The sequence below is a fragment of the Abramis brama genome, assembly GCF_963993115.1.
Source record: "Abramis brama genome assembly, chromosome: 16".
In the NCBI taxonomy this organism is placed as follows: domain Eukaryota; kingdom Metazoa; phylum Chordata; class Actinopteri; order Cypriniformes; family Leuciscidae; genus Abramis; species Abramis brama.
The window spans coordinates 4,954,925-5,027,013 of record NC_139978.1 but is presented as its reverse complement, the minus strand read 5'-3'; the positions used below and the strand labels follow the sequence as shown (position 1 = coordinate 5,027,013).

The following is a 72,089-nucleotide window of genomic DNA, read 5'->3' as shown; positions in this document are numbered from 1 at the left end:
CTGTAACTGTAAGTTCAGTTTTTAAAACTTGTGTCACTTCAGCAATAATCTGCCAAGTGTCGTCTTTGAAAAGAGATCAAACTTAAGTCTGTGCTCTAAAGCATACAAGATTTACGACAGTTTAAATTGGAAATTTAATTTTCAGGTCTATGCTCAAAAAGTGAATAAATGGATTATAAATAAAGTGTAAAAATAATTTAGTACCATAAAATCCCCTAAAAATACAAAATAATAAATAAAAAAACATTTTCGAACTAAAATATATTACTTTAATTTCATTGAAATAAAAAAATAATTTCTGTAATTTTTGACCGACACGCGAAGAGCATTAGGACAAGTTGAACACTGTGTTTGGATGAAGAATTAGTATGTGTCTGGAATAGTTCACTCCATTATGAAAATATCTGTCATCAAATCAGTTTCAATCAATTCTCCTTATGTGTTGCATGCACAAAAGAAAGTCATGTGTGTTTGAAATAACATGAGGGTGAATAAAGGATTGCAGAATTGTCACTTTTAGGTGAACTATCCGTTTTAAGAGGGCATTTGTGGTAGTGTGTTCTTTACCTCAGGGTGACGTCTCTAATCAATCTTCTCTTTCCACAATGTGTGTGTGTGTGTGTGTGTGTGTAGAGGGACTTTCTCCGATCCTCTGGGTAAATTCCTGCTGGTGTGATAGCAATCAGGATAAGCAGGGAAGTAAGGAGGTGGTTCTTCCATAAACAGACACTTAAGACCAACTGAGGCTGTGAATAATTACTGAGCTGAAATGGAATATGACTGATCATTAGATCATCCTCACTGTCATCTCGTAGTGTAATTGTTGACACCAGTGTCACTGACATCATCATTGTCTTCCTCACCATCCTCAGGTGTTTCTTAAAGTGACCTCATGATGCTTTTTTGAATATTACCTTTCATGTAGTGTGTAATATACGTTTTTGTGAATGCAAAGTTTCATAGACCAAACGGAATTATTTGGTTTGTGCTGGAATTGATACCGTAAAACCGACACCATCGTTACTGTTCGTATCACTGTGTATCAAGTGCTGAGGAAGAGCTGAAATTCAGATATGCTAATGGTTGTTTGGTTTCTGATTGGTCTTATCTGCCCTGCAGAGAGCTCCCTTTGAGCCTTTGCAATCAGTTGAGCTTAAGTTCCTGTCAATGAAGACAGCGCTCCTGGTTGCTTTGGCCTCCATCAAGAGGGTAGGGGACCTGCAAGCATTTTCAGATGACAAAGTGTGCCTATACTTCGGGCCAGCTAATTCTCATGTGATCCTGAGACCCTGGCCTGGATACGTGCCCAAGGTTCCCACCACTCCCTTTCGAGACCAGCCGTGGCACTGCTCTGTCCAGTACGCGCCCTCCGTGCTTACGTAGACAGAACGCAGTGTTTCAGGACCTCAGCTCTTTGTCTGTTATAGTGGGAAGCTGAAGGGAAAGGCTCTCTCCAAGCAAAGGTTGTCTCACTGGATAGTGGACGCCATTGCTTTGGCATACCAGCAGAAAGGTCGACCGTGTCCCCTTGGGGTTCGGGCACACTCGGAGTGTGTCCTCCTCTTGGGCTCTAGCGCATGGCGCCTCGCTAACAGACATATGCAGATCTGCAGGCGACACCTAACACATTCGCCAGATTCTTCAATCTCCGAGTGGAGCCAGTGTCCTCTCGTGTCCTCGCTTCAACCAGCCGGTAACTAGGATCTGCTCAGGTGTCTTCGCTTGCTTCGCCATTCGACTCCTCGGACTGGATACGTGCGTTATTCTCCTCAGTTTCCAGAAGCCCTGAGTTCCTCCAGCACTGTTGACGTCAACGCCAGAGTTACGCCACCGGCAGCTTTCGTGTTGGCTAGGTGCCTCCATGTGCATGACTCTTCAAAGATGATCTAGACAAATACATGGAAACTATCCAAAGCTCTGCTAATCCCAAAGCATTGAAAACTGTATCTCTGTATTCATGCTTTTTGTCCTCTTAAGGAATAAATGTATTGCATTGTTCTTGTTTTTTTGTTACTTATTTGTGTCTGTGTATCTTTTTTTTCATGTTTATCTGTATTGCATTGATGCTTTGTAACGTTTAATAAAGAATAAAAAATAAAGCTTTGCAGTCTGTAGTACCGGATGGAGAATTGATTAGTTCATCTTTTGGGTTCGAGTCGTTCAGTTTTACGTCACGTAACTGTATGTTGTTATTAGGCTAGGCTACAGGTATCTTTATCAAAGTGATTTTCCCCATCATAGATAAAGTTTAAAGCATTACCAACTCTTTAGTACCACATTCATATGGAAAATAACCATCATGACAGAAATTCTAGAAATTATAAATTGAAAGAAATAAAAAAGCTATAATTTGAGACCAAAAACACAGCATGTAACTGTTAAAAACCGAGTCACTGGTAGTCCTGAGTCATATTAAAGATGAATCGTTCATGACCAACCCATCATTAAAGTTATTCTGATTCAACATTACCAGGAAAATGAATTAACTAAAATAATGATGTGCACAGATAAATAATGTATAAACACTGCAATGTTCCATAAGAAATAAGAATCATCCATTTTGATTTCATGGTGACTTTGAAAAGCCTGGTTACAGGCTAATAACACACAGTTATTCAATGTAATCTCTCTAAAGTGGGAGTGAACAGATGAAAGTGCAGAGAGAGGAGGAGGTGAGAGCGAGAATAAGGGTGAAAGACAAGAGTGGTGTAGATGACGGCAAGTTGGGGGCTTTGTTTATAACCGAGATGAAGTGGACCATCACAAAAGGAGTCGAGCAGAGGCTGGAGGAGTGATAGAAAGACTGATTAGAGGAGAGAAAAACAGTGAAAATGAGGACAAAGAGTCGTAGTTACATTCCTGTACTGAACTTAGAGTAATACAGAGATGTGGAAAAAGCCTGTGTACTGAAACATATCTGACTGTACGCATAACTTCAATATCTGTCCAACCGATGACAGGACAATCTGTTGGGCAATAAAAAGCAGTGATGAAACTAAGCTATCGGCGCCGCCATCTAAATCACGTGCCACACTTGAGCATTGAGGGAAAAAGATGAGTAGTTGGAAAGGTGAAGAAACATCAAACAAAGGAAATGTGACTGAGAGAGACTGAACATTATACTTGATTTAGCATGAAACCTGATTTATAGAGCATATGTAAAAGTGTTCTGGCAGTGTACAATACTGTATAACATACACTTCGATATTTTAGAATGAATCATAAAAATGTCTGTTGGTCAGGGTTAGGGTTTGGTTTAGTTGCATTTATGCATAATTTAGTTATTACTACGGTAATACATGTAGCGTGTAACAAGGACACTGTAACCAAAGATTATATATTCCACCACTTTCGAAGCTCAAATTCTATCTGAAAATTCGGCATACTTCGATAGTTGGAACTCCAAATGCCTTCTGCATGTGAAACCTTACAGTCCTAAGACATTCATGCGATTGTAATAGTGTTATCTAAACTGTTTTCGTGTTTCTAGACACTTAAAACTTGAAAAATAAAGTGTTTTGCATGTTTATGTGCATATGTGTGTGTTTCTAAAAAATGAGGGAGAAAGATAAATAAATTCATATAGATTGAATATATGGCAGATGTTAGTGGTGAAGTGACGCACTCAAACACTCAGACACTCAATCACTCACACACACACACGTACACACACACTCAGACACTCAATCACTCACACACACACACACACGTACACACACACTCAAACGTACACACACACTCAGACACAAAATCACTGTCACACACGTACACACACACTCAAACACAAAATCACTGTCACACACGTACACACACACTCACACGTACACACACACTCAGACACTCAATCACTGTCACACACACACTCACACGTACACACACACACTCACACTCAATCACTCTCTCTCACTCACACACACACACACACACACACACACACACACACACACACACACACACACACACACACACACACACACACTCACTCTCTCTCTCACACACACACACACACACACTCACTCACTCACTCACTCTCTCTCACACAAACTCACTCTTACACACACACTCATTCTCTTACACACACACACACTCACTCACTCTTACACACACACTCATTCTCTCTCTCACACACACACACACACACACACACACACACACACACACTCTCTCACACAAACTCACTCTTACACACACACACATATTTTCTCTCTCTCTCTCACACACACACACACTCACACACTCACTCTCTCGCACACAAACTCACTCTTACACACACACATACACACACACACTCACTCTCTCTCACACAAACTCACTCTTACACACACACTCATTCTCTCACACACACACACATACACACACTACCACCCAGCTCGTGTTTCTAAAGCTGAATTCACACATAATCCCAAATTTCCTGCAACATTCCAGCATGATTTCCATTCACTCGGAACATTCTAGAGTTTAATTTAAACTGTAACAAACAAACTAGTCTACACAAGTAATACACCGTACTCCCAATCCCACGAGACGCAGCGTTTACATTCCTCATAGTGTGAGCGCTGATGTTTAGAGATCAAACTGAATTAAGCTCTCATAAAAAGGGAGGAACCCTCATTCCTGCCACATGCGCTCGCTCTACGAGAACGATGACAAGCCAGTGAAGTATCTTGAACGCGATCGCGTGAACATCTTCAGTCGAGTGAATCCCAGCTTGCGTGTCTTGATCTCGTGTCTGCCGGTCTTTGTTCTCGTGTCTGTGAGCCTGTCCTCCATTGTTGCCCCGCGCCGAGCGCCACTTTTCCAGCCTCCATCTGGGCTCTGGGGGTTGGGTGGCTCTCTCCAAGCTTTAATTGTGTAGGTGAGGCCGATCTTAAAGTGCATCAGCTAATTGGCTGTAAATGAGTCCATCTGCTTTGATTCGGAGTTGCAGTGAGTCTGCAGTTCTCAAGGTCTTTTTATTCTTTCCAGACTATGTCTCCGCTTTTATTCCACTGGAGTCGACGTGAAATCCAGATTTGCCCTTTATGCATTTGTAAAATCAAAGAAATTATTTTTTATTTTTAAGAAATAACTTTCCTTCTCTGCTGACATCACTTCCTGTGCAAGCCATTGGATAACGTAAACCAACAGCCGATAAAGTCCCATATTTTACTGTTAAATTATTGCAGCTAATGATCAAATTATTTTTGACAGCATTTATTAATAATGTTAGTTCATAAAATACAATTCTTCATTGTTTGTTTATGTTATTCAGAGTTCATTAAGGAATAATTGACGACATTTATTAGAAAATAATGCACACCCGAGGTCAACAATGGACCGGAGTCAGTTATTACGCTTATACTACTGTTAACACCTCAAAACATTGTTCAGATGTTGTATTTCAAGACATTTGTCAGGTTAGGGTTAGCGCCATTATTGCATCGCTAGTGAGAAATATTTGACTATTTTACTGCTAAAATTGTCAGAGCAGCGCTGACAACTCATTTCTGTGCAAGTGTGTGTCCGGAGTGTATGTGTGTTTGTGTTTGAGTGCATGGGAGAAGAAGAGTATGTGCTTTCTGTATAGAATAAAACATAATTTTGTGGCAAAAAAAACATGGAAATAATTTATCATTTTTATCCTATTGTTTACTATATTTATTTGCTTGGTCAGTGTCGTTGTGTGTTTTGGCTCTTTTGCTGTTGTCAGCTGTAAAGACCTTTGAAATAAAATCATTTGGCGAAGTGATATAGAACTGTAATGCGGTCAAAACCTGCTGGAACTACTTTATCTGTGTGTTTCCCTGAAAATAACTGCACACCTCAGAGCATTCGTCAAACAATCAGATTCAAGCGTTCAACAGCCCTGTAGTATTTAATTTTAAGTAAATGACAAAAATAACATTAACAACTGCTGTAGAAGTGTACATAACTAATGTTAACAGATGACCGTTATTTTGTCGTTGTCTTAGTTGCATTCGGTCTGACTCCATTTGGCAGATTTTTCATTCAATTCCTAATGGTTAATTGTTCTATTCTCATGGAATAACCGGTATCAATCTGAAATACATTGCAAAAGGTAAAATTGGCTGCAAAGTCCACTTTACATTGACTTTAAGTTCAAACTCTGCATTTAAAGAGACCCTGACTCAACCTGTACCGTTAAACTTTAAGACTAACATTATTAGCACATAACTACAGTAATATCATCAGCTGAAAGCACAATCAAATGAGCTAAAACATGTAATAAACAAACTCTTCAGGTGTGGATGACTGGATGGACGCTCTCGGGCTGAAGGTCTGTTTCTGTCATCTTATCACCATCTAACAACCAGCGTGAGTTTCCTGTTCGCTCTCCAGCTCTTATCACTCCATCATTAGCAGATGCAGACTCTTTCACATGTGAAACCTTGAGCGTTGTGTGTGATCAGGCCCGCATTAAGAACACACTGCAAACCCGAGGACCCCCTTCATAGTTGCCTATCTCGGTGCCACAAGGTTTTCTACCACAGGAATAATGAATATTTAAAAAAGAAAATCGCCCAGTACTTTTTGACTAAATCACTTTTTTTTTTACTTAAATAAGGATTAATATGTATTTAATTTATACAGTGGAGAATATGCAGTCCTATTTTACATTTGTTTTCTTTATTTCTGTATCTGAAAACTACTGTTAAAGCTACCTGAAAAGGCAAGTTTATTTCATGTGCATCTTTGTTCTGTTGTATTTATGTTGGCCTGCTGAATGTTAAATGGATCCAATCCATGGATCCAATAAACTCCTAATTACTGCTTATTAGTAGTTAGTAAGGTAGTTGTTAAGTTTAGGTATTGGGTGGATTAAAGGATGTAGAATATGGTCATGAATAAGGCATTAATATGTGCTTTATAGGTATTAATAAACAGCCAATATCATAGAAATATGCAACTAGTTCATAGTGAGAACTGGACCCTAAACTAAAGTGTCACCATTTATTTATATTCACTTATTTTGCTTTTATTATCAGTCTTGTTTCTGTTTTTCTGCAGCTTCTGTCACCAACATAAACTCCTTGTGTGTGTATCGTTATCGTTAAATAATTTACTCATATATGGTTTTAGTCATATGGCCCAATCATAATCAAAATAAACAATTGTGATTATAATATTGACCATTTATTATGATTACCGTAATCGAGCAGCCCTATAATGAAGCCGATCCTTTCTGTTTTGCATTCCTTAGCAATTCGATGGCAAGAAGCTTGAGCAAGCAAACAATTGTTCTGAAAATGTTCTGTAAAACCTGGTGCCATAATAAAATAAAGGGCTTGGAGATCAATAAAAGCTTTTTCCACCTGAGGATCCCCGATTTCCCCTTAACTACCCAAACTACTGGTCCTGCTGGGCCTACAGATACAAAGGTACAGCATCAATACCTGCAATTTACCATAGCGGTGTCTTTCTTTATGTGTGTGTGTGTGTTATCCTGCAAGCAGACAATAATTGGGATGCCACCAGTTTGCATCAATTCTGTGCAGTAGGGGACAAACAGAGGGCCATTAAATGTGCTTCAGGATAATCAAAGAGAAACGCTCGTCCTTTGTTTGGGCTGGTGCGCGTGAGTGAGCGGCACAGAGAGATAGTTGCCGACCAAGAAAGAGCCATGAGAAAGAGCCATGTCTTTTCGTGCTCGGAGGGGATCAGACCATAAGGTGCGATCGGCGTTTTAAATGATTGGAAGATTCAGTGTAATTTCTTCCATTCAGTGTCCTGGCTTCACACTGAGAGAATAATGGAGGCCTGAGAGAGCGTCTGGATGACCGCTACCGTCCTGCTGCTACGCTGAAGAGGAGGAGACACACACACACACACACCAATCCCCTGTTAGCTCTCCCACAGTCACCTTCAGCTCACTGTCTGTCAACACAAGAGGAAAGATCGTTTGCAAATTTACACTGAATAGTGAAGGTCTTTCGACAAACTGTGTTCGAAAGCCTTGAAACTTGGTGACTTTTGCTGAAATTATGCACTTTCAATAGAGTTTTTGCATGAAAGCACATTTTAAGGAAACTGATTTCAGACAAGCTCCCAAGACACCATGCAATCATTTCTAATGAAATAAAAGTATACAAGGACATGTTTCCAATTGATGCGTCCCAATTTGCACGATTCTATACCATTTTATAGTAGAAATAGTGTGAGTAGTGTGTGAAACTCCAACAAGAAGAGGTACACTTCAAATACCTCAATGATGCACTTCACTTTTTTATGACAGATAAATGTTGTGGTTGCAGAATTAAACTGTATCATCTGATCATTTTAAAAATAAATTGTTCTCTTAGCTTTAAAGTAGTTTACCACATCTTAAAGGTTAGCTTGACTGTAATTCAACTATACTTTAAAATATGAGTGACATGTAGCTTGGTAGTCACTTTTGAAAAAGAAGTAGTTTCGCATTTTTAAGAGTATAACAGATATAATATGCTTTAAAAGAATATACTTTAGTAACAGTGTAATGTTTTCAGACACTTAACTGCGTGTTATTCACAATTATTAAATTTAAGAGTGCTTTTGACCCATCCAGTAGAAATTAAGCATGTAATTTCATAAATATTTCTATTCTCACTGAAATATGGTTAAAGTGTCCTGCCAAACATACTGACAAGCATTTATGATAAACTAAAATATACTTCAGTGTCGTTTTTTATTGAAACTTGTATGTCACGTGTTTGTAATTACACATTTGTAATGAAGTTGCAAATATATGTAATAATAACTATAGTTAAGTACTTCACACGTGCTATATGTTAGTCAACACATCAAAATAAGTGTACTTCTTCAGAGCATGACAAAAGCTTATTAAAACATGATTATTTAAAATGTACTTTAAAGTAAAACTTTTAATTTGACACTTAAGTGTGTTAAGTAACATCATGAAAGTTTGCTCTCATTAAGTACACTTAAGTGGCCTTTTATTTCAGTAATATATTATCTGCAAGCAGTTTTTAATATACTTTTAAGATTAGAAGTACACTACAAGTGCACACTCAATTAAGAATTAAGCGCACTTCTTCTTCACAAGGGTTTCTCCTTGATGGTTTGAACACATGTAGCCAAGAGCTCTTTCTCTGTCAGATATGCATTTCATTTGCAACAGCACATTTTAACCAGCGTCTGGCCCTCTTTTTCTACCTCCTAATGTTTTATAGATTCAGTCTCTCTTTCATTCTCATAATCTTGCTCTGAATGTGTCAATAGGAAGACTTAGCTATTGTTTGAGCCCCATCGAGGCCATTAGCCTAGCACTCCCAAACAGCTAAATTACCCTCTTTCTCTTCTCGTCTCATCCCTATTTTTACAGTAATAACACAGAGAAAATGTCCCCTCTTTTCTTCCGCTCGATGTCGTCCTCCACTTTGGGAAAGGGGCGATTGAGAGGGTGTAAAGATGAACTGTGAGAGGCAGGGGTTTAGGCGTTTGGGGAGGAGGGAGATTGGAAGTGCCCTTGGTGCAATACAATAAAAACATCCTGTAATTTGCAGTGACTCCCTGCTCTTCTCTCTATCAAATCACACATGCTCACTCGCTCCTTTATCACTCTTTCCCTCCCTCTGTGTCACAGAAAAGATTTCTGATGTCTGCTAACCCATTTCAGAAATCACAGCAAATGGAAAAAGGTCATATGCAATAAAACAAAAAGTTATTTTAAAGAACGTGTCGGTTTGGTGTTTCGTCACTTTTATAGACGTTATGAAACAGTCGTGTCGTACTAAAAGCACAGATAAAACAGAGTTAAATGTGAAAGGCATCATCTTCATTATTGCAATCTTCTATAACCTTAAATGGTGCATATAGTACCATAGAGTAATATGAACCCTTAAAACCTTTTAAAGTAAATAAGGTACAAGGTGACAAGCTGTTGTGTTTGCTGAACATTTTTCTGAGGGCGACTTCATTTCTTAAATATGTTTTTTTCAATAGAAAACACGAGTGACTTTTCTCTCAGCTGTCCACTGAACATTTTCCCAAAGCGTTTTCCATCTCCTTTTTATTTTTGTTGTTGGCAGAATTGATTTTCTACATGTTTTCTTTTAGGATTACCTGTTGTGTTCTTGAAATGATCTTTGCAGGATGTCCACTTTTTAAGCATTCGTGATCGAAGCACGGTTCACACCAGAGAAGAACCGGGCTTTGCATGCCTTTATTCGAAAGTAACACACTTACTCGTAATTATATATATCTTACTTAGTAAGTTTCATTAACATTTTCCACCCTGATATTTTCAGAGGGTTCAAAAACTTACTTGGTAACACTTTACTTAAAGTCTGTATAAAAGTATTTTTAATGCATTAATTATTCCTTGTAATGCATTCTTATGAGCAACTTTAACCACAGTCAATCAAAATTTTATAATTTGATTTGATCATTTTAACTTTGATTACAATTATTAATGAAAATATGCAGTGCATTATAATGTACTTTATGAATACCTTTATAATGCATTATAAATAAAGGCTGTAAGTAAAGTGTTACCAGTCATTGTGTTTTATTGACTCCTCCGTCAAATAAGAAGCAAGTCAGTCTTGTTTGGACATGCATTGAAATAAGCGAATGATCATTTACATTCTATTGTGAATAGATGTTTACATGAGAAATATTAATACATGCCACTTTCTTTTTCAGATTTCTAGAAACCATAATATTGGCATCAGTGTAATGCATTACAATTAAGTAACACAAGTTACATAATAGCAACGCATTACTTTTTGAAATAGCCTAAGTAAAACACATTCCGCAAAATGAGTCGAAACAGTAAAATGCAAACTTTAACAAATATACTTGATGTATTTAATCTCACTTTATTAACTGTAAATTTGCATTTCCTTCAGCCTGAGGCTTATTCCTTTCTCTTAGGGTGTGAAAGGGCCTTCACATTTGCCTATTTTTGTTGTTAAAAGTAAACAAGCAAAAAAAATAACACTAAAGCAACACATTGTCCAATTTAATCAATCATATTATTTGTGATCAATGCAACAAAATTGTTTCTCTTCTGAACTTGAACTCTTTTATTTCGATTACTTGTAATTCTCGTAAATGTGCATGTGAATTGAATGTGAACCAATCAAGTACTCGAAAATGATTTTTGCTGAAACAGCAGTTCCCAGCATGCTTTGCTTGAGACTTAATAAGGAGAATAAAATGTTGAAATTAAGTGTTATTTTTCTGTTTTTGAGCAAGATGAGAATAGGGGAAGACTTGATAGTGTTTATCAGTGTTTAATGTTCAATTATGTTGGAATTATTATGCATTTAAGTTACTGTAACAAAGATGAGTGGAGCATTTGCTTAGTGTGCATGTAATTGCTGCTGTGCTCAACGAATAATGCTTAGCACTTAGCATCTTAATATGTGCTATTGCAATTAATATTTTGATAGCTAGTTAGTACAATCTTATTATTCAGTCATGTGACACAGCTAGAACCAGTTCAATTTACATTTGTAGCACAAGTGTAGGCCTAACATTTTTCTGCATGCAGTCAGTGGGCTGAGCCAGATTCAATCTAATAATGACCGGACATGCCAGTATAGTTGTGTAATAGAGTCCCGAAACTTAATTATCTCGGTTTAGAGCAGAGAAAGTACAAACATGAGGTAAAACAATGAACGATATGAGACCAATATGAGAGAAAACGAATGACACAAGGCTTAAACATGCAGAAGACCAAACCTTCCTGACTGTCCCACACTTAGCACTGAGAGCAAGCACAGGCTTTGATCTCTATCTTAGATGCTTCAGGAAATGAGCTTCGTATTAAAATCCTACATGACACACGAGCCTAGCGCTAAGCACAGCACGCTGTAAAAACAAACACACAAATCCCCCCGCGCGCGCGCACACACACACACACAGACACACACGGAAACATCTGAGCGCTCTGCACTCGACAGGAAATTAAAAACCTTTTAAAATTACCCGTAAACCATAGAGTCTCCGAAATGAGAAAATAATCACTGAATAATCACAGCGTTTTAAAGGGGACCGGAGAAGAATATGATGACGGCTGTCAATTTCTCGCGCTTGATAACTCGCGCAGCGTGCACGCGCACTCCACAGTCCTTTCCAAAATTATTTGCAAATAAATGTCAGCACCTTTGCAAATCAAGGTCAATCATTCAAACACGGAGGGTAATCATTTTAATTAAAAGAGACTATTAAGAAAGACCATAATTAAGGACCCTTCAAAAGCATAGAATAGGCCTATCACATTGTGTTTCGTATGATTATGCAGTTGTGTAGTAGGCTACAAGCTTATTAATGACTAGTGCACTTGGAATAATTAAGTCTAGTCTTATTAAAATAATTTAGCCTATCTACTCTGTATGAAACTAGTAATGTGTCTACTTGAAACGCTCTGTGGGTGATATGGGCTACATGTTCAGAATATTAATGATTCATTAATTATCACCGTTTAAAATGCATTCAGTGAATAATTCACGCACATGGCAGCAAGCAACCCCATCTGATGTTGTTATTTCTGAAAAGAGAATAGGCAACAATTAAAGATATTGGACTGGTTTTACAGGTCATTTATAAGAGTAACAACGCTCCCTAGTGGTCAGTAAGTCTAGAGGGGGTTATTTTTCTTTTAAAACACCATATCACATGCATAGGTTTGAACACACTGAGTTGTGTTTAATTCATTGATTTAATAGTAGTTGATGAACATAAAATGGAGTTGCAATTATCAAACCCAGTGACAACTGCAAACTAATGCTGTAGACTTTTAATTAACGTGTCAAGGTGAATAGTGGATAGGCCTATGAAGCATCTCAAGCTTTTTTTAATGCTTTAAAAAAATTTTATATGATGCATTGACATTCATACATTTTACTGTAATTGTGACATAATCATCATTTTTGGGACCAGTGTAGGCCTATTTAAAATAATTATTTTATAGACAATTTATATTGAAGTCTGCAAAACATTGTTTGCATGGTTTGAAATGAACTTTTTTCACACACCAGCCAATTTAACAAACTTTTTAAGTTAGGCCTACCGACTGTTCAGACTTCTGCCAAAACAGAAATATCAGAAATAATTTAGCCCTATTAGAAATTCGTGATTCACAGATGTACTTTGCGATTTTAATCCCGTCCGAATCTGCCAAGTCTGTGTTTTCCTCACACAACCTCTGTAAAAATTCCGAATGCCAATGCCAATGTCTGTGATTGCTGATGTTGTATTATTCTAACGCTTCTCCTTGTGTGTTTTTGACCTACCTGAGCTACCATCTGCACACCAATCTTCGGCATGCTTTCTTTTCGTTTAAAAATAACATATAGCCTACAATTAGCTAATAAATATTGCCAAAATCGCAGAAAGTAAGATTGATACTTGTTTAGATTTCGCTGCTCACTTATTTATTGCCACTGCTATAAACTCGTGAAGTTTACTTAAAGGTGCAGTCTGTAAGAATGAAAGTTAATGGTTGGAATAGGTACTGCAGTCCAACGTCGCCTGCGTCGGGGGAGAAGCTGCACTTGAACACACCGAGAGAACTATAGCCGATCAGGTTTTTTTGCCCTCGAGTCCGAGTCCGAGTCATTTGATTTTGAGTATCTACTGATACCGAGTCCCGATCCGATACTTCTATAATACATAAAAAAAGAATAAAGAAGAGCAAAAAACAGATCCAGGATGTTCCTTATTTTTTATTTAATTCACCTTATTACATTCAACAACTCTGTTAACAAACAGAGCACTTCTGTGAGGTAGCTTGAACAATCAAGTAATAAATAACATAAATTCTTCACTTTTGGACTTAGTGCAACAGTAAATATAAAAAAAAGTCTAATATATAAACAAATAGCACCTCAACTTAAAATACCCGGCAGGCATGTAAACAAATAAAAAAATAAAGTGCCACAGTGTTTGCAAAGCCAGTAATGTGCTTTTAGGAACTGCACTCGCCGGTTTCACACTGCACGCGTTAGCAGAGCGTACAGCGCGTATTTTTTTCGGCGCCCATGTTAACAGATTAGAGCATTCACACCGCACGCAGAGGCGGCGCGGCAGCGCGTAGCAGGAGCAGAGCAGAAGCAGCAGTGCCGCGATCGTTTCGGCGCAGAGTCTATTTTTGCTGCGCCGCTTACACCGAATTAAAGTGACAATGCATTGATCATGGCCAAAATACACTGCAGTTTTATCCAAAAAGTGCATTGATGATATCTATTGTGTTTTAAACAGTCGATCAAATGACCAACATCAATTTAAAAAGAAAACAAATGTCCAAAAACAAACTTGTTGCCAGAACAATAAAAACAAAGATGAACCAAAAGTTATATTTATGAAATTATTAATAAAATAAGCTTCTTGACAAGTATTTTCTCTTAAATGTATTTGAAAACGAAATAAAGCAATGCCAACTTATCCATTATAGAGTAGGCTACTCTGTCTGTACACAACCCGCAGTTCAGGCGCGCGTGACAAACGCTGCCAGTGTGAAAGCAAAACGCGCGTGTCCTGCTCCTGCTCACCATACGCACTGCTCCTGCGCTGCTTACGCTCTGCTAACGCGTGCAGTGTGAAACCGGCGTAACTCTGTGCCACCGCATAACTATAGATGTGTTAAATAATAATGAGAATATATATACATATCCGAGTCCTGATCGGGAGGTAACGTCCGATTCCGATCGAGTCTGAAACCACGTGATCGGGCCCGATTTCCGATCACGTGATTGGATCGGGACATCCCTAATTATAACAGCCTTCTATCTGGACCGTTTCGACTTCTTTGCTCGCTGTTTTGCTATTATTCTCGTGCACTGACTCGTTCACTAAGCTGAACAGCCAATCAGAGTTCTCTCTCTCACCGACGGCCCGACGCCGATTCAAGATGTCCAATCGGCTGAAAAAAAAGCAGACGAGGACCAATTTTAGCAGACTGTGCGAAACACGCAGAGAAAACTTAATCGAAGAGACCTCCCTTGAGCCCTACAGGCAGTGAGTTAAAAATACTGTTTTTAAAGAAACAGTTCTCCTGCTTGTTTGGTCTCTATCTCGAGGGTAGGGACTTGCCCGCATTTTCGGTCAACGAATCGTGCCTGGAGTTCGGGGCCGGCTATGAGATCTGAGACCCCGGCCTGGATATGTGCCCAAGGTTCCTACCTCTCCTACGGGACCAGGTGGTGAGCCTGCAAGCGCTGCCCCGGAGGAGGCAGACCCAGCCCTGGCTTTTCTCTGTCCGTCCGCTCCAGTGCGGTTATACATGATCAGAATGCAAAGCCTAGACCTTAGACCAGCTCTGTCTGTTACGGAAACCAGCAGAAGGGGAAGGCTGTTTCCAAGTACAGTCGGCCCACTACATGTGGTTGCCTTCATCTTGGTGAGAAAGTTTCCTAAGATGCACATGCCCTCCTGGGTGGTGAGCTCCTCCTAAGCGAGGGTATTGCTCCCTCCTAGGCGTTGACACAGAGTGCCTCGCTGAACAGATGTTAAATATAGCTGCAGTCTGGGCGACACCTATACACGTTCGCTAGAGAACTAGCATGTGTCGAACCATTGCTTCCCGTGGGCTCCCTTCACATGAAGCCAGTTTCACTTTAAGCACGGTTCGAAGTGTCGGCTTGCTGCGCCATTCCCCTCCTATGGACTGGATACGTGCGCAATTCTTGCTCCAGTGAGTTCCCCTTATTAGCCGAACCCTGTCGAGTTCCTCCATACCCTTCGGCAACGGACATGGCGGAACGTCCGAAGCCAGGTCTATCACTCGTATGCACTGGTGGAACCTGTGTTAGGCTGGGTCCATATGTTGTGATCCCTACGGCGATCCCATATGTGTATTCTTCCACGGTACGGCTCCCTGCGGCGAGCCCGTGTCTTCCCTCGGCAGAGTCCGCTCTGCTGTCACTGTCAGTTGATCCTCCCCAGTTATAGCTGGAGTCATCCCAGTGACATTCCATATGTTGTACTGCCGGTCATCCGCTCAGTCCATATGTGTATTCTCCACATGTTACCTCCCTTCGGGCAGGATGTGGTTTCCGCAGCGTCCCTTCCTTCCTTGATAAGGGTACGCTTTCACAGTGGTCCTGTGGAACAGCAGTTGACTTCCCTGGCCTAAGCCTTGCCCTTCTCCGCCTCAAAATTGCGGGGGGTCAGGAGGCTTTCGTCCAGGCACTGGAAGGTGGCAGCTCTAGTGGCGCTTTCCATAGTAGATCCCATTCAGTCGACGTCGACTACGTCTCCGTTCCCTCTTTCAGGGAACGAGGGTTGCATACGCAACCAAGGCGGTTTGCGTTCTGGAGCCGCCAGGCACTGTTGTTGTGCGAGTGAGCAGCCGGAGCGTATTAAGGGTTTTCTGTTAGAGCGGTGTTGTGTTAGCGGCCCCTAAGTTAATAACTAATGATCTTTGCAATGGAAGTGAATCAATCAAAACTAACTTTAGCTGGACAATAGCTTTATTCTAGAGCTGCTGTAAAGCCAAAACAATCTCCGTTACTTTAATTCCTATTATCACTGTAAAGCTGCTTTTAAATAATCTATACAGTGAGGAAAATAAGTATTTGAACACCCTGCTATTTTGCAAGTTCTCCCACTTAGAAATCATGGAGGGGTCTGAAATTGTCATCGTAGGTGCATGTCCACTGTGAGAGACATAATCTAAAAAAAAATAATCCAGAAATCACAATGTATGATTTTTGAACTATTTATTTCTATGATACAGCTGCAAATAAGTATTTGAACACCTGAGAAAATCAATGTTAATATTTGGTACAGTAGCCTTTGTTTGCAATTACAGAGGTCACACGTTTCCTGTAGTTTTTCACCAGGTTTGCACACACTGCAGGAGGGATTTTGGCCCACTCCTCCACACAGATCTTCTCTAGATCAGTCAGGTTTCTGGGCTGTCGCTGAGAAACACGGAGTTTGAGCTCCCTCCAAAGATTCTCTATTGGGTTTAGGTCTGGAGACTGGCTAGGCCACGCCAGAACCTTGATATGCTTCTTACAGAGCCACTCCTTGGTTATCCTGGCTGTGTGCTTCGGGTCATTGTCATGTTGGAAGACCCAGCCTCGACCCATCTTCAATGCTCTAACTGAGGGAAGGAGGTTGTTCCCCAAAATCTCGCAATACATGGCCCCGGTCATCCTCTCCTTAATACAGTGCAGTCGCCCTGTCCCATGTGCAGAAAAACACCCCCAAAGCATGACGCTACCACCCCCATGCTTCACAGTAGGGATGGTGTTCTTGGGATGGTACTCATCATTCTTCTTCCTCCAAACACGTTTAGTGGAATTATGACCAAAAAGTTCTATTTTAGTCTCATCTGACCACATGACTTTCTCCCATGACTCCTCTGGATCATCCAAATGGTCATTGGCAAACTTAAGATGGGCCTTGACATGTGCTGGTTTAAGCAGGGGAACCTTCCGTGCCATGCATGATTTCAAACCATGACGTCTTAGTGTATTACCAACAGTAACCTTGGAAACGGTGGTCCCAGCTCTTTTCAGGTCATTGACCAGCTCCTCCCGTGTAGTTCTGGGCTGATTTCTCACCTTTCTTAGGATCATTGAGACCCCACGAGGTGAGATCTTGCATGGAGCCCCAGTCCGAGGGAGATTGACAGTCATGTTTAGCTTCTTCCATTTTCTAATGATTGCTCCAATAGTGGACCTTTTTTCACCAAGCTGCTTGGCAATTTCCCCGTAGCCCTTTCCAGCCTTGTGGAGGTGTACAATTTTGTCTCTAGTGTCTTTGGACAGCTCTTTGGTCTTGGCCATGTTAGTAGTTGGATTCTTACTGATTGTATGGGGTGGACAGGTGTCTTTATGCAGCTAACGACCTCAAACAGGTGCATCTAATTTAGGATAATAAATGGAGTGGAGGTGGACATTTTAAAGGCAGACTAACAGGTCTTTGAGGGTCAGAATTCTAGCTGATAGACAGGTGTTCAAATACTTATTTGCAGCTGTATCATACAAATAAATAGTTAAAAAATCATATATTGTGTTTTCTGGATTTTTTTTTTTTAGATTATGTCTCTCACAGTGGACATGCACCTACGATGACAATTTCAGACCCCTCCATGATTTCCAAGTGGGAGAACTTGCAAAATAGCAGGGTGTTCAAATACTTATTTTCCTCACTGTATTGTTAAAAGTGCTATATAAATGAAGGTGACTTGACGACTACTACTACAAAAAAAAAACATGGTTATTGTAGTTAAACCATGGTAACCACAAATTAACCATGGCTTTACTACACTTACCATAGTTTAACCATGGTATTTGTAGTAAAACTGTGGTTACAAATGGTAATGGTAAAAAATGGTAAAAAAAAAAAAAAAAAAAAAAAAAAAAACGTGGTACACTTTTAATTAATAACCATGGTCTAATATTCAGATTTTAAACATATAGCACTTCTAGTCCAGTCGGTGACCCTCTTTAAGCTTTGTTTTTTAATGTTAGAGGCTCCTGGTTGTTTGTAATGAAAACAGGTTTCCAAATTAAAAGCTACTACATACAGGTTCATAATTAACATAAATAATGCATAATTTTCAACGGTAACCCATTAGTAATGAATCAAGTGTTACTGCATCCTTCTAAAGGAACTACTAATTATTTGGATCAGTATTCTCAAGTGAAAAGCTTGAGTACTCCCTAATATTGACTGAAGTCATTGTAAGGTTTTGAGTTTTTTGTACGATTTTGAAAGTAATTCCTTCCGATGGATTTGGTAACACTTTAGTCATACTAGTGTGTTCCCATGATCTTCACTTTAGAATACTGATCCAAATAATTAGTAGTTCCTTTAGAAAGATGTAGTAACACTTGATTCATTACTAATGGGTTACCATTACCTTATATTATACATTATGCATTATCAATATTAATGATGAACCTGTATATGGTAGTTCTTCGTAGTCTTCAGAGAGGTATGAAAAATAGTAGTTACTGACTAGCTAATAGTGAACTACATTCAACTGAGTTTCTTGTTAGTTAATAGTAGTTACTAGAATGTTAATAGTGCGTTACGCATTTGTTCCTCTGTAGTTATGCATTAATGAAGGAACAGTATTCTAAAGTGGGCTACACTTTATTACAGTGTAATTATATATTTAAGTACTCAGTAGTAATTACTATAGGGTTAGGGTAGGATTAGGGTTTGGTTGAGGGTTAGTTGCATGTAATTATGCATAATTTACTGTTATTACTATGGTAAGTACATGTAACAAATGTAACAAGGACACTGTAAAATAAAAGTGTTACCTATTGTTCAATTTCAATGCACTGATATTACTCAATACTTCAATGCACTGATATTATTAGCTTTAGGTTATAGACAAACACACTGTATAGACCCAGTGGCTGATGTTCCTGCATTGAGTATTTATAGCTGTACCCGAGTCTGTCCTGGTGTCGTGTCCCGCAGGACTGAGTGTGCAATGAGCTCCTGGATCTGTTACAGACAAGGGAACTAAATATAGTCCGAGTCGGACAACAACATGTAAATCTCATAGACGTCGGCTCACTCTGGAGAATCTCCTGTTGTGATTGTCCTTCGGTCAGCTGTTAACTAATCCGAACCGTTTAGTTACGGCATGATTCAGCAACGGTGAGTCGCTGGGCCTTCGCTGCAGTGTGTGTGAATGTCAGATTTACAGAGCAGTAATGCAACAATCTGGACGTTTCAATGAAAGGCTTCTGCTGATGGTCTAACATTTTTTGCTAGGTTAAGATGTTTCATTTCCTTGAATGTTTCGCCTGCTTATAGAGAGGTCAAATGCAACAATGGTTTCAACAATCAATCTTTTTTTTTTTTAAATCTAGTTTAAAATACACTTGCCAAGTTCTTAGAAATGTACTCTTTGTATTCATGTTGACTTTGAAAATGACTTTGAAAAGATCAAACTTTAATGACTGTAAAATAATTTAAAGTAAAAAGTAGAAAAGAATTATTGAAGAATTATTTTTAGACAATTTAGATTTGAGTCTGCAAAACAAGTCTTCAAAGTCTTTTACACCTACAATGCATGCATATCTCCTTATTTAAAAAAAAGATTTTTAAATATAATTTCCAATGTGAAAAGTTTATATATATACATATCTATCTATCTATATATATCTATCTATCTATATATATATATATATATATATATATATATATATATATCTATCTATCTATCTATATATATATATATATATATATATATATATATATATATATATATATATATATATATATATATATATATATATATATATATATATGAAGAGTTCAGATGCAAAAGCCTCTAAGTGCCATCTGAAATTTTCTTCTAAAATGATCATTTTTATCAAGCTCGTATATTTAAGTTCAGTAATTTCACTTAAATAACAATTAATGGGTAATTTTCATTGCCATTTAAGTGAAATTACTGAATTTAAATATACAAGCTTGATAAAAATGATAATTTTAGAAGAAAATTTCAGATGGCACTTAGAGGCTTTTGCATCTGAACCCTTCATATATATATATATCATGTTTAGCCGCAGGACAGCAAATGCGAGTAAATTCTGTCATCTTGGCAGGACTGTGATATGAAGAGTGTGCAAAGTAACATATTTTAGCAACTTTGTGAAAGTGAATAGCACATAACAGGGCACAATACCGGTATAAACATGAATGTCTATCAACACTAATGTTTTAAACAAATATTTTTTTTTTTATCTCTACATTTGTGCAGTAAAATTAACTTCAAAGAAGATCTGCATTTATCATTTTCATTCATGGAGATAACATGGGAAATTTGCCATGCTTTAATGGAGGATTTCTGTCACCTGGTGGAAAACAAACACTTTTAACATGTAAATGACATGAAATTACCACTATAACCAGTAGATGGCAGCAGAGGATCACTCATGAGCTCAAAAGCCATTTCCACTCCCTTTCATAGTTCTTTTCGCGTGTTTTGCTTTTGGATTTATTATTAAATATTAAATATTAATATTAAAATTAATATTATGATTTTTTTTTGTGCAATTTTGTAAAGTTTAGCATGAGTAGGAAAAGTCACAAAGTTTCAAGCCATTTAGATAAAAGAAATTTCATAAAATAAATAAATAAACCCAGATTTTACAGTGGACGGGAAACCGCATCATATTATGTAAACTGCATTTATGACAAAGAACTAGATGCAGATATCATAATCTATCAATAAATGCACACACATTGTCCTCTGCTTCTGGCGCTGCGCTGCTACGGATTAAAATACGGGAAGAGCCAAAGCCTGCCGCCGGTTCCATGTGAGTTTTAAAGGGGACTGAGGCAATCACTAATTAGTGATCGGAGGAAAACTTTTAGGTGGGCTGGGTAGAAATTTACGGGGGCTAAAGCTCTCTTAAAATAAGCCTAGTGACGCCGCTGGTGTGGACAAGACCTAAAGCGGGAGCCTCGGCCGCGCTGAGACACAAAAAAAGTACATTTACTTATTCAAAAATGTAGTCAAAGAAGAGAGTAAAAGTTGTAAATATATTTGATACTCAGTAAAACTACAAAGTAGCCAAAAAGAAACTTAAGTACAGTAACTAATTACATTTACTCCAGTGGACTGAAGGCCAAAACGGAGAGAAAAATATGCTTTTTCAAACGTGTGGACAAGGTCTAAAGATTGAGAATCACTGACATGAGGTTTAATCTGAAGCATCTGATCTTGAATTTTCTTTTTATTCCCAAGAACCTAAATAATCCGAACAGGCCGTTTATGTAGACGATCAACGGGAAGTCTAACGTCTGACATGAGTGTGTGCTGAAGAGAGACGCTGTTGGACACTGACATTGACTGCTATAATCTGAAGTGATGGTCTTGTCGGACAGCGCAGTGGTCGGCCGAGGCCTGAACAGTCCTGACCCTCTGGTGCGTGAGGCCTATTTGATGGCGTACGACTACATCAACTATATGACGGTGAAACCCGGCGTCCCGTTGGGTCCGGCCCCGTCCCGAGCCTCGGCGGCGCTGAGACACGCTGGAGACGAGCTGATCAATCGCTTCCCGATCTTCTTTCGGCGCTGGCCTCGTGTTTTCCAGGACGTTACGGAGCGAACGGCCTGCGCGACCCTGGTGTCGATCCTGGACGAGCACTTCGCCCCCTCTCGGCGCCGGGAGCTGGCCTGGAGCGCTGTGCTGTCCGTGTTCGTTCTGGCAGGACAGCTGGCTCTGCACTGCCAGGAGAGGGGCATGTCTGCGGTCCTGCCCCAGATCCAGGAGTGTGTGGGCAGTTACGTAGAGAGAGTCGTCTGCCCCGAGATCAGGGACCGAGGAGGATGGGTAAGTGTCTTCTCTTCTCGTTAAAGGTGCTGGATGTAACTTTTTCACTCTACTAAAGCATAAAAATACCTTAATATGTTTGTATATATTGAGGAAACATGCTAATTTCACATACTCGTTTCTCTGAAAAACACTTCTACAGCCAGTTATTTTACTTTGAAATGTGCGTTTCCAGGCTGGAATGTTTGTTGTTGTTTTGGTCAGTGATATTGACGTTGCCAGTTTTCATTGTCCATTTCGCTCATTCCTGTTGCGTGTCCTCAAACTGGCGACCCGTGTGAGCGCCGTCGAGTCTGAGGAGGCGGGGGAACGATGATCTCCGATATTTTGAATTGGACTGCAGTACCTATTTCGACCACTAGTTTTCATTCTTACACACCTTTAAGCATCAGGACCAACCTTCCTGTCTCTCTCTTGAATCCCTCATCCTTCCCTCAGGTCATTTTGACCCGGTCATTTTGAGTGTTCATCGGAGGAGGGGTCCAAGACCGCATGACTTTTGTCGCACTTGAACCAAAAAACACAAAAAAAAAAATTGAATGGATTCGAGGAGTTTTGTGGTTGAAATTTAAAAAAGTAACAAATCCTTCCCTTGTGGGTCAATTTGACCCCCTTAGGAATGAATGGAATGTGAAGAATGCTTCAGTACACATAGGAAAACCTAAAAATGCTCCAAATTCAAACTAAAAATGCTAAAACTTTACCAAAAAGACAATTTTATAATGTCTACATGTGTATCTGAATGCTGAAGAACTGACTTTAGGACCCAGCGGAACACATTGTTCCTCCATATAGAGCTATAAGGCCATCTAGAGGCAAGAGTCATGAAATATCATGTCAAGAGGTCAGCAAAGACACGCAATGTAAAATATTTTGAGCTGAATTAAAAGGTTTATGCATGAAGTTAAATGGAATAGAAAAAAAATATTACAAAAATGAAATAAAATAAGTTTTCTGGGGAAAAAAAAAGAAAAAAAAAAGTATAATTTTAGGGCTTCGTGTCATTGACCCGTGAAGGGAAGAATTAGTTACAGAATGCGAGGGAAGGTGCAATTCATCGACTGGCCGCTAGAGACAGGCTGCAAAAGAGAGTCAATCCCATAAACCCCCATGTTAAAATGCCCAACTTTACAGCAGAAAAAACATGTTTACAGCCTGGTACAAAAAGTGGTTTTGGTCTATATTGCTAATTTTGCCTTCATGACAACTGTGAGGGGGTGAATTTTTTTATGCAAAATAAATGGTGAAATTATAACAGCATTTTTTCATTCTAAATTAAAATCTGAATTATTGCAATATCTGACACTTCAGTATAAATAGAAAAACCTAATGCTAAAAATGCTAAAACTTTCCCAAAAATGATTTTAGAATGTCTAAATATATACCTGAATGCATACTGAAGAAAAAACAGAAGAATAAAAAACAGCTCATTTGCTCCATATAGAGCTATAAGGCCATCTAGTGGCAAGAGTCATGAAATATCATGTTATGTAATTTTTTTCCCACAAGAGGTCGGCAAAGACACCCAATGTGGGACTTTTTGTGCTTTTTAAACAAGTTTCTGCAGGTATTGGAGTTATTTTGTATCGAAGTTGAAAGAATGTGAAGAATGTACTTAAATTATATTATTAAATTAAATTATTGATAAAAATATAGTAATTTAGACGTAAATAAAATAAAATTACAAAAAAATCTCCCCAAAAAAAAATGCATTAAAAAATAGAATAAATATTATCAAAATTAATTGATATAAGCATTCTGGACAGAAAAAAAATTAAGGGAATGCTACAGCTACATGAGGAGAGCATAAGGGTTAAATGTTTTGGGAAATTAGTGTGTGTTATTTGTTTAATGCACTGTAATAAACAGATTTTTTTTTTTTTTTTTTTAATTAGCAGAGAAAATATGAAGAAGAAAAAAAGAAAATCAAAGTTTAATATGGCAGCTATAGGACCAAATTGCATCATTGGTAACTGTCTTTTCCCTCTAGGACGTGTATGCACTAGGGTGAACAAAATAAACAATAATAATGCCATGATTTGAGCAAAACAAGCATGATTTATCTAGTCAGAAATTCATGGTTTTTCATGCTTCCCTCATGGGACATATTTTATGATCATATTTATTATATTTATTTATTATCACCATCATATGCATTGAGTAACTGAAACATTTTTCAGCTTATTTATTAGAAAATATTTAGTGATGTAGTAAACTGCACTTAAAAAATAACATTTTATTCACCTTAATTTTAAAGTGAGAATGGGAGCTCTTTTTAACTTGAATGTACACGTGCGAGGATTCCGCTGTTATTTTAGTCTTATGTTGAAAACTGAAATTTGTTATGATATTATTTTTATTTATTATCGTAATTATAAATCATTCAGCACATATTTTTACCGTTTACTGCAGTTATTCTTTAGCCATGGGAAGGCGGGTAATTAATTGGAAGTCGCATTACTTCTGCGTAGCAAAATAAAGTGGATTTTTAATTACATATTGTAATTAAATGGGTTTTTTTATATATTTTTTTTATTGTTAATAATATTGTTATTACATATCTGACTTTGTGTTTTGCTCTCAGTCAGGTTTTATCACTCGTTTTGGCGAGAAGCAGAATCTTGAAGACCAGGTAAAGCGGGCTTGCTGCTGGTCTCTGCTCTTGCTGTGTGTTGGGATAGTATCCTACTTTGTATGGACGAAAAGGAAAACTTAAACAACAGCGCCATCTGCTGAGAAACTGTAATAAAGACACTGGTGATTCGCTTGGTTGTGGTAAGCATAGGTTTGTATACGTAGATGCCGCTCCGATCCAGACACGTCAGCGCGCCCGCCATCTTGCAACGGTTAGCGTGTCGTCACTCACTGTAATCAGTGATGCCAAAACATTGCACATGTTCGATTTCAATTTTAAATTCCCGAAGGAAAGAAATGGGATAACCTTTTAAAAGTGATAATGTGTTGGTTTGTGTTTTAAATGTATCAACTTAATAGCCTACTACATGTTTGTACTATGGTACTTTTAATGTTTTTACTTTTACTATGGTAACTTGTTTATGTTGTGTTGCATTGTGTTAGTTCAGCAAAATTATCTGCTGAAGTCTATTTCATATATAGGTATTCGTCACAGAGGTGCCCAATCCTGCTCCTGTCGATCGACTGTCCTGCACACTTCATCTCTAACCCTAATCAAACACACCTGTCTTTCATTTTCAATTGATCCCGAAGACCTTAATTTGCTTCAGGTGTTTGATTAGGGATGGATTACTCCGACTCACACTCCAGCATAGTAGGTGGCGGAAATGCACCTAGACGTTAGATGCCACCCGCCAATAAACAAAAAAGAAGAAGAAGAAGATTAGGGATGGAGATGAACTGTGCAGGACAGTCGATCGGCAGGAGCAGGATTGGACACCCCTGGAACACATGCGTCTAACTAGGGCTGCAGACACTCAGTAAACTTGCTCTCGAACGTTCACAGGCCGGTTTTGACCGTTCCAATATGGCGGAAACGGCTGCTAATGAGGCATCAATGTATATATATAGCCTATATATATATATATACCTATGGTGGTAAGATCATAACATAATTTGTTCAAGTATTACTAGCTTCAAAGCTATAAACTCAAATTGTTATATAATGCTGTATAAGTAACTGTGAAGAATAAACCTTCATTTTAAATCAGTTTCTAGTGAGAACAGCTAATTGTAACAGCCCTGTGTCCAATTATGACTTAATACTATGTTTAATTTTTTTGCTGTAAGCCTACATGACTGAAACGCTTCTCATTACCTCCCTTTGATATTAAAGGGTTTGCCAATCTAAATTGGTTTCCTGCATTCTTCAGAATATCTTCTTTTGTGTTATACAGAATAAAGTCGTTCATACAGGAAGAAAATTATACTATATTCAATGTTTCTGGTCACTACACAACTAAACCAGTTGTGTTATTAGTTTTGATAACTTAACACTTGAATCATGAACTAAGAAAAGGCATAATTTTTTCTGTATCCATAAACAATTCTAATAGAACCTTTTCACTGTTAATTATTAAAATGCATTAATATGTATAGAAATTAACATCAAGATTAATAAATATGGTTAAACACTGTTCATTTCTATTTCATAATAGTAACTGCAAGGTTAACATATAGAACCCTGTTGTATGGGTTTAACATTCTCCTAATCATGTATGAAGGATTATAAAACTTGTGACTGGTAACATAAATATACTTTGGCATGATAATGTTGTTGTTAATGTTGACTCAACCAGTGATGTCTGGAGGCAAACTCGACAGGTTTGACAAGGATCTGTGACCAGTAAAGAATAAGGATGGGTTCCATTGAGTGCAAACTAAGTAAATAAAGAGGAAGACATCTTAACGGAAGAAAAGGTATTTTAATGACATCTGTACAAACAAGAGACAAGAACAAAAGAAGAAAACTGACATTTTTTTCCTTGTACGAGAGCAAAATGATACATCTTGGAAAACCACACGTATATTAAGAGAGATCTAAGCCAGCTCTTCCTCTCCCTCCTCCTCAAACTCGCCCTCCTCTTCCGCGGTGGCGTCCTGATACTGCTGATACTCGGACACCAGGTCGTTCATGTTGCTCTCGGCCTCGGTGAACTCCATCTCATCCATGCCTTCTCCTGTGTACCAGTGGAGGAAAGCTTTGCGCCGGAACATGGCGGTGAACTGCTCGGAAATGCGCTTGAAGAGCTCCTGGATGGCAGTGCTGTTCCCGATGAAGGTGGCGGCCATTTTGAGCCCGCGCGGCGGGATGTCGCAAACGGCGGTTTTGACGTTGTTTGGGATCCATTCGACGAAGTAGCTGCTGTTCTTGTTCTGAACGTTGAGCATCTGCTCGTCGACCTCCTTCATGGACATGCGGCCACGGAAGATAGCGGCGACTGTGAGGTAGCGTCCGTGGCGCGGGTCGCAAGCCGCCATCATGTTCTTGGCGTCGAACATTTGCTGAGTGAGCTCTGGTACGGTCAGGGAACGGTACTGTTGGCTTCCCCTGCTGGTGAGAGGAGCGAAGCCGGGCATGAAGAAGTGGAGGCGAGGGAAAGGCACCATGTTCACGGCTAGCTTGCGCAGATCGGCGTTTAGCTGGCCGGGGAAACGCAGGCAGGTGGTGACGCCGCTCATAGTAGCGGACACGAGATGGTTCAGATCGCCGTATGAAGGAGTGGTGAGTTTAAGCGTGCGGAAGCAGATGTCGTACAGCGCTTCGTTGTCGATACAATAGGTCTCGTCTGTGTTCTCAACCAGTTGATGCACAGAGAGTGTGGCGTTGTAAGGCTCCACCACGGTGTCGGACACTTTAGGTGAGGGCACGACGCTGAAGGTGTTCATGATGCGGTCGGGATACTCCTCGCGGATCTTGCTGATGAGGAGCGTTCCCATGCCGGAGCCGGTTCCTCCACCCAGAGAGTGTGTGAGCTGGAAGCCCTGCAGGCAGTCGCAGCTTTCGGCTTCTTTACGAACCACGTCCAGGACAGAGTCCACCAGCTCCGCTCCCTCCGTGTAGTGGCCTTTAGCCCAGTTGTTTCCAGCACCACTCTGACCTGTAAAAAATATTTAAAACATCCTCATTTTGAACAAATATATGGCATTTTCTTCAATAACTAGTGTTGTCAAAAATATCGATATTTCGATACGTATTGATACTGAAATATCGGAAATGGCTCTAATACTCTTTTTCTGCAGTATTGATACACTATCTCTTCTCTACGACAGCGAATTGACACACACCCGCCTCCTGTCACTCACTCGTCTTACTCGCTCCGGTTGAATAGCGCATAATTTCTCCACTCTCATAAAGCCATGAGAACCAAATTGACCTTTTTTTCCCATGGCTTATTGCAATTAAACGGTCAAATGCATACAAAAATGTCGAAATGCCCATCTTGCAGAGTATCTAGGTGAACAGTCAGTTTTGGAACGTAAATAGTTGAGATAAAACGCATGTTGTGTAACAGTATATTGGATCTTGACGTGTCATGTTAATTAAAGAACAAAAGACAAAGAAAATCACTCGTTGATCTTGTTTTGTAACATTAATTGTAAGCATTAATCTGTATTTAATTTTTAAAAATGAAAACTATCCAGTGTTATTGTACATTTGATTACTTTAGTATTCAGTTAAGAAATGCTACACAAATTAGTGTTAGGAAACCTGAAAAACTCAAAGCCATGTTTATTTCATTTGTCTCTTTATTCTATTGTATTTATATGTGTTATCATTTGCAATTTGGGGGGAGGGGATCAATTTAGTTCAATGATTCAAATAAAGCCTCCCTGTTCAGTGTGTAAGCCATCACAAAAAAATTACTATTTTTTTTTATTCAGATTATTGATTCTGGTGTCTCTATTGTCCTGTGCATTGGGTTTCCAGGACCAAGTCAAAGCCTATTCATTTACACACACAATGTAACACTAAATTTAGCATTTTAATAAACCCAAATCTCAAAAAAAAAAAAAAAAACTGTGGTATCGAAAAATGGTATGAAATATTGATATTTTTGCAAGGTATCATACCGAAGTTGGAAATTCCAGTATAATGACAACACTGTCAATAACAATACCCACCAAAAACAAAGTTGTCTGGCCTGAAGACCTGGCCGAAGGGTCCGGACCTCACAGAGTCCATGGTTCCAGGCTCCAAATCCACCAACACAGCACGGGGCACGTATTTGCCTCCTAAAACATGATAAAACACAGGGTTAATATGGCTTAATAAAATAAAATACAAAACTAAAATCAAAATTATTTTACCATAATATGTTTCCCATAATAAAAAAATCATAATGCTCTCTTGGTAGTATTGATATGTAGACGTACCTGATGCCTCATTGTAATAGACATTGATCCTGTCGAGCTGGAGGTCGCTGTCACCATGATATGTGCCGGTTGGATCAATACCATGCTCATCACTGATAACCTCCCAGAACTACGGGATATAATAAACAATACTATTAGTGACTTGAGTAGATTGTGCTTAAAGCTACAGGCAACAATTAACAACGATGTTCTCAGTAATCCATGCCAGATTTAAAATCAACAATGTTTTTGTATATTGTGGACTGAAATAGACTTTAATCAGAGCGGAGCCATGACATGCATGAAAGAGAGGCTGTGAGGGATAGTGTTTTTAATGGTATCTGCTGTAAACCGAATAAAGCTCCTAGATCAATTATTTTTCAAAGCTCAAATTGCCTGGGATTTTTTTTTTCCAACAAATTTTTCGGAATTATTTGTTTTGTAGTGTTTCATAAGCAGAACGATAAAAAAAATTAAATTACAGACTGAAGAGATGTCTATCCCTCACAGCCTTGCTTTCATTACCGTTACAAATTAAAGATGGCGCTGTTGTGAATAAGGTCTTTCATTTCATTTCTTTCACGCTTTTCAAATATTCACCGAGCGGGCTTAACAAAAGGAGCCAACTGTTCACAAACTCCCACGCATATTTCGCATTAACATGCTTTTAGGCCTCATACGGTGTATACAATTTTTTTACATATAAAGCGCTTTTATATATTTTAATTTCGGTTAAAATGTGTTACAACGTCACTAACAAATGATCTTCTTTGGATTCCTCCCGCGCAAAACTCGCGCGCGCGCCACGCGCACCGGTTGGCTGAAATCCATTTCCGGTGCGCTCATACCCTAATCGATTTATTGGGCGTCTACATTTCGGAAATAAATAAATAAATAAATATCCGAATTAACAGGCCGGTGCTATTAGATTTTTGTTTTTGTAATATTTAGTGCGATTATTTCCTTAAAAAAATCTGGGATATGGCTATATTTAGACTGCGCTTACATGTTCACTTCCTTTTGTCGCACTGCAGTGAATCTCACAAAGGGAAGCTCCCAGACATTCGCCGGCGAGACGAAGAATTGACATGGATTTTTTATTTATTTACATACATTTTGGCCAACTGCTAAAATACATAATCTTCGAAAATCTTTTAATAGTTTCAATCTAACCAAATAAACCCGAACGAGGAAGCACATGTATGACCTAGATTTCATTTAAACGAGATCAGAGTAGTTTGGACTATTGGACTGTGAACAATACGGCACATTAGAGAAAATATTAACGATTCAATATTTTTTTATTATTATTATTATTATTATTACATATTCTATTCTATAAACACTAACACCAAATATTAAACCAACAACAACTGCAAATTTCGATTAAAAAAATCTAATAATGAAAAAAAAAAATAAAAAAAAAATAAAAAACAAACCTTGGCTCCAATCTGGTTACCGCACTGTCCGGCTTGAAGATGCACGATTTCCCTCATTTTCACTCTTGGGTAATAAGATTTGAGGAGGCAACTAACCTTTTTCTTTCTTCAACTGGTTGAGAAAAGACACTTCCCCCATATAAATAGACTCCTCAAGCCCCGCCCCCGGACACACATGGTTAGTATGTATCAGAACACCATTAGCTGTCTGTCTAAAGCCCGCCCACAACTATCATTCTATCCAATCACAGTAGAGGCAGAGAATGCTGATTAGCCCTAAACGACTGTCAATCAAATTTGATGTTAACGTGTGATTTTCTGCGGCAGCACTGTTTTGTATAAAAAAGGGAAAGAGAATAGTTGACATACCACAGAAGCAAAGCCCTGTAATGAAGCTGTACATTTCGAAAACACTTCTTTGTTTATGGCTCTGAAATGTTATGTGTTCCCAGGCTTAAATATCATAACTAGTAAAATGGATAAGATTGTAAAAATGTATAAGCTTTGTTGAATAGATAATTTAACAAAAAACAGAATAGCTCAGTACACACAGTGTTAAATAAAAATATTATACATTGCTGTTAATTTGTCCTGCGTTTACTACATAGAGCACTTGTTTCTAGGGGTGTAACAATATATTGTGTCACAATATGTGTATAGTATATGAGTAGGCTATAGTCTCACAAATTACTGTGTGAGAAAAAAATTCACGTTTTCAGAGTTTTAGTGTCAGTACTATATGAAACTACTAGATATAATGTTGAATATGATGTATATTAATGCATTGGGGGAATATTTGTGGGTCCTGATAATGCCAAATGTCTGATGTTACCAGTAAAAATGGCCTACATTATTTTAAATATATCTAGTGCAAGTATATTCAGTATAGTACAGAGTGTAAGCATATTCGTCTAAAATAATTCTGTGTTTTCATCTTCAGAATCATGAATATGTTTATTCTGGTGTCTCTATTGTCCTGTGCTTTGGGTTTCAGCACCAAGTCCAAGACTATTCATTTACACACACAATGAAACACCAAATTTAGCATTTTAATCAGCAGTACATTTTTTGTTAACCTTTACCATATGTCTTGGGGTATCCCAATAATATTGTATCGTGAGTTCAGTATCTGTATCGAATCGTGACATGAGGGTATCGTTACACCCCTACTTGTTTCATTATTGAGTGCTACTACTAGAAGCAAGTGCACAGAGCCAGAGATGAAGATGTCTAGTGATGTTTTAGCAACATGAAGCCCTTTGTAGTGCCAGTTCGGTTTCTCAAATCTACATTAAGAAAAGTTAAAGAGATAGTTCAGCCAAAAATGAAAATTCTGTCATTAATTACTCACCCTCATGTCGATCCAAACCCGTATGGCTTTCGTTCATCTTCACAACACAAATGAAGATATTTTTGATGAAATCTGAGAGACTTCTGTCCCTCCACTGACAGCTACTGTATGCAACTACCACTTTCAGAGACATAAAAGTAATCCATGTGAATGAATACCGTGGTTTAACCCCGATTTTATGAAGCGACACGAGAATCACAATTTACCACTTTATTTACAAAATATTAATCTCCAAATTTACCATAAATCAGAATCACTGGATTACTGTAATGATGTCTTTACTGCCTCTCTGGGGCTTGAAAGCGGTAGTTGCGTAGCCTGTCAGAAATCTCTCAGATTTAATAAAAAATATCTTCATTTGTGTTTCGAAGGTGAACAAAAGTCTGGCTAGATATTATAGCGTGAGTAATTAAAGACAGAATTTTCATGTTTGGGTGAACTAACCCTTTAAAAGTCTTGTGTGTGTGTGTGTGTGTAAGTGAAGAAGAGAGAAATGTAATTGTATTGGGGTTTTATGTTTCGCAGGCAGACACATCTCTGGTTTGGGTGCAGTTGTATTATTAAAAACTAATCTGGAGAGGGAATGCATGGTAATGTAATCTGCCATGGCGCAGTTGCTGTGACTTAAACCTGGAGAATGAGGGTTTGCCCCAGTCCTGCTGCATCATGGGTAAAGTCCTCGGGGTTTTCAGAGGGCTGGCCAGATAAGACTGCAGATACTGTTACACAAGCAGATGCTACTCTGGGATTCAGATCATTTGAAGTGAGGCTACTTATGTACTCCTATTGTTTCACGATTAAAATAGGTTAATTACAGTGAATACTTGCAGATTAGTCACGTTAGTCACGGCAGTTTCATGAAGGCTTTTCTGTATTAATAAGTTCCAGTTAGTTTTATATAAGGCATGCTTGCAATTTGGTCAAAATCTATTGCCCTCCTTGTCCTTCCAAACCCATATGACTTGTTTCTAGTGCAGGGCAACGATTAATCGCGATTAATCACGATTAATCGCATACAAAATAAAAGTTTGTGTTTACATAATATATGTACTGTGTATAATTATTTTGTATATATAAATACACACACATGCATGAATATATTTAAGAAATATTTGCATGTATATACTGTATATATATTCATATATAATTTATATTATATATAATCATAAATATTTTATATATAAATAACACATTTTTCTTAAATATATACATGCATGTGTGTGTATTTATATATACAAAATAATTATACACAGTACACACAGATATATTATGTTAACAGAAACTTATTTTTGGATGCGATTTGGATTAATCGTTGCACAGCACTATTGCAAACTCATAAGACTTTTTTCTTATGTTGAACACATTGGGAATGCTTTTGCATGTTGACAAGAGAAGGATAAAGAATGAGGAACAGGCCTATAATATTATAAGCAGTAAGAAATATGAAGAGCTCGTTTTCCAGGGAAGGTGTGAGTAAAAGAGGGTGGAGATGAAAAGTGAGAACAAACAAAGACGTTATGTGCATACATGTTTGTAAATAGATATATTTTCATTTTTATGATGTCTATCATATTTGTGAGATCTAATATATTGGTAACACTTTACAATAAGTTTCATTAGTTAACATTAGATAATGTAACATGAACTAACAATGAGCAATACATTTGTTACTGTATTTATTAATCTTTGTTAATGTTAGTTAATAAAAACACAGCTGTTCAGTGTTTGTTCATGTTAGTTCACAGTGCATTAACTAATGTTAACAAATACAACCTTTGATTTTAATAACGTATCAGTAAATGTTGAAATTAATATTCACTAAGATTAATAACTGCTAAAGAAGTATTGTTTATTCTTAGTTCATGCTAACTATAGTAAACTAATGAACCTTAATGTAAAGTGTTACCAATATATTAGATTCTTGTTCAGCAGAATCAGTGTTCATTCAACATAGTTGTTATGAATGTAAAATATTTGTTTTGTTAAAGCATGTTATAGATCTTTCTGTAAAGATCTTTCATGCATGTAAATTACTTTTTATAAAATTGTTTTTGATCTCATGTTGTTCAATCTAAATGTCATAACTTCGCAGAGAAACAACAGATCTCTCTTTAGTCAGCTTAAAGGGAGAGTTCACCCTAAAATGAAAATTAAGTCATAATTTACTCACCCTGGTGTTGTTCTAATGCCGTATGCCCTTTTTTTCTTTTATGGACCACAAAAGGAGATTTGTTAATAAAATGTCCTGCTCGCGCTCTTCCATATAATGGCAGTGAATAGCGACCAGCATCAAGCTTTTAAAAGAAAGAGACAAAAGTATTACAGAATTATCCCATATAGTGATTTACGATATGAAATTTTTAAAAATGCAGTCTACTGTTGCTAAACTGCAGAACGTGTTTGTTTTTAAAAACGCATTAAGACGCAAAAGAGACACTGTTCCCCAGGCGGTTTCGGAGTCGGAGAGGATTGCGGATAAGGAAATGTGCTTCGGATACGCACCTAAATGTGAAGGCACAAAATTTGCCTTTTGGGTGGTTGCCCTGCACGCTTAATAAACAAACTACAGCTGGTCCAAAACGCAGCAGCTCGAGTTCTTACCAGAACCAGGAAGTATGACCATATTAGCCCGGTTCTGTCAACACTGCATTGGCTACCTATTAAACATCGCATAAATTAGAAAATATTGCTGATTACTTACAAAGCACTAAATGGTTTAGCTCCGCAGTACTTGAGCGAGCTCTTAACGCATTATAGTCCTTCACGTCTATTGCGATCTCAAAATTCCGGCCAGTTGATAATACCTAGAATATCAAAATCGACTGCTGGCGGTAGATCCTTCTCCTATTTAGCACCAAAACTCTGGAACAGTCTTCCTAACATTGTACGGGAAGCAGACACACTGTCAGTTCAAAGCTAGACTAAAGACACATCTCTTTGACCTAGCATACTGTACACATAACACATTATAGACTTCTATAAGTCAATGTTAGGCTGCATAGATTAGGTCAGCCGGAACCGGGAACACTTCCCATAAATCCTGATGTACTCGTTACATCCTATGAAGAATGGCGTCTACGCTAATATTAGTCTCTCTGTTTATCCCGAGGTTTACCGCAGTCTAAATGCCCTTTTGGAGAGTATTCACGTAAACACAGTGAGTTATGTCTTAAGTAAACGTACACAGTTGAGAAAGAAAACACACGTGTAACAGTATAGTGGATCCATGCATTAGCTCTTAAAGTGACAGGAGCCTAATTAACCTGCTTTCATTAATGATAAAAGAAAGAAGGGCACACAACATTAGAACGGCATTAAATGATGACTAAATTTTAAGGTGAACTATCCCTTCAATTGAAAACCAGTTCACATTCATTTTTGAGTGCAATTTAATCAACAACCAATGCAGAGCATCACGTCCCTGCCCTGCATGAGTCCTTCACAATACAGAACAAAAGATCTGTTTCTACTAACACTTTATCACGACTTTAATCAAAATGTGAATTTGATCCTCCTCGGAAATGACTTTCCTTCTCTATTAATGTCACCTCATTTCAGTAATGTTTACCAATAATAGCCAGATCGAGACAATCCAATGAAGTCCACTGGCAAAAAGCCTATACCAAAATCTATTTAAAATACATTTATTTCATACGAACTATACTTCAAAACTATTAACATATCACTTACTGATATAAATATTATAATTAAACTTTATTTGGAGCACTTCTTTATTGCACAATGCACATTTCTTAATATTAATATGAGTATTAATGATTAATATAGTTTTAATATCACTATTAGTAAGGATAGTATGATCTCTGTATAATATCAGTATTTAAAAGATATTTAAAGTATACTTGCAATAGTTTCACTTTAGCACAATCAAATATACTTCAGTATATCTTTAGTTGAACTTCAGCACTATTTCTGGATAACTATTCAAAACTAACTTTTGAACTAATGAACTAATTCAAAATTAGTTGTTTTTAAGTATATCAGTTTAGTACACTAAAAGTACAATTGCAGGGTATTTATATTTAGGACATAAATATGTAAATGTATTTGTAGTATACTTAGCATAAAATAAATGTATTGCAAATACATTTTAGTATTTAGTTTTTCCCCCACTAGGGTCACACATTTTTCTTCCTGGTTAAATATCTTAGTTTCATTCGGAAATATGTGACATTACAGAAGGAAAATGTGTTGCAAAAAGATATTCACATTGACTTTCACTCAGAGTCCATCTCAGTGTTGCAGAAAATCACAATTATAAATCACACTTATTAATCTTGCACACCCTGTCTCACTTCACGCCTCATAGTCAACAAAATATGTCTACGTCATTATAACATAATGATTAAAATTGAAAGCAAAACGTCTCATTAGACATTGTTAGAAGCAGTCATGAAAGTCTACTTAAGTTAATTTAAGTGGCGTTTTATTTCATCATTACACTCAATGCAATTAAGCTCAATTCTTTTTCACAATGGCATGAGTGCAAAAGAGGAAGAACTCGAGTCTTTTCTTCTTTCACCACTTCTCCTTTCATCCAGCTGTCGCATGATAAGCATTTTTTTACATAAGCAATTATTTATGCCACAGGGGAGTCAAAGCTGCACATTTAAGTTGTTACTCTGTTTGTACATTGTAACCGATGCCGGATAACAGCATTAGAGAGCAGTGCAGTGTGTGTGTCAGTGACTGGGTTTGGTGTTATTGAGTCTGCAGTCTCTGTGGGTCCAGTGCACCACGTGCTCGCTCAGGAGAAACACTCAGGATTTATAGATCTCATGTGATGGATGATAAATCAGGCTAAAAATGATCCTGTGTTCCCGGCATCATTCTTATGAAAATCTATCTGGTCATCTAATATACTGATTGGCTTCATCAATGTCTCCTCTCCACCAATAAGCTGGTGTGTGTTGGGCGTTCTGGCGCAATATGGCTGCCGTCACATCATCCAAGTGGATGCTGCACATTGCTGGTGGTTGAGGAGATTCCCCCCCTTCTATGTAAAGCGCTTTGAGGTCTCAGAAAAAGCGCTATATAAATGTAACAAATTATTATTATTATTATTATCATCAAATATTAGAAGGGTTATTAGATGCTAAAACTGTGAACACTAATCAGGAAGGGAGTAGCCATCGGGACTGTTTTAGCATTAGTGTTTGCATTGGTAAAGCAGAAATACTCTTGTGAAAAATGACACTTTAGCATACATTTAAAAAGATTACTTATTACATAAATAATAAACTGAATATACTTAGTAACGATTAAATCAAAATGGACAATTCTCATTTTTTTTATGGGCTATTGCAGTGTTTATTCTAAATGATTTATGCACATCATTATTGTTCCTGGTAATGATGAATCAGAATAACTTCCTCTCGCAGCTTCTCTCCTCTCCTCTCCTCTCCTCTCCTCTCCTCTCCTCTCCTCTCCTCTCCTCTCCTCTCCTCTCCTCTCCTCTCCTCTCCTCTCCTCTCCTCTCCTCTCCTCTCCTCTCCTCTCCTCTCCTCTCCTCTCCTCTCCTCTCCTCTCCTCCCTCTCCTCTCCTCTCCTCTCCTCTCCTCTCCTCTCCTCTCCTCTCCTCTCCTCTCCTCTCCTCTCCTCTCCTCTCCTCTCCTCTCCTCTCCTCCCTCTCCTCTCCTCTCCTCTCCTCTCCTCTCCTCTCTCCTCCCTCTCCTCTCCTCTCCTCTCCTCTCCTCTCCTCTCCTCTCCTCTCCTCTCCTCTCCTCTCCTCTCCTCCCTCTCCTCTCCTCTCCTCCCACTCACTCACACAAACACACAGACACACTCTCACACACACGCACTCAGACACTAACACACACATCCACACAGATACACACTAACACACACACACACTCAGACACACTAACACAGACACACACTCATGCACACATGTGCACACACACATTCTCTCTCTCTCACACACACACACACAGTCTGTGTGTGTGAGAGAGTGTGTGTGTGTGTGTGTGTGTGTGTGTGTGTGTGTGTGGTAAAGCAGAGGCTGCAGTTCTTCATTACTCATGAATAAGATCTCAGCACAGAATATCTCTCATGTGAACAGCTGTTTCTCGCTGAGCTTCGACTGATGGGAAATTCACCAGATCCCACAGGATATCATGATCCCGATCCACACGATCGATACGTCATGATCAGTAATCCAGCGCTGGATATATATATATATACAGTATAAGGCATTAACTGCAGTGTTATGAGCCGCTGCGTCAGATGTTCATTATTGAGGAACTGCTCCTTTAACATGTTGGTCTTTGTGTCTCGGCTGCCCTTCCCCCCACAGGATCCTGAGTCACACACACTTCATCTCCACTCCCACAGTCAGCTGTTCTCACACACACACAACTCAATGACCCCAAGACTCTCTCTCTTTACAGCCCTGGCTCAGACTCAAACCATGAGATCATTCTTTTGCCCTGTTATTTTTAAGTCCACAGATGTAAAAGAAAAAACATATTTACTGATGTGATAAATGAGACAATAACTAGAAACTGACAGTGTAATACTGTAATAAGCATAAAATACATCGCACACAAATATCCAGTTAATCTGTTAATATAAAGCTATTTTATAGATACTTTTCAGTGGCCTATTGAATATGATTTTGAAAGAGTCTCTTCTGCTCTCCAAGGCTGCATTTATTTGATCAAAAATACAGTAAAATCAGTAATATTGTGAAATATTATTACAATTTAAAATATCTGTTTTCTATGTGAATATATAGTAAAGTGTAATTTATTCCTGTGATCAAAGCTGAATTTCCAGCATCATTACTCCAGTCTTCAGTGTCACATGATCCTTCAGAAATCACTCTAATATGATGATTTGATGCTGAAGAAACATTTATGATTATTATCAGTGTTGAAAACAGTTGTGCTGCTTCATATTATTGTTTAAACCGCGATAAAATAATAATAATTCAGGATTCTTTGATGAATAGAAAGTTACAAAAACAACATTCATTTGAAATAGAAATCTACTGTAACATTAAAATTATTAATTTCTTTCAAAAAAAAAATCTTCCTGCAAAGTGTATATATTATATTAGGGTTATATTATAGTCAAGAGATGAATCTGCATTTTTTTTTGCTGTTGTGAGGAATAATTTTGAGACTGTCACTAAACGTTGCATTTTCAGTTGAATTTAGGAAAACTGTTTGAAACATTTGTTGTGTTGAGCTATTTCAGTCACTTTTGTTTGATTAGTTCATTGCAAACAGCTGAACGTCTGTAAATCTGCCAGTAAACCTGATTTGCAATGGGGCCTGAATCATTTCGACTACTACTGTATATGCAGCTTCTGGTGATCCTCAAAGTGATCAATCCAGAGCAGATGGAGATCAGGATCTGGAGGAAACATCCAGATGGCAGGAGGGGGTTTGCATATGTATGAGGAGAGTAATGCACCTCTATTGTAGTAAATCATTGACATGCAAGTCAATCATCCACAGAATATCACCTTTCATATTCAACTCTCTTCTGATGAGCTGGAATGAATCGCAGAAGTCGTCCTCGACGCGCTGTAAACGGGCTGAGTTGAGTTAGGTTGATGCACAGTGTGTATTATGCTGGGTTGAGTTGAGTTCTCTCTCAGTGTGTGTTATGCTGGGTTGAGTTGAGTTCTCTCTCAGTGTGTGTTATGCTGGGTTGAGTTGTGCTGTGGGGGTTGAGACTGGTTTAAAGCGCTCTAGTCTCTCTAGGGAAGCGCTAGCAGGATATGAGCTCTGATGCTAATGCTAATGGACTGTCCCCCCCGCCCATCTCTCCACATGCAGTGAATGCTGATGAGACCCTGGAGACTCACACAGAACACACACCGTTTCACTGCATAGATACACGGGTCATTGATGAATAAGGGTTTTAAAAGTGTAAAAAACAATGTAATGGGGATATAATTAATTTCGAAACCATTTTTTACAAAAAATTGTCACCAAAAAAAGTCATTCAATAAAATGATTCATTTGCAGATGATTATTCATGAAAAAACCTGATTTGACATTGATGTTAAGATATAGTGTGTAACACGGAAGAAATATAAAATAACATTATCACAGATCTCATAAATGTATTCATTTTATTGGACTACTCTAAACCCTCCAACATGTTCAAGGATAACATTGCACAGGGAAATGGGAAAAAAGTAGGAAAAAAAGCCTAATCTGCTTTATATTTGTATTATTGTAGTTCCTTTAGTTATTAAAAACAATATTATTCAATTTAAATATTTATATCGGTTTTACCGAATGACTACGTCTGCTGCCATTGGCATTATGAATATTTAAGACAAGACACAGGCACAAATTGCTACAGAAGCACATTTTATTGTTAAAATAATATTATAAACTGGTTCGTCATACTGGGAACCGGGAACTGGGAACTCGGCCCATGTTGTTTAAGGTTTCACGAATTCATAAATCACGTTTGAAGGCGCATTTACTGGCTCAGGCTTTTACGTTTTACTGTTGTCTTGCATTTTAATTGCCCTTTGGTTTGGTGTTGTGATTTTAAGTATTTTTTGCTATGTATGCTGTTGGAATATTGTTTTAATGGAAAGCACTTTGGCCAACTCATGTTGTATTAAATGTGCTATTCAAACTAAGCTTAGGACGGCACATTTTGGAGCCTGAGCGTTTGTCTTTTCCTTTCCTGAAGGCCTTGTTGAGCTCTGGATGCTGATTGGTTTTAGGGGGAGGGTTTCGCATCTTCCCAATCAATAGAAGACTTCAATATGGACCAAAGGTCATTAGTGAGCCGCAAAAGAAGGAAGTCACTCTGCTGTACACAGAATACAGTGGTTTGTGTTATATATTCATAGCAAGATTATCTTGGTTAATCATTACGAGCTAGCCTGTGTCTTGCTGTTTGGAAACTGCAAGGAAATTTCACAAAGAAATGCAAAAATTTGAAGTTGAAAACCTGTTTTTCTTGCAAAAACCTGAAATTGTTTCATTTACAACTTGGAAAAATTATTTTTACATGGTACCAGCATGATGCAGATTTACAATTTAATGCAAAGAATTGGTTTAAACATTTCACTGTAAAAATTATGAAAATTGAATTCATACAATTCAATTCACATTTATTTATATAGTGCTTTTCACAATACACATCATTTCAAAGCATCTTTACAGAAAATACATGAGTCCACATTACTTTTTAGAGTGATCTGTTATCAGAGGATCTGTCTAAGTTATGTATTTCAGAAATGTACATGTACAAAATCACAGTTAGCTAAAAATGTCTTAATTTAAACAATGTAATAATTTAAGGCAGAAATAATGAGCTCATTGAAGTCATGAATACTTGTTTGTGTATTTACAGCGTTTTCATTTGGATTCAACTGATATCTTGTGTCGTATGAATACAGGGTTACACTTTATTTTGAGGCGTCTTTGTTACACTGTAATTACACATTTAGGTACTGAGTAATATTAATTAACATGTACTTACTATAGTGATAGGGTTAGTTGCATGTTATTATGCATAATTTATAGTTATTACTGTAGTAATGACATTTAAAAAAGAACACTAAAGTCATTCAGCTGTATTAGTGACACTGTATTTTAATGCAAGGCACTGAAAAGCATATGTGAACGCCATCTTCCGCTGTGAGGAACCGAGGCCTCGCCCAGCTTTACTTCACTAATAACTGTGGCTCCCTCTAGTGTTCACAAAGTGCCATTCATTGGCAGATTATTACGGTGAGCGGGAGGGGACATGTTCGGTTCACATAGTTTCGTCGTGGCCACGTCATGTTAGTTTTTCTCAATTGCTAAAACACTAAAACCCATTGGCTGAACAAAGTTCTCAGTTGCCTGAACTCATTTAGCTAATTGTGCAGTCTGTTGTCAATACCTTAAAACATTTCACATGCTAAAACACAATTTGCAGATCTCACTTAGACTTTTCAGCAAAACTCTAAACACATTCTCATTCTCAAAACACATTCTGCACTCTATTGCACACGTCATCCATACTGGTAAACACAAGAGGCAACAATCAAATACAAATAGAGAACACACGTCATTGATTGAACACAAACACTCAAAATGTATTTAGCCTGTTTCAAAAGATGTGACACAACCAATATAAGCCAGTTCAGAGAGAAAACAGGTTGTTGAAGGTGGGAAGGAGAAAGTCTGAGAATGGATAAGAAAAAATGTGAGAGGATGAGGACGAGTGCATATGTGAGGTGGGCGACGAGGAGGAAGAGGAGGAGGAGGGCAAGAAAGAGGAAGAGGAGGAGGAAGAAGAGGAGGAGGAGGGCAAGAAAGGAGGAGGGATAATATTGCTTGTGATGTCGACGAAGTGCTCTGCCTGGCCTGACCCAGCCCAAAGACAAGAAGAAGCACACTGATCACATCTTTACTCCTTTGATTTTTGTCCCTTTTAGTATTGTATACTGTAGTACAGTGCAGTGTAGGCTGTATACTGTACAATGAACAAATTGTATGGCCTGAACATTGTGCTTTACATTTGTTAACAGTACTGACTGCTCAATAGATTTTGACTGGTTGCAGGTTCATATCAACAAAGAACAATAATTACAGTATCACAGAGACAAAGGACAAGTTTGTGAGATGCAGGGCACAGTACTGTAAGAATAGGGGTACAAGGAGGAGGAAGAACAAAAAATAAAATTGCAAAGAGCAAAGCAGAGTAGTAATTTCTGATCAATTTTGAGCTACTATGATTGTGTTTCATGTTTTCATTCATCAAAAAACAATGACGGAAAAATATGAAAAATGTTTTTTACTTTTCTTTTTATTTCCTTTTATCAAGTGCAGTCATACAGTATGTCACGAATGAACTTTTTGATGGTCCAGTAAGGTGTCACGGGTAAGTCTAAACAGAATAGCAGTCCATAGATATCTTTCGAGAACTATATGTCTTGATAGTGTATATCATTTTGATCACTGTGTTTATGATTTGAGAGCAGTGTTTGATTTTGAACACAGGTAAAACTGTTTTGAGGTGAAAGTTTCATTTTGCAAGAGGAGTCAGAGGTTCTGTGAATAGTGCTTGAAGATGAGGTGTTGTGTTTAATGTTTTCAGAAAATGGAGCAAGGTTTCAGAAATTGTGTTTTAGCAATTGAGAAAAAAAAAGATGGGTGGGATAGTGATAATATGTCATGGCCATGATATGATAATTTGTGGGAGCGTAATAATTACTCGTGGGAACCCTATTTAACTGTCAGTTTGTTGAGGTAAAACCTTCCGGAAGTTTTTGCAGGATGGGATGTCCGAGTACGTCCCAAAACTTGCCTAGTATAGCCTACTCTTCTGCTACACACTCAAAAGTATGCACTTTTTCTCAACAAAAAGAGTACATTCTTTTAGGGCATATATGTTATATATAATAATATATATATAATAATATATATATATATATATATATATATATATATATATATATATATATATATATAGTATAAGTAGGCGAATTGGGAAGCAACCAGAACGGAAATAAAAACAGTGTTTACGTGTTTTCAAGCAGGCATTTAGATTTTTGGATTCTCTTTGGCACCTACATAAAGTTGCTTTACAATACCAATAAAGGTTGCAGTTGATTTGTTCATTTCTAGTTTAAAATGTCAATTTTCTCACTGGCAGGTTTTCTATCTATCTATCTATTTATCTATCTATCTATCAGTGGTTTCATCGCAGAATACAGCGTTTTTAGTAGTTTCCGTGGATCCGTGTGAATGGGGATCGTTTTGACAATGTCTGTACGTGTAAACCTCAAACTACTGGATGTGTAGAGTCACGCTGGCTGGGAGATCGGCCAACATGGGAATGGCAGGAATAATCTAGTCTTGAAATGTCAAGAGCTTGGATGAAGATCTGCACAGACCGAAACAGGAATGGATTGATGCTATGAAGTGTGAACCTGACCGGCCGCTGTGGGTTGTAAAGCTCAACTGGTTTCTTGCTGTCATGTTCGCCATTAGTGTTGTTGACCCCTATTGAACAGTGATGTTGTGGTGCAAGATTGAGCTGAATCCAGGCATGCCTTTATGATTGTTTCCAGTGAAGTTCTGCATGTTGAGAAAAGGAGGGGACAAAGCACTGAACCATGGCAAACCCGGTGATTTGATTCAGACACGTCTACACTAATGCAGATATAATGATATTAAACCATTCAAGCACATAAAGACCCGCAGGCTGTTTTCTGTTTTCACATCCAAAGCGCACTCACAGAAAGCCGCCTCTCATTCTGTTTAGTGCATGATACTGAACTGAGTTCTCTTCCGTGTTTTTTTGCACTTGAACAGACAAATACACACAAAAATATGGCAAAATATCCCTGTAAACAGTCGCTTAAATGGATGGTTCGGAGTAAAAATCAACCTAGGGTCCTTTGCACCATGACCTCGAGCCAAACAACCCCCAGAAGCTTTTTCCCTTGGTTGAACATTATTAAAGTTAGAGCTTATTTAGAGATATCAGCCGGATAGTTTAGTGCAGGCGCTAATGGATCCTATGATGTATCTAGTAAATTACTCCACTAATAATGCCCAGAATGGCACCAAACTTCTACAGTAGTACAAATAGGTTCTGTACTCATAAAACGAGGCATTGGAAAGTTTGTAAGTACATCAGGAGTTTATTTAAATAACACTTGCCTGATGGCTAATGCTACCGCTAACCTGGACGTCGACGTCACTTCAGTGATTTGGGAAAAGCACGTAAAAGTCCTGGTAGAAAGCGATGCAGAAGGATGTAGGTTGTTTGTTAACTTAAACCATCCCTTTAAGTTAACAAACAGTTGACTAATGTCTCAGTGTATTGGATCCGTGCAGCTCTTAAAGTGACAGCGGCCTAATATTCCCGCTGCAGTCTTTATAATAGCGTTAATCAAACAATGACACCCGCTGTTCTTGACTGAATATCTTTTGTAACAATAAATGTATATATTTTATTTATAAAGTGCAGTTATTTTACATTTGATTACAGTTTCTATACCTGAAAACCTTAAAACACTGTTTATTTCATGTCTCTGCTCAGTTGTATTTATTTGTGTGATTGCTAATTGGCTTTTTTTTTTATTATTACCGTTTACTTGTCTTTAATAATGCTTGAAAATTTTGTTAATATTAGTTAGGCTAGTTGTTTTTGCTGTGGTTTTTCTAAACCTGTTCCTCTGTTGATTTTTGATCATGGTATTCAGCTACTTTTGCAACAAGACAGAATAAATGTGAATGATATAATTTTTATTTTTTACCTTTATTTAGAATTGAAATTAGGAATCGATAAGAATCAGAATCGATAAAATTCAAACTATACCAAACCCTAACGATGACATATTTAGTCATGTGATGCATATTGTACCCATAGAGATGTGTTTATACTGCAATGTGCTGTTCACTGTCAGTGTTGATGATAAATGTTACTTCATACAATCTTCATATTGTATATCCTGCAAAGACGACAAAAAATGTACACTCAATTGCTGTCCTGCGTCAAAACATAAGGGCGATTGTGTTTTAGACCAGACATGGAGTGCGACCCGAACGCAGATATTTAGCTAATAAAATGATCAGAACAGAATAGCATGAGAACTTTACGTCTGGTCTCTCGCCATCATCTCAGTGAGATCTTATGTTTTTGGCCTACGCATTAAGATGATTTCAGTGTGGACAAGAAACTTTTGCAAAAAGCAAGTGTGTGTGGAAAGCATTTAAAACGAAAACAATTCCTGGGTCTTTAATACATGTGCAATTTCTTACAGATATTCTAGGTATTTTATTAAACTAGCAAATAGCTTTGTTTTGTACACAATCAAGGAACAGTAGAAATGACACCCAGGTTTAGTTATAAAAATGTCTGATCTGCTTTGCATTAGTCCTCGTGTTCCCAGCGGTCGGGGATCGTCGCTCTACTTCCTGAAACGGTCAAGAGTCGTCTTCATTCCCAAGTCTCTCTTCTCCTTGGACTTCTCTTCCAGCTCTTTCTGTCTTTCCATTTTCTCTTGTACAGATTGTCGAATTATATCCTGCAGAATCACACGAGAGAGGAAGTGATGTGAGCAAAGAGCAAAAGAGAAACACTATACTGAGAGAGGATTTGTGGGTAAGTTAGACCTTTAACTGTACAAATCCCTCAAGTCTATGATATTCTGGCCTGTTACGCTCTATATTTTTTACCTGTTGTCAACAAGTCTGCTTGGTTAAAGTTACCTCTCCTCCTTAGCAAACGTGTGTGTCTCAAACGGTGCGAGATTCCAAACACACCAGTCTAATACTTAGGATTAATGATTTTAACAAACCTCAAACATGATCAGTATCAAACACCACTAATACAGACATTGTCAGGTCATGCAAATACATTGAAGACAACAGACAGAGAAACAAAAAGAAAAAGTAAAAAGTAAATACCCTCTGATCCTCATGGGCGACTTTCCTCTTTCTTTTCTCCACAGAACCAGCCGAACTTCTTCCTTTCTTCTTTTTTATGGGCTTAAACTTCTCTTTTGCTAATGGATCAAAGCCCTGAAATAAAGACAAGACAAAGTCTGAACTAATGACATCAAACCGTCTGGTTTCTCGAAAGCTCACGAGACACGAAACACAGAGAGGATCATATGATCGAGTTAGACCAGGAAACATCTCAGACATCATTTGAGCTCTGCACAGAATGCTGTATTTTAAAGCGATATGGAGGAGATTATGAGGAAACTGCTGGTCAACGGCTCTGGCCGAGCTGTGAGATAAACTAAACACTATTGGCTATTTTTTTTGTGCATTTTAAATGGTTGAAGTGTAAAGTATTCTTTAAATTCACTCTAAATTTTATATTTATTTGGAATAAATAATTATTCACAGTATTTTGTAGTGTCCACGATAACAGTATCATGCACGTTTCATTATTGCGATATATATTACTGAATCCTGATACATGTCTAGTCTGAAGTGAGCGTAAACAAGCTGAAAACTGTCATTAATGTTAATTAAACCACAAAGAGAAAATCACTCACTGCTCTTGACTGATTAACTTTTGTAGCTTTAATAAGAATCAATTTATATTTCATTCATACTATGCAGTATTTTTTTTTTTTACATTTGATTATTGCAGTATTTCTTAATACATGTTAAAAAAAATTTTTTGTGAGATCTAATTTGTATCTTTGTACTATTGTTTTTAATTTGCTTCTTATTTTTACGAACCTCTAAAGGGACATGGTGATGAACAAAAAATTAGATGAGAGGAAAAATAAATATTTCAACGTTCTTGCGTTTTGAGTTTCTCGGGGGGAACGCAAAAGCATAGACATAAAACATTTTTTTCTCACATCTCATATTTTTTCCCTTCATGTCCCTCTAGGGGCTCCATATATATATTTTATAACATAAATAAAAACACCTCGTGATATATATCTTTATCGTGAAATGAAATGTTCTGATGTTGTGAAAATATTGGCCCATATGTATTTGTGCTGGGTTACCAGTGCTGAACTTACCAAAGCCTCAACCCGTTCCTTGTGCCTCTGCTCAAAGCTGGCGTGGTCCACTTTACCCAGCTGTCCCGGGTCCAAGCCGATCAGCTCAGGCTGCACCTTCTCCAGCAGGGCCTTGACCTCCCACTCCTGTCTCTGCTTGAAGCTGCGGTACGGGTTTGTGTCCAGGGCATCAAAGTTCGGTTCTCCTGCCCCTGGAGAGACATTCAAGAGCTTGCATTCTCCTTTTTTGAAGTGAAATGTGACCTGTACATTTTTTGTAAAGGGGTGATTGATTATGATTTGACTTTTCTAACTTTAGTTAGTGTGTAATGTTGCTGTTTGAGCATAAACAACATCTGCAAAGTTACAACGCTCAAAGTTCAAAGCAAAGGGAGATATTTTCTTTTAAAGAAATCGCTTTTTAAGGACTACAACAAACGGCTGGTAGAGACTACACCACATTCCTCCCGGGTTAGTGACATCACCAACCCTAGAATTTACATAAACCCCGCCTCGCAACAAAGAGCTATATATGGCTCAGCTGAGAACGAGCTCTTGAAGCTCCGCCCTCTGTGCTGGGAGCAGCAGCTCATTTGCATTTAAAGGGACAAACAAAACAACGTGTTTTTGCTCACCCTCAAAAAAGGAAAATTTTAACATGCTCTAAAAAAATATCTGTGGGGTATTTTGAGCTAAAACTTCACATACACACTCTGGGGACAAAAAAAAGACATATTTTACATATTGTAAAAAGGGGAATTATACCACCCCTTTAGCGGTCGATCGGATCACAAGTAGACGAGGGAAACATTCCCGTTTACACCTGGTGTTTTAATCCGTCTCTTCTGTCCACTTTCAAACACTTCTGTCCTGATTTCTTCGAGGGGAGGGTCTATGGGTGAGTAAATGTTTGGGCTTTTCAGATCTTTCGATCTAATGGATGAAATAAGCTCACGATATTTACATATGAATGCGATCGGAGACTACGGAGAAACACACGGAGAACATCAGCTTCAGTTTCTGCTCTGACAGACGCGAGATCAGCCGAACGCTGTGAGTGTGTGTTAGAAATCAGGAATGGAGAGAGAACATTGAGCTTCGTACATTTTTCATCTTCAAACCAAACTTGAGTCTTCAGCCGACAGAGCTTAAATCCCGCTCTATCGCTCTTCCCATAATGTTCCCGCATTAGACCAGTAGACGGAGAGAAGACGGTCTTTAGAGGCTGTTTGAACACATTCGGTCACATGAGCGTTTACAGTACGAAAGCAATCCGGTCGAAAGTGTTTTCAACTAACTCTGGAAGTGGAGGAAACTGGACGAGCTCAAAGCGTTTTAGACCCGTTTACTCCTGTATTTAGAGCCGTCCACTCGTGATCCGATCGACCAAACACATCTTAATACAGGTGTAAACAGGGCTCAAGTCATGATCTCTGCAATATACTCAAAAAGTATAAATCTTAACACTAAAATAACTCTGTGAAACACTACATTATCTGACTTATCTCCCCAAAACTGCTACTCATTCACATTAAACAATGTCATATTGCTGTGTTTCTCTGGCAGTGCGAACAGGGCTTTACAATGCAGTGTAAGCGTCACTAGGTTTGGGAACAGAGCTCCTCTATCCATCACACATGAAACAGCTGACTATACATGCAGGTATGCAGGAGTGATGTCTCCTTTGAGTGAACTTTGATGTATTTGTGTCTTACCTGGTACAATCATGCTGGTGAAGCCCTGATCATGTCCGATTCCCAGAACATCCTCAAACGGGCAGTACGCAAGCCCACACACCTGCCCTCGAAGGCGGTGAGCCATGTAGGGTTTGGATAAAGTGCTGCTTCCACAAGCGTTCTTATAAACCTGTGGATGCATACAGACAACTCTAAGACCCCGTTCACACTGGCAGTCCAGATCCGATTTGTGAATCCGATTGGAATCTGATTTAAGGTATTGACTGTCCACACAGTGTATCGCAATCCATGCCACTCTTTAGTTTTCCGGAATATCTGCATTGGTCTCAAAACATGTCTCCATTATATTGTTTTCTGGTAGTCTGACAACACAACACAACACAATGTTTACATGCATGTTTCCTGTATAGGAACATCTGACATGTTTACATTTTACATGGTGCAAGAAACTTATATGAACCACACAAAATCTGGTGTGACTGAAATGTATTTCCAGAAATGCAATTTGAGTGGGATTTACTTAATTTATCAAGCGTTTGATTAGGTCTGAGAACTGTGAGTGATTGGTTGTATGTTTTTCTGGTGTCATGTTTTGATGTTATTTTATGTTTCTATGTATTTTAGAGTTATTCACTATTTATGGACAGCACTTTGGTCCATTCTAATGGTTTTGAAAGTGCTTTATAAATAAAAGTTGAGTTAAGTTGATTTCAAACCACATTTGAATGTAGCTCAAAACGGGTTTGTAAAAAAAGAAAATATAAATTATGTGCTTTTTTGCCGTTCACACTTGCTAAATACAAATACGGATATCCACAAAAATCTAAATTCGTCCCGACAGTCTGAACCAAGCTTAATAGCAGCTTTATAATATGAATTCAATTCAAGTTAATTTGTATAGCATATATGTATTTCACAATAGACATTGTTTCAAGCAGCTTTATAGAGAAAGCTTAATTTACAATTGAGAAAGTATTCTAATATTACAATACTGAATTGCTGTGTACCATTCATAACTGCATCTTATGTGTATGCGTAGCGGCATCTTGTTACATGCCGTTTTGTCCTCAAGTAAATCAGAAATAAAGGAATGTCTCCAGGGCTCAACAATAAATTGGTCATTCACTCACTCAAGTAAAAAACTGCTTGTCCGGATTTTTTTTTTTGTGGTGTAAATATAATTTATTCTGAAGCAATATTCTCATCAGTGTTCTATCAGCTTTGACATTTAAATCTGCATGTTTGTGATATTTACCCCAAAGGCATTTTTTACCTTTAAAAAGGGCATTTTCCCCTAATGTTATTAAAGATATGCTTTATCTTTCATTTCAAATTCTTAAATTTGATCAATAAATGTAATTAGTATATTGAGACGCTATAAGGCAGTTACCAATCAAATGAAATAATTGACATAAAAAAAATTACAACTGCGTTAAAGGGGTCATATAATGGTACATGCACTTTTACAAGTTGATTGTACTGAAATGTGTGTTGGCAGTGCCTGTACACAACCATCATAAAATGATAAAAATCCATCCAGTGTTTTTTTTTAAATCTTCTTATACGTTTCCTCCTGTCTCAAATCAAGCTGTTCGATATTGTGACGTCACAATATCGACGCCCCTCCCACGATGGCTGATTGACAGCAGCGTTTCAAACACAGACCCGCCCTCGCGCCCTCGTGAGCGAGCTGTCAATCATAGCACGCGCCAACGCGCGTTCATTGTTGATAGCTGGAGTGCTGAGTAGAATGGCGTCTAACGATTGTGGTGTTCTGTTCTTGGGTGTAATAACGAACACAGCAGTCATATTGATGATGTTTCTAAATCCGTACAGCTGAAGACGCAGTGGCTGAGTTTGTTTTCGAAGGGAATATTCCCCACGATCAACGTCAATGCTGTCATGTTTGCGCGAATCATTTCACCAGACTCGAGACTGCTTTACAAACGAAGGTCAGTATAAAGCTGTTTTTGCTAAGAAGCTGCTCCAGAAAAAAGGATCAGTACCAACTATTCGTGTTCCTGCTGAACCTCCAGAAGAACAAGTGAGTGTAACGTTTTATTGACCTTTATATTAATCTTTATATTAATCTTTGCAAATAGCTTGCACGCTTCACGATGAATGTGGCTATTTTTACACTCAGGGTACATTATGGCATGTTTTCTATGTATGACGTTCTCAATATAATTCATAATCCCACATTTATAATGAACAACGCGTTATGGTTTTTGTATTATTATTTTAAACGGTGTACGCACAGAACAGAGGGGCGGGGTGAGCAAAGCTCATTATCATTTAAAGACACATGCACTGAAACGGCGTGCTGAAAACAGAGCTGTTTTTGACCAGGTAAAATGAGTGTTTTCTTACAATACTAATGAGAATTTTTAATTAAAGTATATTACAAACTTTTAATTTAGACCCTAAAGAATCATATTAGCTTGTACAAAAATGACATTATATGACCCCTTTAAATAATGTTATGAAATTGTTTTAAATATTTTTTTGAATATACAAATAAGAAATGATGAGGAAAAATGATTGGATTTAAACATGAAACTAAACCACCAGCTAATCCGTCTTAATGAGCGAGTCATTGAATCTTTCGCTCAACCGATTCGTTCAAAACGCTGGATCATTAAGTAATGGAGTGAGATGCTGTGAGATGTGCTGTGGTTCTGTTGTGATCTTTGTTTGGATCTATTTTTGCTGCTGAAATATTACAAAAACACTCAATATTACATCTAAAATGTAAGTGACTTAATATTAACTACTAGTTTATTGAACTGTTGTATGAAATCATTGTCACTTTCAATCATGATGGTATTCAGGAAAACAGCGCTCTTGATCGTGTGATGTTGCTTAACTATCATATATTATAAATATATAAACTCCATTTAGAATTTTTAACAGTATGTTAACTGAGTTTTTTGTGTGAGCTGCGCTTGTTTGTTTCCATTTGTCTGCGCGAGCCTCAACAGCATCAGTACATTATTCAATCGCCACTTACACGATGTAATAAAATCAGAATCATTCTCGTGTTTTTGGTGATTCCAATTTTTTTTGTGGATCTCTGAGCTGGTGTGAGTGAGTGGAGGCGGGGCTAATTAGCATATTCATAGAACTGTGTATACTAAATGAGGCAAGGGTGTAGAGTTACATTCAAGCTATTTTAAGGCATGAAGAATATTTTAAGGAAAAAACGTTTCAATATGTAATTTTGTTGATCAAAGTTTTAAAGGTGCCTTGTGTAATGTCCGCCAAAAAATCAATTCATACTCCACATTCCATACCAGATGGGGGCAGTATACCTCCAGAAAGTGAGTTGGTCTACTCTAGAGTAACAACCGAGAAACGGCATAGTCTCTATGCTCCGCCCCTACCTTCACAACCACCCTAGAGCCATAGCCGAAGCCGAGCCAACTCCTAATAGAGGACGTTTTGACTCCAGAGGAACGTTGGTTGATGTCAAGTGATTTTGAAATATGACATCTTCAAGCTACTCCCCTTCACCTTTACCAGTGAATATGTTCATATTTGTTTTGTTCATATTACATTTTTATTGTTAGTTTGAATTACATTAATTTGACAGACAGCATTCGCTGATGTTGACCAAGCTAGCGCCAATGTAACCAGAGCTGCCAACTCTCACGCATTCACCGTGAGACACACGCAATTGACACTTTTCACACGCTCTAAAGCCACACATCAATTTTCTCACGCACAGAAAACATTACATTTTAGCATCAGCTTGGTTAAGACGGGCTCTGGTAGATAACAGGTGAAAACCGGATCGGATCTGTGGGTAGAGCTAACTATCAAATGCTAACAGCTACGGTTAGCCATCGCTAACATTAGCACGTTTATCGAACAGCCTTCGATACATTTCTATGTTATAACTTCCCGAAAAAACTACACAAACATATAAAACAAACTTCTAGCGAAATACTAACAGCATCTTACTTACCAATCCAAAAGAAATGTTGCAAGTTCGGACTCGAACCTCATTTCTTTCAAGTCCATCAGTTGTCTCCAGCGATGGAAAGCAGTGCCAATATTTACTCGGGTTCGGCTCCTTTTCTTATCTGATTTTATTTGTGATTCTGAGCGCGTTTTTTTCCCTGCAGCGGGTGGTTGTGGTGGTGGTAGGGGTCTCTTGCCAAGGGCTACAGCCATTCTTCCGCTCTCTTCCCTGAACTGAAATGTAGTAGTGGGCTGTACTTTCCACACGATTGACATCAGGTTCAAGTACGCCCACAAGCCGTGCGAGTTATTCGTGTATTGCAGTTTGGCTGGTGGTTATGTTGCCCACATACCGCCTCCCATGGCCGAAACTGGTATTATGACACCTGTCGGGCTGTGGCTAGTAATTTAGCATGCTAATTCAGGTTGATATCTCTGCAGCACTATAACTTGTCATTTTTTTAATGACATCATCGCCCTTATTTCTTCTCATTCTTTTGATGCGTGTAGCTCATTTTTTGGATATTTTTAGCTCAATTCTTACACATGGCACCTTTAAGGGATAAAATTACTACAGGGGGACTTTTTTTAAAAGAAATGTAAACAATAAATACCGTTTTGTGGCTCTTTAATGTGTCTGACAGATCGCTGTAGAGCCTCAGTTAAAGCTGCTAGTGAACCTATCATCTCTTCCTTCTAGTTAATTTATAGCATCGAATAAACATGAATGAACATAAGAAGGAATGTTGTTTTAACCGCGGAAAGACGTCAGTACACTCCGTTTCTCAAGTTCAAATCCTCCAACGTTAATCTACTAACTCTCCTGACTGCTTTGACAGACAAAAATAGTGGATGGCGGATTATGATTGGTCAGATCGCCTGTCAATCAAACTCCCTGCGAAGGGTCAATTGCAACTGGATATGCGCTGGTCTGATTTCAGGGATAGGTTATTGTTAAGGGTTGTGTTAGGACCGTGGATGATGATCTTGTGTGTGTATCATGTGTCCATGTACACTACCTGTACAACATCTCCAGTAGCAGCGCTTAGCAGTCCTTTCTGGCTCAGAGACAGGCAAGAGGCTCCAGCCGGGAGAAAACAGGAGTGAAGGGGTTTAAACGCTCGGATGTCATACACCTTCAGCTTCCGGTCCAGACCAGACGTCACCATGTGCCTGCAATAAACAAACATGACATTTTATTGGTATAAATGAAGGGTCTTGTAAGGTATGGTCCAGCGCTGCAACAACTAAATCAGTAATAATTGATGCTATAATTAAAATTGATTGATTTATTAATTGATTCATGTCCTAAATATGAAACGTTTTAAGCTATGATTACAGTGGGATTTTTTTTTTCTTAAAAATTGGCATAACATTCCTATAACTTGCACTTTGAAACCTACTTCAAAGTTTGCGTTCTCAGGCCACCAAAACTTCATATGGATTCAACACACCAAACCAAAACCGGTTTTGTGTAAACTAACAGCCAGAGCGCATTAAAAGTGTCGTGTAAGCTGGACGATGACTTTATTCTAGAGCTGTTGTAAAGCCAAAACAATCTCTGTTAATTTCCTATTATCACTGTAATGCTGCTTTGAAACAATCTATATTGTTAAAAGCACTAAATAAATAAAGCTGACTTGACTATACCCACAGAAAGCACAAGAACTATCGTATTGCCATGGCACAATTTGTTTTTCTTTTGTTTTGTTTTTTTAAAGATGCAACAACCAGATGTGTATAATTTCTTGAATTCAATTCCCCCAGTATAAAGTGATCTGTATAAACCGTACTCTGTTTTTTGTCATACAGATAAGTATAAGTAATGCATCATTCGAAACTGTTAAAGGGATATTTCACCGCTGGAAAGATGAATGTGTGTTTAAATTGGGTCATTTATGTAGTAGAAATGTGAAATAATTTTAGAAGTTGGTGCCTTCTAGACTGAGAAAAGCCAGAAAATGTATTTTTGGCTCATGTGGATTAAAGACAACAACTCCCAGAATGCACTTGTTTCGCTGCCCTACGAGGACACTCCCAAGCCACGCCCACCGGTTACAGAGGGCAGTGTCGGGAGAAATGATACAACTAGGCTACTAGTGACTCGAAACTGAAAAGACGGTGTTGTATGGTGAGATCCCCCTATGGGCGGGTTGAAGACATGCGGGAAGAGCTCCTCCTACTGGCTGGAGTCTCTCGCCTCTGGACAGAAAAGCCTCAGATGAGCTAAATGACGATTTTTGGTCATCTGAGGTTTTTTTCCGGACACACAATACAGAAATTTCTCGTCTCAGGAGGACATGAGGGAGGGAAACACATCACTCGAAAATACTACCGGGTTTCTACTGATAACCGAGACTCAGCGTCAACATACAGATTAGTATAACTCCTTGAGTCAGGCACTGAAGTGAATCCAGTATATAGTGATACTCACATGCCGGTTTTGTCCACGGTTAAGGAACGCACAGCCCCCCGATGGCACAACATCTTCACAAGCGGCTCTCTCTGGTTGGGCGACCACAGACTCACGGTGCCGTTCGGGTGACCCAAGTGAACCACTGCATTATAGGGATTCTGCGCCATCACATCTAGACGCCCCAGTTTAGTGCCGATGGCTGCGACCTCTTTACCAACCGACACATCCAGATACTGCAGAAACCCTGTGGCACTCTGAAAGGTCAAAACATCATTAGTGACATATGGAAAACCTGTAAGGAATACAGCTTGAAATACAAATGGAAAAAATCTCTTTTTCATACACAAAACTTTGATTGTCTGAAACGCCTCCATTGGAGTCTTGAGTTTTCTTCCGGGAACGAACACATCACAATTTTCCTCATTTAAATAATTTAGGGATGCACCATATTGGTATCGACCGATATATGATAATTTATAACGGTATCATTATCGGACCGATATTAAAGCCAATAAATAATGTATTATTTCCTTCAGCTGAGACGCTTCAGATTTGCACTGAAATATGATTTGAATCACTTCAAAAAAGGAAAATACAGTTCAGTGCAACATGTGAAGCACAAGTCTATCATTAAGGCTACATAAAAATATAATGAGAATGTTATAATTGTGTGTTTGGGACTTGGCTTTTAATGGCGAGACTTTTTGTTTTTGTAATCAGACTCTCAAAATGTATATAAAAATTTGGATTTAGATTTATCGGCCAATATATCGGTTATCGGCTTTCAAATATAAAGAATTATCGGTATAAGACAAAATTTTCACATCGGTGCATCCCTGAAATAATTAATACGCAGAATAAAGGGGCGGGGCCTGGTTGAGTGAGTTAGTGTGTTGAAACTGGCAGTTATGGTAAGGGGCGGGACATTCTCGAAGCGCTCGACCAATCACAACACACTGCTCCAGCCGACCAATCAGAGCATAGTGTGCTTTTCAGAAGGAGGGGCTTCATAGAGACAGGAAGTAAACAGAGCGTTACTGACAGACTGGGAAGAGAGGAGCTGCAACAATGGAGAATATGAGGAAAATAATGAATCTGTTTTAGTAGAGCCCAAAAACATATTCAAGACTTTGTAAAAGGGCATAATAGGTCCTCTTTAAAGATCAGAGTGCAATATATGACACCATCTTGTCCTCAAGACTGGATTGTTGTAATGCACTACTAGGTGGTCGTCCTGCATCTTCAATAAACACACTACATTTAGTCCAAAAAAAGCTGCAAGAATTCTTACCAGATCAAGGAAATATGATCATAATTTTATAATCTCTACATTGACTACTTGTTAAATTCCATATGGATTATAAATATTTCTGCGCACTTATAAGGCCCTAAACGGTCTAGCTCATTTGTATTTAATCAATCTTCTATCATGCTCTTCAAGGACACAAAACTCTGGACTTTTCATAGTAAAGAGGATATCAAAGTCTACTTGAAGAGCTTTCTCACATTCGGCTCCTAATCTCTGGAATAGCCTGAATTGAATACGTTGTACATTGACACTTGAACAACTTTTTCATTACTTTTGTGGAAGGTTAACAAAACGTTAAAGAAGTTCAAAGTTTGTCCAAAAGCATCAGCTGACGCACCGCGGTGGCGAGTAGGAAGTGGTAGGGCAGAAACTGCATTTTCAAGACGTCGTTGAACTTCTTCACGCAGTGGAGCTCCACACCTTTAGAGTCATAGATGTAGAGCCATTTCTTCTGTGCCACAGCAAACATGGCCTCCGTATGAAGCCACCTGGAGGTAGAACGAGAGAGACAATTACTCATTGCTAAAAACCCTAAATAAACTGAATCTGGACTGACTTAATTTCAAATGTGTCAGTCCAATACAAAGAACGTCCTCCAGGATCTCTACAAACTCAGCCTGTTCTGCCTCAAGAGACGTCCAGAAAAAAGCTTGAATGCAATCAGGGTTTTTGTTATGCTGCTTTACTTTGGCTGAGGAAACGGATCAGATGGGGTGGGTGAATGAAGCAAAAACATCTCAAATCTGGGATGCACAAAAAATGCATTAAAAAAAAGGGATGCACGATATATCAGCCACCATATCGTTATCGGCCGATATGTGTTCATTTTTAATGTTAACGCATTCGGCAAGATAAGGAAATTTGGCCGATATATTAAAGCCGATAGGCTAAATAATGTTTTATTTCCTTCAGCTGAGACACTTCAGATGTGCACTGTTCAACATGATGTTTTTGAATTGCTTAAATTATAACTGGAATCACTGCAAAAAAAGAAAATACAGTAAAAAAAAAAGTTTTAATTGTCATCAAGATTGCACTGATTAAGACCGCAAAATGACAAATTGGCAAAATGTTATTCTTGTTTTTGAAGATTCAGCATTGCTGGAAAGTGGTATAACCATGACAAAAATATTTAAACTGGTAGAAATATCTTCAGCAATATATATATATATATATATTATAATTTTAACAGTTTTATCACCCAGCCTTCTACCACGTCCCAAAGACTGCAAGCTGCCGACAGGCTGATATGTTAAAGTATATTTATAGATGGAAAGAGACAATTAACTCAAGCCGCCGCACCCAAAACTCCCTCTGATTTTCCAGAGATTACAGAAATGAGGTTCACAAGCAGAAATCAGCTGGACTGAAACTGGCCAGTCAGACGGTGGCACTGCTCTTCATGTACTGAAGACAAGAGTTTGGCAGAGAGTGCTTGCTTAGTGTTAAAAAAAAATGTTTTAGCCAGCCAAGCAAAACAAAATCTAAAAATATATTATTTTCTAAGCTAAGCTTAAAATCAAGAGATGCGTCTTAATGAATGTGCACTTACTTGACGTCATTCACCGTTTCCATGACATTCATCTCACACATCAGGTCTTTGGACTGCCAGTCGATACAGGCCACATGACCTTTCCTTCCACCCAATAGCAGATGCCTGTGGCAGACAAATGTAGTTGGTATGGATAGATGGATATAGATATATATAAATATAGATAGATAGATAGATAGATAGATATTAGGGCTGGGAAAAGATTAATCGAGATTAATCACATCCAAAATAAAAGTTTGTCTCTACGTGATATATGTGTGTGTACTGTGTATAATTATTTTGTATATATAAATACACACTTGCATGTATATATTTAAGAAATATTTGTTATTTATAAATAAAATATTTAAATGTATATATAAAATAAATTATATATAAATATATACAGTATATACATGCAAATATTTCTTAAATATATACATGCATATGTGTGTGTATTTATATATACAACAAAATAATTATACACAGTACACACACATATATCACGTAGAGACAAACTTTTATTTTGGATGCGATTAATCTTTTCCCAGCCCTAATATATATATATATATATATATATATATATATATATATATATATATTCATGGTATATTGAAGTAAATGTCCTGAGATCATAAAGAAAAAGAGCACTTTTTTTCTTCTTAAAAATCTGATTAAATGTTTACTTTAATTAATAAGATTAATTATGGTAGTTAAATGGTAAAATCTTAAGAAAACTGATATTCAAGTGGGGGAAAACAGGGTTGTCTGAAAAAAAAAATTAATGGCAGACTTTTGTCAGTTAATGTGTTTAACCTATTTACAGATTTACACAGAAATGTAATTACTAGGTTCCAAAATGTACGTGTAAATGTGAGTGAGACACGAGAAGAGCATTGCAACAGAAATCTGCTTCTGTTCACACTTTATATGATTACGAGTTTAATCCAAACAATCTCCCAATGAAACAAACAAACTGTCTGAATATTATTAGACAAGGTACAGTGATATGGAAAAAAAACAGGTGCAATAATTTAAATACTGAGGTGTTGACAGTCAAACTCATCCTTTAAGACATTTTTTCCACTTTCATGCATATAAAAATACATATGATAGAATTTTATGATAGAAATGTTTAATGATCGACAGTAATATCCAGTGATGTAAACTACTACAACTGTTTTATATCAAATTTTAAATTTGAATTTTTTAATTGAAAATGGCACAATTTACAAGATTCATGTAATTCATAACTGAAGTGAAAAGACAAGAAACGTTGTGCTTTTTTTACATATTAGACAAACAAATAAGAGTAAATGATTTCTTTTAAATAACCCATCTGGGTTTTTAATTTTATAAACGCATAGAGTAGTTTTTCCCAACATTTATTAATAAACAAGTTTTAACTTGGCATGTTTGAAACATACACTACTGTTCAAAAGTTTGGGGTCAGTAAGATTTTTTAATGTTTTTAAAAGAAGTCTCTTCTGCTCACCAAGGCTGCATTTATTTGATAAAAAAACAATAAAAAAACTGTAATATTGTGAAATATTATGACAATTTAAAATGACTGTTTTCTATTTTAATATATTTTAAACTGTAATTTATTCCTGTGATCAAAGCTGAATTTTCAGCATCATTACTCCAGTCTTCAGTGTCACATAATCCTTCAGAAATCATTCTAATATGATGATTTGATGCTCAAGAAACATTTATGATTATTATCAATGTTGAAAACAGTTGTGGACAATTTTTTTTTCAAAATTCTTTGATGAATAGAAAGTTCAAAAGAACAGCATTTATTTAAAATAGAATATTTTCTAACATTATAAATTTATTTATTTTATTTCTTTCCCCCAAAAATAAAAATAAAATTCTTACTGACCCCAAACTTTTGAACGGTACTGTATATTTCTAAAGGTTTCTCCCTTCCATCATATCAGACATTCTTAATTGTTACTGACCCTTTTAACACAAGTACATCACAAGTAGTGATCCATCAGTTCTGATCTAGAATACATGTGTATTAAACCTTTAGCACATACCGTCCATTTCTGCTGTAGTCAAGCCTGTACGGGCCAAACTGGGAAAGATGCAGGTTGAAGTACTGTGGGGAGAGAACAAGAAACACCTAGTAGAACATATCAAATGTGTAGCTGCTAAAACCCTGTAGGTCTGTAAAATCGGATTAATATTTAAACATGCTTGTTCGCTTTCTAAAATGTCATTTAACAAATGTATAGTAGCAAAGATTAGTTTCTAGGTTTCTAAAGAAGTAAATCCATTTGCTTTGATTCATTTCTCTAGATTATTTCGCAACACTGCTGCATGTGGCTTGATGATCTGAGTTAAATATGGTCCAAAAATATGCACATAAACCAATATATTCCTCACTGGAACATCTAAGCAGAAAAGAGCATTCATTTTCAAGCTTTTATCTGTGAATCCGGGGACGAGGCCGCAGGGACTGATCTGACACACTTATGAAAGGCTTTAGTCTGAGGACACAAACGCAGCGTAACAGACTCTTCCTTCAAAACACCTTATTGCAAACTTTGACCAGTGATGCTAATGCTAATATTAATCTCAACCTCCATCTGTGAAATTCATTACCACCTTTTATACATTAAACATGTTAAATTTAGTGTGAAATTACCAGATTGACTTTTCTGGTAAACACACTATATTATGCTGTTCACACAAGCAATGACATTCAGTCTTTTTACCATTAAGAGACCATTTACACATCAGCACCGAAATACCGGTAAACCTCGGTAATGACCCTTAAATGCTTCACTGTTGTCTTCATTTCAGACGCTTTCTGTCCAATTTGACCTTTTTTTGCTTTTGAGTGATAGGCGTAAAGGGTCTGATCACCCAGAATGCACTTTTGCTCTTAAAAACACGAGACGTCACACAATAGTATCCAACAGCAGAGCCGCAGTGATGATGAATCTCGGCCAACGTCCATCAAGCGCAAGTTTACATGTAAAACTATTCAAAACTATGGCTGGGACGATACACCTATCTCCCGATTTGACGCTATCACGATACTTGGGTGCCAATACGCATTTAGATTTTTAAGAATTGCGATTCTACAAGTATTGCGATTCGATATTTCGATATTCGATTTTTTTAACACTAGACCATGGGGAAAAGCTAAATCATACACTTATACAGACTGTACATGATGTGTAAGATGAGTCATATTTACAAAAGCGATTCATCACATCTTATTTTTAAGTTTTATTCAGAAGCATCATACAGCACTACATACTCTTTAATAAATGATTCAATAACAAATACATTTTTTTACAGTCACTTGTCGCCACCTACTGGCGAAACAATGTAATCGATAAATGCGTTATTCTAAGCGCCAAGTTTCTATCAAAAACTGATTTACTATATTTTGATGATCGCTACTGTGGACATCAGTTTTATATTTGACCTTTAAACTTTTATCCAAGTACTTCTATGATCATTTGAACTATTGCATCACAGAAATAATGATACTATGAGGTTGAAAAGACTGTTTGTGAAGCTGTTTCATGACGACTCTCTCCGGGTCAGCGCCAACACAGCTTTGAATGTTGCGATATTATTTTATCAAAGGTTTAATAGACAGACGAATCGGAAAATCGCGTGTGTGTTTGAATCGAGATCACAGTCTTTTAAAGATTAATCGCGCAGCTCTACTGTATTATATACATATATATGAGTAGTGCAGGGGCTTTTCAATGCATTCAGTCTCACGTCTCTTCCTTCATAGGTATATTACGTCACTAAACACTCATAGATGACGACACATTTCATCCTCTGTTGGAACGAAAGTGGCTAACTTCTGTCAAACTCGTCCTCGTTTATAAGCAAGGACAAAAATAAAGCAATTGAATTTGAATTAATATCGATTCTAGAATAAAAGAAAAAAAGATAATTGTGATAGTTAGGTGAAATGAGGAGTAATCGCATCATCTCCTTCTGAGCTTTGTGATTGGCCCAGAGTAGACTTCTGACATCAGCATGTCCTGACCTCATACTGGTAATCTTATTTGTTAACACATAGCATCATACTGGTAATGTTACAACTATTAACACTGGATAATCACCAGAACTGGTATTTTTGAGTTTTGATTTTTAAGTCCGGTTCACACACAATCTCTAAACGCTATTTTACCAGTAAAGACTGTGTGTGTGTGAAGGGGGGCGTCAACAAACTCTACTGTTTATTATTGGTCTCGCTGCAGTTTCTAGTGTTCAAACGTGCTGAAATAGTTCACCTTTGATCCAGAAGTGATGTCAACAGCATCTGCGATGTCATCTTGAGAGATTGTACTTGTGTCTTCACCCTCGTCTCCTTCCAGGAAGCTGAAGACAAGCAGACAGACATGAGCTCTATGTGTGTGTACATTTATGAATATATGAAGAATACACACAAACAGTAGTTAAACCAAATGTCCAAGCTAATCTTTTCTATCCAAGAGCAGGCACTGCCATTTGTAACTTGAATGTGTGAGGCTTCTGGGGGAAATGACAGAAAGCAGGGTCAACTTGACATCACATAAATCCCAAACTCTTGGTTGATTAACCCAAATCTTTCTTCATCATGGTTATTGGTTCCAGCATGCCATAATACAGTATTGTTGTTTAATGGCGATTTACATTTGCATATCGCCACCTACTGGCCAATAATCTTAAAGTCTCCCTGTAGTCAATAATTATATCCCTTAAAACCCTTAAAATAGCTTGAATGTAACTCGACACCCTTGCGTCATTTAGTATACATGGTTCTATGAATATGCAAATTAGCCCCGCCTCCACTCCACATGACTTTACACATGGTTTGTCTTAAAGGTCCCGTATTATGCCCCTTTTCACAAGATGTAAAATAAGTCTCTGATGTCCCCAGAGTGTGTATGTGAAGTTTCAGCTCAAAATACCCCACAGATAATTTTTTACAGCATGTTTAAATTGTCATTTTTTGGGGCTCAGAAAAACGCGCTGTTTTAGTGTGTGCCCTTTAAATGCAAATAAGCTGCTGCTGGACGACCCAGGGGGCGGAGCTTCACGAGCTCGCGCTCAGTCTCTCAGGACAATCTCATCTCACGGAATGATGATAATATCAGAAACTCTCATAACGTGTTCATTTCGAGTCGGACAATAATGCCTACAGAGTCAGAGTGCTGTATAGAGATGGAACAGGTATAGTTTAGTAGTTTAATTATGGTTATTATAACGTATTTGTCATCTACTTGTATGTATCCATTAGTTATTAATAGCCTACAAGTCTGCTGTTTCGGACCAGGTCCGAATGATGATCAAACATATACTGATGAGTTTAATAAAGTTTAGATGAAGCGTCAGTTTTACTTCATCACCGTAAGAGCTGAGTAAACACAGTAAGTTATAAGAAGTGCGCAAGTACGTAAACGAATTTCGGTAGAGTTGAGGGAGCATTCCTGTGGGCGGAGGTTAGTCAAAAAACGGTTCTAGTGACGTCATTAAAGAAGGAAGTAGAGGGATGTAGTCCAAACGGGCCGTTCGATGTAGGCGACTTCTGTTAAATAAAATATCTCGCATGGCATTGAACTTTGAGCTTTATAATTTTACAGATATTATTTATGCTCTAACAGCAACATTACACCCTAACTAAAGTTTGAAACATGGGATCACGAAGAATGGGACCTTTAAAGCATATTAAAACACCACATAGACACATAAACAACATTAAAAGCTGGATTTTCACCACAGGGGGACTTTATAAAGTTTTTAAAAAAATTGAAAAAGATTATATAATTAGTTTGATGCTAAATATATAAATTAAAGTAGAGCTGCACGATTTTGGATTAATTGAGATTAACGAATTTCTTTGTTTCAAACACAGATCACGATTCTGAACAGACAACCAAACAAAATAACACGTAATGTACTACAAGTATTTTTAAAAATCAGTTTGAATGAATGATTCAATGACTCATAAATACTTCACTTGTTTCATTACTGGATGAATCCGCATTTCTGAACGAATTTCTTGAATGATTCAATGACAAATACATTTTTAGTCACTTGTCGCCACCTACTGGTGTAATGATGTAATCGACACAATCGTAATCTGAAGCGCTAAGTTTCTTTCAAAAGGTGATTTGCTCTATTTTGATTGCGTGTTTATATCCAAACAATAAACTTTTATCTCAGTACGTCCGTGATAATTTGAATATTTGTAACGGAAATAACGATACTGTGTGTGTGGTTGAAAGGACTGTATTTTTAATAGACAAGGCTGAATCGTTGTCATTTAGGAATGAGATCATGTGGGTGTTTGTCATAGTGTCATTCTTCTTTTCATCTGGCACAATATGTGAACTACATTACCCAGCATCCTCTGGAAGTAGGAGGTCGTATCGTGCGGCCTGTTTTTGAGCGAGTTCAGACACGGACTCCGAGAACACAATGGCCTCTTTCAGCTTTCTCCCGGCTCCTGCGGGCTGACACATCACAGAGAGAAAGAGCGTGAACACCCGAAACACAGCCCTTATTAGGGATGCATCTCTATGAACATTTTGGCCGATACGATAACTCTTTATATTTAAAAGCCGATACCCGATATATTGGACGATACAATTAAATCCCAATTTTGGATTACAAAAACAAAAGTCTCATCATTAAAAGCCATGTCCCAAACACACAATTATAATGTTATTATAATTTTATGCAGCCGATATGACAGACTTGCACTGCACATGTTGCACTGAACTGTATTTTCCTTTTTTGAAGTGATTTCAATCATATTTCAAGCAATTCAAAACCATCATGTTGAACAGTGTGCATCTGAAGAGTCTCAACTGAAGGAAATAATACATTATTTATCGTATGTGTATATGTAGCTCTGTCTGCTCGCTGTCATCACATGCACCGCTGGAAAGCTCTCTCTCTCCTGTACAATGCTGTCGGATCCAAATATGCTCATTTTCTTTTTATCAGCAACCAATCATGAAAGTAAAAGGGCTGAATGTGCAATCTCATTGGCTGATGATAAATCTTTAAAGCCCGTTTTCTCAAAATGACTTTTCTCTCGGAAATCTCCACTTCAGTAGCACCTATACACACCAAACTTTCCAGTCTTGTACCTAGTTATATTATGAAGACATTTACAAAGGGATTTGTAAATATATTATTCCTAGCCTGATTTATATAACATTTTATTCCAAAAAACATGGTGAATTTTTTTTTAAGGTTATTAACAGTATTTTAGAGGATAACAAAAGTAGATATCCATAAATCCCTCTGTAATTTTTTCCCCCATCTAATATGTGAACACAATGAAAAAATAATTTTTAACCTGGCTTTATCCAATACTCAGATTTCGTTTTTAAATATATGCAAATTAGCGCATATTTAATTAGATATTGCCTAATTTGCATATTTAAACATTAAATTACAGAAAACTTGTAATACATTTTTTTCTCATCTTAATATAGGTAATCAACTGGGAAAGTTTCATGGTGATATCTGCTAGTTAAACATTTTTACCCTATTCACCTGTAGTGTCTCGCCTTAAGACTGCAATCCTAAACAGCGAATCTAATCCCCATACAAGCAATGGCGTATGCAAGTTTGGTGAATGAAACGCTGATGTGACAGAACAAACTGAAAGACTAGAAACAGTGGTGTATAATTTACTGTGAGAATCAGTAAAAGGACATTCCCAGAAGTCCATGCGTGATCTCATGTGATTTTATTGACTTTTACATCTTTGTCATCAGTATGTACATTAGGGTGTTCACATGGTTATCAGTATATTATGAGGTAAATATCTTATTTCTGTGGTATTGAAATGTATGAAATTTCACTGGGATCTATCATTTTGGTATTGTAAAAATATTATTTCCAGCAACAGCAAAAAAACTCAATTCTCATAAAGTGATATAAAATTTGGATCATATTTCCCACCCCTAACAGCAACTTGCATCCATTTCTATATGCCGAATAGACTCAAAACAATAAGTGTTAAAATATACAGGAACGCACTTGGACAAGTATAAGTATAAATCGGGACTCACCGCTTTGTGTTTCTCTCCTCTCCGAAACTTCTGGAGCCGTTCTGTTGGTATCGGAGCCTGACCGGGAAAAGGGTCCTCTTTCTAAATACACAATATGATCCGATGAGAAGGGCTGCTGAAATATTGACTTTTTGACTGTTCAAATTAGGACATAACTGAAGCAAAAACGTCTAGGTGCAGGAAGCCAAAGGGGCAGTTAAAACAATTAAGGGTGTGATTAAGTTGTGCGTTGGCGATTGTTAAATCACTTAAAGGGATACTTCACCTCTGGAAAGATGAATGTGTATTTAAATTGGGTCATTTATGTAGAAGGAATGTGAAATTATTTTTGAATTTGGAGCTTTCTAGACTGAGAAAAGCCAGAAAATGTATTTTTGGCTTATGTGGATGAAAGACAACAACTCCCAGAATGCACTTGCTTCGCTGCCCTAGGAGGCCACTCCCAAGCCACGCCTACCGGTAAGAGAGGCAGTTTAAAAAAACAAGGATAGGCTACTAGTGAGTCTCTGTGACGACTCGAGTCTGCCCGGGATTTCGAGATCGCCCAAAATGTCCAGGATTCGGCTTTTGCGTCGGTTCTACAGTCGCCATTCATCATGTTTACTGTGGCGAGCAGGACGAGGCTGAGGGCCGCGGGAGAACGGCGCGAGACCGGTGGCGTCATTACTGATGAGCGACGGAGGAGCGGGAATTTTCTTAGCAATGTTAAAACGCACATCAACCGATCACTTGTTTAGCGTTCATGTAAACACTACATTCAGATTCACCAATCGGAATGAATTCCGTTAGATTGAAACAAAAGGTGTGCATGTAAACAATGAATGGCGACTGCAGAAAGCAAAAGCCGAATCCTGGACATTATGGACGATCTCGACGGCCGGACATGTCCGGGAAAAAGAGGATGGTAACCCCTACTAACTTAACTCAGCTTTCTCCACAGAACAAGAGCCTGCTAGCTTAGCTTCCAAAGAAAGACGGCTGACACTGTATACATTCTGTGAGTGAGATCCCTCCCTCTATGGGCGGGTTGAACACATGCGGGACAGCCCCTCCTACTGGCTGTAATCTCTCGCCTCTGGCCAAAAAATCCTCCGATGACGCAAAATGACGATTTTTGTGTCATCGGAGGATTTTTTCCAGACAAAAAATACATAAATCTCTCGTCTCAGGGGGATATGAGGGAGGGAAGCACGGTCATTCGAAAATACTACAGGTTTTCTACTGATACAAAGCTTAATGCTAAATCCTAAAGTATCCCTTTAATCGTGATTATTTGGGAACCACAATAATGGTGCAAAATAAGCAAATTTCATTCTTAAATCAGTTGTTCTCAAATGTTTTGACATGATATCGATGTCAAAATTGTGGCCAGTGAGAATGCTGATTGGCTAGTAACTTTGGAAAACCACTAGTCACAGCGACTGCTGAACAAAACAGCTCATGTCCAGCCGTGAGAAGAAGCATTGATCTGATTAGCATACTAGCACATTCATACACAGCATACTAGTAAAGTAAGTCACTGAATGGAAAGACAAACTCTTACCACTGGTTGGTCACTTTCACCTTTCTTCCTTTTTAATGACCGTTCTTTTACTGTCGCTTCACTCTGGTTCTGCACATCTTTACTCGGTTCTTCCTCGGGTTTCTTCTGGTCTGTGTTTTTTGTTTCCTCCCAATAGCGTTTTGAAAGCTGAGCGAGGAAAAGACAAACACATTCATAAATGTTTTCTTTATTTTACGTTTTCAATCAGGAACAAATGTCTTCCATGGGAAATAAATGCAGATGACCATGACAACAATTGTCCCTGAATGGTAAACAACATTCACCTTGGTGGGTAAATAAATAAGACTGTCCATGATAACATTTGGCAACCTTTTATTTTTCAGTGTCCTTGTTACACATTACATGTAATATCTATAAATTATGCATAATAATTACTTGCAACTAAACCGAACCCTATTGTAAGTAAATGAATTATTATTACACACTGTAACCAGACACCTTAAAATAAAGTGTGACCAAAAAATCTAAAAGTTCTTAGAAATACAGAAAGTAATGAATGCAAATGTTTTGGTGGCTTTTGGTTCAGTGGATTAAAGGTTTCCAAATATTAATAAGCAGTGAAAATGTTTTAAGATTTTTTTTTCAGGGAAATAATGATGAGATTATTTCAAACTTCTTAAGATTCTGTTTTCAAGAACTTCAAGAACTCAATACGGATTTTTTCTTAATGAATATTAATTCAAAACATGCTCATTACAGAAGAGGTATATTGAAATAATATGTCAATAATACAGTATGTTTTCAAGAACTTCATTACTCAATAAGGATTTTTTTTTTTCTTAATGAATATTAATTCAAAACATGCTCATTACAGAAGAGGTGTATTGAAATATTATGAAAATAATAGTTAATATGCTATTTTTTCAGTACTTTGGTATATCAGAGTACCTTGATATCACCACAACACATGATACCAATCAACCACACTGTACACTTTTCAAACGATAGATTTTACTCTTATATTCTATCAAAAAGCTCAAGAAGAAATTACGAGTATAATATTATAAAGCCGTGAAAGTCAAGAAGCGATGTATTTTTGCGATGATGACAACATCTTACCTTTACTTTGACTATCCTATAAAAAATAAAAAAAAGTAGACTATGTCTATAGACTTCTCACATCTTAGTGAAAAGCGAGTGCTGTTGTAGCCAGAGCAAGGATTGATCATGTTTACCTTTTGCTTGCTCTTTTTCTCCACGTGTGTGCTGGACGAATCCTCCGGCGTTGGCGCCGCCATGTTTGTTTTAGGACTACAGGAGCAAAACTCTTCTTCTAGCGCCTATTAGCGATCATCAAACCACCTAGAGGTGAATTACCGCCCCCTGCCGAACTGGAGGTCCTGCTGCTGCTTCTTGTCTCTGTTGTCTTGTAACCCCGAGGGCCGGTTTCACAAAGATAGACTTTGACTATGGCTTAGATATAGTGGATAGTCAGACTTCAGATAGACATCTAAATCAGACCGTTGCACAAAGCACTTAAGACTATCTTAAGTAGGACTACACTGCAATGCATTCTGGGTAAATTAAGACACTTTTCAAAACAAAAAAACATGGCGGATCGAGTAAGCGCATTCAACCGCTCAGTGCAGTTTACCCCAGCGGAAAATATGTATTTGTTGGAGGAGTATAACAGTTACAAGGACATTTTACTTGGGAAATTTAGCAGAGAATGTAGTAACAAGAAGAAATGTTTAAATTATGAGCCATTTCCCCTTTTCTTTCGGCTGTTTGTAATGTAACTGATTGTTACTGCTACTTGCCAAGGTAACAGAATCTTAGACCTAAGTTAGCCTGGGGGTAAGGTGTCTAATTTCTTTGGTCTAAATTAAGTCAGTCTTTATTTTTGTGAAACAGTCTAACTTGCATTAGACTAGTCTATTATAGACTCGTCTAACACTATAGACCAGTCTAAAATAGCTTTGTGAAACCGGCCCATCATGTCTTCTATTATGAAAGCATATGGGTAGCAATATTCAATTAGAAATGTAATATGTAAAATGACAATGCATTTCTGTATTTAAATGTACATTTTCCATAAAGGAATTAAATAAGTTCTAAAGGGGAATTAAGGGAATTTATATAATCGAGCGCTTATAATAAACAGAACGATATTGTCCGCTGGTGTGGAAACGAATACAGTAATATCTTTATCTTTATAGTAGTGTGAACTGATCTTTAAGGCCCACTGAAGTGCCTTTAAACGCGCAGCATCATTCAGTGTGTTGACGTTAATTTCCACTGAAACAGGAAGACAGGGCGGGGCATATCGAACAGCTCCTCCCCTTTTCTTAGAAATAGCCAATAGCGTTTATTAGTTTTATATCACAGCTCAGCCAGAGCCGCTGACCAGCAGTTACCTCATAATCTCCTCCATATCACCAGAGAATGTCTAATAAGGCGAGAAGTTTCACTCTCAGTACACTTCCGGCTTCTGAACTGGTTGCAGTTCCACTCTGGCTCCACATGAGGGCGCTCACAGGACGAGTGCAGAATGAATGGAGGTCTATGGCGCTATACCCCTCAAAATCCACTTTTCTCAGGATATAATTTTTTGTCTAGTAATTTGAATGTTGTATTCGAAAGGAGATGCAAAGAAATTACACATTTCTGGGTGTTAGATTTTTTAGAGTCACTTATTTGCTTTAAAAAGTCTTTTAAAATGTCAATGACGTCATACACATCATACGACCAGAGATACTGCTTTACGGCAATCCTTCAGTCACTCTGGTGCTTTCGCGCTCTGCACTTTCTTTTCACTCGAGGCATCGACACACAGCTGACACAGGTAAACACACAACACAGCTGACACAGGCAAACACACAACACAGCTGACACAGGCAAACACACGTGCTAGAAGAGCTTTTGTTTTGTTTGTTTCTGGTCCCGCTTCGGATGCCACGATGCCATCAAGCTGTATCTCTGTTCGTAATCAGTCCTTCACTGACCAATCAGCGTTCATTAGCAGAATGCTAGCGTGTTATGGGCAACAACAACCTGTAAGAAATCGAAAGGACATAAGTACTCGTTCATTCGACTTTCGACCTATATCCCATGTTGAACTTGCAAAACCTACAATCAAATCTGAGATTTCTCAACGGCAATCGGGTGAAAGAGACACATTTAGCCGTCTAGCCCCATAGACTCCCATTCAGTCTGCACTCGCCCGCGATCACCTCCAGTGGAACTCTAATGGAACTGCAACCAAGATCGATACAATGGGGCTAATAGGAAGTGCCAAGGCTCTCCGTAGACGGGCTCTGGTTTCACCACCACTCAAAACCAAAATAAATAGTGTTCCAACCAATCACCGACAGGGGGTGGGTGTTGTGAGGTAAAACCTCACAACACCCACCCCTGTCGGTGATTGGTTGGAACACTATTTATTTTGGTTTTGAGTGGTTGGTGAAACCAACTGTTTTTGTGTGCAGATCTCAGAGCCTATAGGCTGCCTACAGAGACGCGTTTTTTTGACGGCATGCTTATGAGGCGGGCAGCTAGCGGATCGTTAGGAAAGATTAGATGAATGTGATCATTTATGTTTGGGCCTTTTTTGGGCCTGAAATCGCTGATACAACCTTTAAAACTAAAAAGTCGTCGCAGGCCCTGTCCCAAATGCACACTTCATATGCACTTTCGGTCTAGTGGACTTACAATGGCTGCTGCGTGCGTGTGTCCTTGAAGTCCATGAGATCGTATGTGTCCCATTTGTCATTTAAGGTTTTTAGAAGGATGCCCGCGAGCGTCCCCTTTCGATATGTGCCCTTGATGCGCACTTTTGACGACAGTCAGAGCGGCGTTACGTCACGAAAGTGCAGACTCGTAGGAAGACCGTGAGTGCTTAGGGTGCCATTTGGGACAGGGCCAATATCAAATATTGGTGGGGTCCATTTGGCCATTTCTAGTGATGTCTATATGATGGTTACGGCCCTGTGCTGAGGAGATCTTTGTAAGGCTGATTTCACACGGCTCTCTCTCATACAGCAATCTCTGAATGCTTGCAACTTGCAGGCTCATATCATTCTCTGTCAAATGCTGTGCAATATAAGAGCGCACACTGTACAGTCGTTGCATGTTTCATGTTTGTGAAGCTTCAATGTAAATAACATTTACCCAAGGATATATCATTTGTTAGATAATTTAAGGGGGCATATGTCCTAGTTTTTATTTATTTTTTATATATGTGGCAGGAAAAGTG

The 72,089-nt window shown here is 38.0% G+C and overlaps 3 protein-coding genes across 9 annotated transcripts; 1 reads left to right on the top strand and 2 right to left on the bottom strand.

The window, feature by feature from the left end:
• Window positions 1-19,344: 19,344 nt before the first annotated feature.
• Window positions 19,345-26,379, top strand: bcl2l16 (BCL2 like 16). 7 transcript variants are annotated; one of them, XR_014609429.1, is made up of 4 exons: window positions 19,345-19,575; window positions 21,677-22,267; window positions 24,852-25,390; window positions 25,656-26,379. XR_014609429.1 is itself a non-coding variant. In XM_084138331.1 (3 exons), exons 2-3 carry the CDS (start codon window positions 21,800-21,802, stop codon window positions 24,981-24,983), a joined length of 600 nt encoding a protein of 199 aa, XP_083994457.1. In that variant the 5' UTR covers window positions 19,345-19,575; window positions 21,677-21,799; the 3' UTR covers window positions 24,984-26,379. The 7 variants fall into 7 exon arrangements, 1 of the variants encoding a protein (XP_083994457.1); XR_014609430.1 differs by having other exon boundaries at window positions 24,852-25,399; window positions 25,673-26,379; XR_014609431.1 differs by having other exon boundaries at window positions 24,852-25,399.
• Window positions 26,380-26,647: 268 nt separating this feature from the next.
• On the bottom strand, window positions 26,648-30,710 carry tubb2b (tubulin, beta 2b). The gene is made up of 4 exons (XM_084138330.1): window positions 30,538-30,710; window positions 29,120-29,228; window positions 28,868-28,978; window positions 26,648-27,843 (listed from the first exon to the last, which is right to left on the bottom strand). Exons 1-4 carry the CDS (start codon window positions 30,592-30,594, stop codon window positions 26,783-26,785), a joined length of 1,338 nt encoding a protein of 445 aa, XP_083994456.1. The 5' UTR covers window positions 30,595-30,710; the 3' UTR covers window positions 26,648-26,782.
• A 14,888-nt stretch (window positions 30,711-45,598) lies between these two features.
• wdr46 (WD repeat domain 46) lies at window positions 45,599-69,167 on the bottom strand. Its single transcript, XM_084138329.1, has 14 exons — window positions 69,070-69,167; window positions 67,874-68,020; window positions 66,331-66,411; window positions 64,643-64,755; window positions 62,551-62,638; window positions 60,319-60,380; window positions 58,295-58,399; window positions 57,080-57,230; window positions 55,452-55,687; window positions 54,037-54,190; window positions 49,073-49,223; window positions 47,379-47,569; window positions 46,297-46,410; window positions 45,599-45,914 (listed from the first exon to the last, which is right to left on the bottom strand). The coding sequence occupies exons 1-14, from the start codon at window positions 69,130-69,132 to the stop codon at window positions 45,798-45,800; spliced, it is 1,773 nt and encodes a 590-aa protein (XP_083994455.1). The 5' UTR covers window positions 69,133-69,167; the 3' UTR covers window positions 45,599-45,797.
• Window positions 69,168-72,089: the final 2,922 nt, after the last annotated feature.

Bases quoted from the DNA above. Each gene is read 5' to 3' on its own strand.
- bcl2l16 (XM_084138331.1), top strand. From the start codon at position 21,800: ATGGTCTTGTCGGACAGCGCAGTGGTCGGCCGAGGCCTGAACAGTCCT. The intron at 22,268-24,851 runs GTAAGTGTCTTC...TTTTGCTCTCAG, and splicing joins TCAGGGACCGAGGAGGATGG to TCAGGTTTTATCACTCGTTT.
- tubb2b (XM_084138330.1), bottom strand. From the start codon at position 30,594: ATGAGGGAAATCGTGCATCTTCAAGCCGGACAGTGCGGTAACCAGATT. The intron at 29,229-30,537 runs GTTTGTTTTTTA...TATATCCCGTAG, and splicing joins GTAACCAGATTGGAGCCAAG to TTCTGGGAGGTTATCAGTGA. The intron at 28,979-29,119 runs GTACGTCTACAT...ATCATGTTTTAG, and splicing joins CTATTACAATGAGGCATCAG to GAGGCAAATACGTGCCCCGT.
- wdr46 (XM_084138329.1), bottom strand. From the start codon at position 69,132: ATGGCGGCGCCAACGCCGGAGGATTCGTCCAGCACACACGTGGAGAAA. The intron at 68,021-69,069 runs GTAAACATGATC...TTCCTCGCTCAG, and splicing joins AGAAAAAGAGCAAGCAAAAG to CTTTCAAAACGCTATTGGGA. The intron at 49,224-54,036 runs GTAGTGTACATG...ATGCATCCACAG, and splicing joins CTACTGGAGATGTTGTACAG to GTTTATAAGAACGCTTGTGG.